Raw genomic sequence first — 72,089 nt, 5'->3', positions numbered from 1 at the left:
TTTAAATTGTTAAAAAAGTTTGGAAATTGGTTAGTTGAATTTGGGAAGAAAGAACTCCTGAAATTGTAAAGTCATTCCAGGAGCTCACTCTTGCTGAAACACCTCCTCCCAATGAATGCCTTTTGGCTAAAACCTCCATTAAAGTCTTCAGTGGGACTCTCGCATTTGTCTTAGTCCTGGATTCCCTTAGATTCAAGTACAAAAGAGATTTTTGGGAGTGAGCAAGGGGGTGAAGTTTACTTGAATTACAATCATTGAGATCTTTTCAGTAGGGCTGCAGTAAAGGTTAGAGCAGTCAAATCAAACTTCTCTCCTCCCAGATTGGATTAGAAGAGAATGCAGGAGAGCTGTAGGGAAAAACTTAAATCGCCCTCCCCACCGGGCAAAAGGAGGAGAGGGACAGAAATTCACAGACTGACAGTCAGTCCTGTGCCCCTGAGTACCTTTGTAGCCCGTCCTTGTGGTAAAGTTTAAAGGTAAAATTTGTGAAAGAGAGAGATAGAAAACCTGTATAAGGAATTTAGGGGGGTTGTAGAATAGCAGCTTGAGACTACCTGTTTAGTCAGGAGTCCATGTGCTCCTCTTGGCTGCCATGTGCTCCTGGCCACACCCTTCCCCCACCCTCCACATTGAAAGGTTATCAGAGCTGAAGCTAAAAGGAAACTTGTAAAGAAATAGGGCTGGTTAGTTAGTTCTTGGAAGGGTAGGCTCCTTGCCCTCAAGGGGTTGCCAGGCCCCACCTAGGGAGGAGCCCTTAGAAAACTAAAAGGGATTTTTTTCCTGCTCTTAAGGACCTTATCTTCCTTGGGAGTCTGAAAAATCCTTTTAGGCATTTTTGTATATGATGAAGCTTGGAAAAAGTGGGTGCAAAATTAAGTTTCTCTCATGGCCAGGCAAAAGTTCCTATACCTGGTCCAGAGGTAGTGGTGCTGAAGAATATACAGCTAAATAAAGTGTATTTGGGATGTTAATGTATTAATATATGTGATACATGTATTTATATATTAATGCATTAATATATAACATCAGAAGTAATAAGACCAACAATTCCTATATTGTATCTGGAAATGCAATTAATGTCATCTGGAATTTATTGTTTCTGTATTTCTAAAATTATACTGTGTTGCGAGTCCCCGGCCTGGCAACCAACTCGGGGTTCCCCCCAAGCCCCAAGCGTTTGCCTAGCAAAGGGCCTGATCTTGCGGACAATGTATGGGGCGGGAGCTGAAAGGTGGTGAATGACTCTGAATTTTATTTCAGCAAGCATCATTTTTATATCTTTAGTGACATACGTACATTCTTTGGTTACGTGGGTGAAGGACAGGTAAAAATCAAGGCACCTGGATACTAGAACCGCCCCGACTCAGCCTACTCTCCTCTCCTTCTCTTCCCGAGCTAACCCGAAGCTCCCTGTGGGCAGGCAGCCCAGGCAAAGAACCGGAAGTTCCATGTGCTCAAGCAGATCCGGGCAAAGACCTGGAATTGCTAGGGAGGCAACAAAGGCGAGACCCCTCCTCCTGGCTCCACCCATATCTCAGAGGCCTGAGTTTATCTCAGCAGGCCCCTGGGCGTGGAGGTCCGAGGAGGGCAGGGCTTGGCTCTAACTGGCCCCGTAACAATACTGTATTTTAATTTGAGTTTGATATATGTGAATTGGATGCTTTTAAAGGATGTGATGAAAAGTTGGTAATTTTAAACTGTTGTATTTGGTTTAGAAATGTATCTACCTAGCCTGAAATGAGTGGTTCAAATTTTACATACATAATAATGTTTAGGGCATCATTACATTTGTATAATATAAAATTATTTTGTTAGAGTTGCATTAGGCTAAGAAGTTGGACAATTGCTGTAACCTAAGAATTTATTACCTCCAAGTTTTGTCTGGAAGTTCAGTTGAAATTGTTCTTGTTATAAATCAACTATTTTGTTAAAATGTGGTTTTATAAACAGTAACCTTTTCTTTTTCAATGCAGAGAGTATTGGGCCTTAGAAATTAAAATGTTACCACTAGTGGTTATGAATCAGATTTGATTTGCTTATCCAACTCAGTTATGATCACTAGATTGGTAATTAATTGGAATCTGTTTCAAGTTTTAAATACATGATAATTGTTTGTGGTGTACTTATTTCTAAGTTTGTTATTATATACAAATTGGTTAACATCGCATTACCTGTGCTGTTAGAGAATAATTTCTCTTATAATCTGGATGTTGTTAGATTAAGAATTGTACTTAATTAAGAAATTGAGGTTGTTAACTGAACCAAGGACGTTTAGATATTCAATCTTGTGAAAGTTTTCAGGGTAGAGGGATTCCTATAGACAAAGCTTTTAAAAGTCCTGGTAAACTTTGTTATTGTAATAAGAGCTAATTTAATTGGGTCCATTACAACATCTTTTTGACTAAAGGATTTTGTGATATCTAGAAATTCTGTAATAACAAAGAATTGAGTTGTTATAATACCTTGAAAAATATAGGGGTATGATTTTCAAGCCTGTATCATCTAAAGATGTATTTGTGTATGTTAATCTGGAGGTTTATGGACTAATTTGTGAATGAATCCCAATGTTTAAAGGTTATTTTGCTTTAAGAAGGGAAAATACTTTTGAAAAATGTTCTGTAAAATCTTTTTGTATAATTTTAGAAGGCTTGTAAGCCGATTGGTTGCAGTTCAAACCTATTGTGAGTTCTCAGAGTTTCTGGGTGAGAACCTTATTAGAATTATTAGAATTAATGCTTATCTGTACAAGCCTTGGGAGGGAGGTTGAAGGCCCATTCAATGTCTTATTCAAGTTTTTTTTGAGTAAGGAGGTTCAAAACGACAGTCTGAATTCCTTACTCCTCCCTGCCCTTAGTTTAGATAAGAAGAAAAGAATTTCACCTTAGCCCACCTGTCAGAAGGGAAGGAAAGGGGAGGGGCAGCAATAAGAGGACAGTAGGGGTCAAGAAGCCTCCAACCTGGTTTCTTAAAAAAACTGATAAGATTAGACTAAGACTTGAGATGGGTTTGGCCTGGTAGTTTAATTAGTGAAGTCTGGCATCTGATGGAGAAGAATCCACCCTCAGGGGGAGATGAGATGGCAGATCTTTTTAATAAGTGTTCCCTTTTTTTTAGAATGAGCTATCATTAAAAACAAATCCCCTTTTTTGTGTCTTTGTGTGTTTAAGAAGCTGGAATGGGATTCCAGTATACACAGTTATGACAATGAAAGTACTAACTTATGAGTTGTTTTGTCTTATGGTTGAAATGTAAAGAAGACTGAGTAATGGGTTTGAAAGATTTGGAAAGGTAAATTAAGGTTGAGGGAAAATAGGAAAGGCAGATAAGAAAGTTTGGGGACAAATGGGAGTTAGCTAAGCCTCTCCTGTCCCGAGAATGATAGTTTCAGATGGTCAAAGTAAGTTGGAGATGAGTGTGAGGAAGTATTTAGAAGATGGAAAAGTTATGTAGCTTGGTTTGATAATTATTAGCTCAATAAAATTTGGGCAGTCTTATCTGAAGGATATTTATTTGCTATTTAAGATTTTATGGGACTACAATTTAATATTGTCTTAAGCTCTGATTGCAGGACTAGGTCACATGAAGCCAGTAATGGCACGGCAGGCATTGCAAGCTGAGAACTTGAAAGGTCTGTGCCTGGGAAAAGTCTTGAAGACGACCTTGGACACAGCCTAGGTAGGATCTTCCTGACTTTATTTGCCAATTCTGCTATCTCCTTTCTGAAAAGGAAAGTCCCCACCTGGTTACACCTAAGCCCTGCTTTCAGCACCTGGTGACTATAAGATTGGCTATCAGATATGACTCATGCCTGGAATCAAACAGAGCTAAGGAAGTTCTTTCCTTCTGTTAAGATATATGACATAGTCCCCTGTTTCTTTCATAGCAAATTTATATTAACAAGAAGTTTTGTAAGCACTATGCTAAATCTGTTAGGTAGTAGATGAGTATTGAAATATCTCTGAGTTATTATAATAGGATACAGGTATGAATAGCTTACAATTTTAACCTATGTTCATGACCAAATAAAACATTGAAATAATATAGGGATAACATCCTCCAAAAAGGGAAAATGATTAGGCAAAGCAAATAAGGCAAAGATGTAATGTGATCAATGTCTAATAAAAGGAAGGGATAGCGAATTTTGAGAAAGGCAATAGGATCAGATTGATTTCCCTAAGAATTATGTACAGATGTGTATGATTGGCTCTAAAATTTATCAATTCTGGAAATTCGAGCTGATAAATGTGTTTTGGTAATAAGATCTTAAATTTGGAGGCTAACACAAGAAAATTGTATAAGATAATGGTACAAGTGAAAATATATCCCCTTTGTAAAGTATCTGTAAGTTATAGTAAGTTAAAATTGTCTGAGAATTTCTAGATCTGAACCAGAGAAGCAGAACTCTCTTTTACTATCAAGGGACCAGATAACTACAATCAGGCATCTGGGATTTTAAAATACTGCTTTAAATGAACATTGTGACTATAACTTAAAGTTACTCTGTATACAAAATGTGCAATTAATTGCTGGAATTGAATCAGAAACAATTTTGGCTTTGTTGAGGATGGTTTGTGGACTATTTGTAAATGCCATCAAACAGACATGGCATGGCTAAAAGTTTATGATGTTATATATGATTGTTAATAATGATTGCATTACTTTGTATGGTTCAGGTTTGAGTTTTCTTGTTATCCAATTTATGAATGTAAAACATGTGACATGCAAATCTCCCCCTCTATTGTGAGTCATCTAAGTAATTGGTCTGTACCTGACCCAATGTAATTGTGCAGTTTGTGAATTATGGAAAAAACTTTATTGTAATTGTTTGGACTCAGCCCTGTGTGGCTGGGACCTATGTTGAGTTTCTTTTCTTAATCATCAAATTACATGTGTTCTGGGAACCCCGTGTGAGGAGTGGACATCTGGGCCTATAGGAGACCTTGCCCTGCGGTTCCAAGAGCCTGAGAGGAACAGCACCGGATGCAGATGGCTTTCTCATGGGATCCGGAACCAGAACCTGAGCAAAGACCTGCTTTTTTCCCTTCTGAGTCCTTGTGTTCTCAAGACTGTTTTCCTGAACTTTTATTATGTTCCCTCTGCTTACTTACAATTAGTTTACAATTTCTGCCCATCCCTGGGGATGTCCAAATACAGAAAAAGGGAAAACCTGACTCCACCTAGATAGGGATTTTAGAACTTCACCCCTGTGGAAGATAGAGTTTTTTTCCATGCCTTTAATTGGTCTTTAGGCAAAACTTTCAGTTTGCCTTTGACCAAAAAGGGGGAAATGTGGAATGTTTTATACCATTTTTTAAATTTCTGGAGTGCAGTACCCAGGGAGGCTCCTTGGACTCTCCTTGAGTCTTCCAACTAGGTCTGGCCTTCCCCTGGGGCCAACAACCTAGCATTCTTTTTATTGTCACCCCTGCTTAGCGTTTTGGTTGGCCTCCTAATTTTTATTGCTATGCCCCATCAGGTCGTTCCTTTTTCAAGGTTTTGAAACCCCCCATGAGAAAAAAAAGTGGGGAATGTAATACAGGGAAAATTAGGAACCCCTGAGAAACCCCTAGCTACTGACAAGCACCCCAAGAAACAATGGACTCAGATATCTTTGGCATTTAGCAAACCCCCTGGGACTCCATGACCCCACCAAGGAATGTCAATAGATAGGACCATCCCACTGAAGGATAACCTGGCAGACCCTTTCTAGCAGATATCCCTGGGGCTCCGTGACTCCACCAAGGAATGTAAATGAGATTATCCCACTAGTATGATAACCTGACTGAATCTTTTGATCAGCCAGGACCTTTGTTCCTGTTTCTGTGCCCTGTACCCCCACATATCCTATGTAAGCCAAGCCATCACCCCAACACATGACCATTGATTTGTGGTGCTGATGAGGGTTTGGGGTGAGAGGTGCTCGACACCCCAAAGCACCGAAACACCGGGTCCTGCCGAAAGAATTCGACTCAAGCTTTCTCAGCCAAGGGAAAAGATAAAGTTTATTAAGAGTTAGCCACATAGGCCTGCCCCCAAGACATCCCACCCCTTGCGATGCCTGTAAGGAAAGCAGGCCAGACCAATCTGAGCTAGATTGGATCTGACCCACCTCATGGAGGCAAGATGGAGATTATATACACAAAGGTTGTGGGAGGGATTGAGGGGTGGTCTGGGGTGGCCAGAGGAGGGGTCTAGGGAGGGACTTAAGGAGGAGTCTAAGGAGGAGCCTGAAAGGACTGGGATCAGGTCAGACTCCTGGGTGGGGGAAATAGCTGAAGGCTATATGGAAATGACAACCCATAAAGGGCTAGGGTAACAGAGCTAGGGTATAGATATTTTGATCAGGTTTAAGGATGGGAAACAGGATTAAGGGCGGGAGGTCGTTGGGAAGACAAGATTAAGGGTAGGAAACAGCCGGACAATAGAGGACTGGGCAAGGTAGGCATTTGGGCTTAATGGTTATAGCCTCAGGCCAAGGCCAGGTAGAGTGGGAAGATTCAAGGAGAGTTCAAGGGTTCAAGGGTTCAAGGGTTCCCAGAGACTGTGCCCTCATCAGTGCAGTACCCCAATGGCCTCCAGCTAATAAATTCTCCACTTAAACCTTATACTCTGTGGTGTGTCTCGCTCGCTTCTGGTACAACAAATTATCCTGGAGTGAGGAGGACTTGAGTTCAAATCTGGCCTTAGACACTTGACACATGTACTAGCTGTGTGACCTTGGGCAAGTCACTTAACCTCAATTGCTTTGCCTTCGCCCCTCCAAAAAAAACCCAAAACAAAAACAAACAAAAGAAATTAGCTCAATTATCAAGTGATAAGGGCCAAAGCCTGAACTAATCAACCTGACATGTTTTGCTTTGCTCTGAAAATGCCCTTTCCTGAGTCAACAACTTTAAGACCAGATAAAGTTGACAAGGAGCATTCTTTCTGCTTGTTCAGAATAGTGGGACTTCTCTTCTCTTGGTATCCTAGGGGCCATACAGGGGAAACACAGCTATCCTGGAATTGTAATTGACACCACTTTGTCAATTACCTTCTCAATTTGTAGCACATATGGAGACCATAAATCTGAGGGACACAGACATCCTGGGATTGTCCTTAAACATATAAAAGATTGTCATTCTTCAATAAGACAGTCAGAATTTGTGTTCTGGCTCCTTGTACACACGTTAGCTAGCTTTAAGAGAATAAGCAATATGAGTTTATCTATCACCTAGCCTGTTTGCCTTTTTAACCAAACTTTCAGGTTAACAGTTATGGTGCCATGACTCGGGTGGAACTCATGGCATTGCAGAATAGCCCACCTCACCAACTCTAATGACTCAGACACCTCAGGGTTTATTTTTCCTGGAGTCTTGACCTTGATGGGGTTGGGCGAATTCCCCTATTTCTAGCTTTCACTGGACTTCCAGTAGTTTGGTTGAAGTCCACAATTCATTTTAAGCTAACTTTGGGGAGAGGATCAAGTCACATTAAATTGATTTGGATTAATTAGATCCCCTTTGTGGATTGATCTAGGAAAAGTAACACAAGTATTGCCAGTGCCAGTGTCAGTCAACTAAAGATAATCCCAAATTATATTGGCCTTGATAGGGCTCCTTTGTTGCTAGCATTTGGGCAAGCTGGGAGGCAAGCTCAGCTAGAAACTGCAGGAAGTCCTTAAGGGAAAGGAGAGAGGAAGGAAACAAGGAATAGGGTAGAGGAGGAGAGGAGGTTGTAGGAGGAAGACTGTCTGGGGTTGTTGGCAAATAGGGAGAGTGGGGTGGAGGAAATTAGCCAGTAGTGAGGGTGATGCTGAAGTAGCTTTGCCTTCCCTTAAGGGAAGAGGCTTTTGCCTTTTGTTCTTGCTCTGCCATCAATGCCGAAAACGTTCTGACTTCTGGCTAGACCTTTTGTTGGCCTTTAAACTTAATTTGGTGTTAAGATAAAGTAACTTTGACCAGTTAAAGGAGCCCTATTGTGGCCAATATAATTTGTCATTCAGTATAGAAGTCTCTCTGCATGATCACTTTATTCCAAAATTTGATGGTCATTTCTCAATTCTTAGTCTCCTTTGACATTTCTGTAGCATTTGATACTGCTGACCAACCTTTCCTCTTAGGTACTTTCTCTCCTCTGCAGTTTTATGACACTGATCTTTCTTGGTTCCACACCTAATTTCTTGACTGCTCCTATATTTCACTGGCCCTAGCTGTGGGTGCCTCCAAATACCCTGTCCTTCACCCTCCTCCTCCTCCTCTTCTTCTTCCTCCTTCTTTTTAAACAAATTAATTTATTGATTTTTAGGTTGCAAAATTCTCTTCCAGAAGTTTTAAATTTTCTCTCCCTCTCTCCCCTCCTCCTCCCCAAGACAGCATGCAATTTGTTATAAGCTCTACACATACATTCTTATCAAACATATTTTTTCAGTAGTCATGTTTTATAGAAGAATTCGAATGTATAGGAGGAACCATGAGAAAGAAAAAATAAAACAAAACAAAAGAAAAAATAGAGCAAATTGTATGCTTCAATCTGCATTCAGACTCCATATTTCTTTGTCTGGATATGAATGTCATTTTCCATCATGAGTCTTTTGGAGTTGTTTTAGGTCCTTGCATGGCTGAGAAGAACTAAGACTATCAAAATCACTCATTGCACAATATGGCTGTTATTGTGTACAATGTTCTCCTGGTTCTGCTCACTTCACTTGGCATCAGTTCATATAAGTCTTTCCAGGTTTTTCTGAGGTCTACCTATTCATCATTTCTTGTAGCACAATAGTATTCCATTACATTCATATACCACAAGTTGTTCAGCCATTCCACAGTTGATGGACATCCCCTCAATATCCAGTTCTTGGCCACCACAAAGAGAGCTGCTATAAGTATTTTTATACATGTGCATCCTTTCTCCATGTTTATTATCTCTTTGGGATATAGCCCTTAGAAGTGGTATTGCTGGATCAAAGTGTGGCTCTTCTTTTTACTCTCTATATTTTCTTACTTGGAGATCTCACAGTTCCCCATGAATTTAATTATTCTTTGCATGTTGATGACTCTCAGCTTGTATATACAAGCATCCTTAGGTTCTTTCCTTAGTTCTATCAACAGCCTATTGGTCATTTTGTTTTGGATGTTCCATAGACATCTCAAACTTAGCATTCTAGAAACAGAACTCATTGCTGTCCTCTTCCCTCCTCCCAAACTTCCCTATTTCTGTTGAGGACACCAAGTCAAATAAGCAAACATTATTAAACAGTTCCTATGTACTAGGCACTGTGCTAAGCAATGGGAATACACATACAAGCAAAAATAAAGGCAATCCCTCTCAGCTTACATTGTAAAGGAAGCTGAAAAGCAGGGAAGCCATGGTAGGAAAAGTCTGGAGAGTGAGCAGAAGGGCCTGGGGAAGAATGAAGACATGACTGCATGAGTTTTTTCCTTAAAATAGATGAACTGGCAGGATTGGGAACCAGAGGAATAGATGCAGGTGTTAAAGTCCAGAGGTAGAGGAGGAATCCATGGCATGACAGAGAAAATTCAGAGAGCCATAATCTTCATGTTATCCTGGCCTCCTCAATCTGTTTTTCACCTTGCTTATACAATCTGTTGCCAAGTGTTGTTGATTCAATAATCTAAGAAATATAATGCCTTAAATTGTGTTTAGAAAGCTGCATTTCCTTCCCCGAAACACTAGGGGGACAATCTTTCAGAGCCAACATCTCATCTTTGTTTTATCTCATCCTCATAACTGAATTCACTTTCACTTTTGAATTCCCTTGCATCAGCAGTTGCTTTTTCTGTTAATTCTGTCTTGATATTACATCATGGGGATGCTTGTGGAGGGGAAAAAACACCCAGAGCAGATTTAATTGTAAAAAGGCAACATCGTTGCATATTTAGTTTGCTGTCTGATTTCTGAAGGCAATAAATTAAAGAAGATTTTGCACAAATAACACATGTAGCCAATATCAGAAGGAAAGCAGAAAATTGGGACAAAATTTTGTAGACCGTTTCTCAGATAAAGGTCTCATATATTAGACATATAAAGCATTTTGTAAAATCTGTAAGAATATGAGTCATCCCCCCATTGAGAAACAGTCAAAGGATATGAGCAGGCAGTTTTCCAATGAAGAAATTAAAACAATTTGTAGTCATATGAAAAAACACTGTCAGTCATTATTGATTAGAGAAATGCAAATGAGAACAACCTCAAGAGATAATTTTTTACCTATCAGATTGGCTAAAATGATTGAATGGGTAAGCAACAAATATTGGATGAGATGTGAAAAAATGGGACACTACTTCATTGTTGGTGGAATTGTGAATGGATCCAGTCATTCTGGAGAACAATCTGGAATTATGCCCAAAGACTTATTGATGTGCCTATACCCTTTTTCTCAGCAATACCACTACTAGGTCTGTTTCCTAAGATGATTAGGGAAAAGGAAAAGAACCTCTATGTTCTAAAATATTGATGGCAGCTCTCTGTGGTGGCAAAAACCTGTAGATTGTGGGGATGCCTGTCAATTGGGGAGAAGCTAAATACATTGTACTATATGATTATGATGGAAAACCACTATGCTATAAGAAATGATGATATTGATAATCTTACAAAAACATGGATAGACTTGCACAAAATAATGAAGAGCAAAGTGAACAGAACCAAGAGAACATTGTATATAGTAGCAGCAATATTGTTTTAAAAACAACTTTGAGTGATTAAGTCATTTTGACTATTATAAATATGCAAATTAACCACAAAGGACATATGAAGGAAGATGCAATCTGCATCCAGAGAAAGAACTAAAAAATAGAAGTATATCTAGCATGATTTTACATATTATATATTTATACACACATATTTGTGTCTACTGGTAGCCATCTCTGGGGTGCAGGGTATGTTCAGGGAAGACTAGCACCTCTGGTGTGATGGCTGCCAGGGCCTTTTCAGGAATGCTTTCCACCTTTGGTGTCCAAGTGTTCTACCTAACTCTTACCTGTGGCTCCAAGAAGCTGTAGCATGGGCAGAGGCACACTCTGATAAACTCTTTTGGCAGATGGGCTAAACCAGGTTGAGGGTAACCAAGGGGTCTCAAACCCGTTGATGAATTAGGGGTGTATCTACCCCAAGTATGTGAAGACTTGCACTAGTGGAATGGGCAGATGAGAATAGGCATGGTGGAGTGCTTAGAGCTTGGTTAGACACCAAAGACAACAAGGTAATCCACTGCATCTTGAGCCATCAGCAGTCATCTTGATTCTGCTGCCACTTGACTGTGATGACACCAGAGGAGACAGTGAGGCCAATGACTTTGTGCAACTCTGCCTCACTTAAATCCAATTTATACTTGAATCAAAAGACATCACCCATACTATTTTACCTATCTCACAGTTCGGTGGTGACAGGCAAGCAACAAAGCAGCAGGTGCAGATACACTAGGAGCTGTAGTCACAATCGTGTACACAGGCAGCCCAGGCCAGAGGATCATATTCTCACTGGAAGCAGCAGCAGGATTCAGCAGCCCCCTGAGTGTCTGATGAGCCTTTTAAGGATTGCACTGCTAATCTCCTGGTGTGAGGAAGGGGCTAGAAAATGTACCCTAAAATTGTTTACTTACCCAACCCTGGCATGATTACCACGGCAGGCAGGGATTCCAACTCTGTAGTCAAAACACAAAAAAATGCTCAAAACACATCTAAAAGACGATTCCACTCACCATCAACACATAAAATGTGCACACACTTATTTACAACACTTATAGACAACAACAAAATCCAATAGACTTGGAAGATGAACACTTCTTGTTGCAAAGAACTCAGCAGGTATCACATCCAAAAAGCAGCTCTGAATGAAACAAGGCTGGCAAATGAAGGCCAGCTTAGTGAAATTGGAGCTGGATACACGTTTTTCTGAAGTGACTGCAGTTAAGGGGTTCACCGTGAAGCTGACACAGGTTTTGCAATCAAAACTTATCTAGTCAACAAGTTTGTATGGCTACCAAAAAGAGTGAATAAGAGGCTCATGATAACCCAATTACCACCTGCAGGAAAACATCATGCTACCATCAAGTGCCTATGCTGCAACCACGACAAACCTGGATGAGGTCAAAGAAATATTTTATGAAGACCTGGAGACCCTTATTATCAATGTGCCAAAACAGGACAAGCTCATAATTCTGGGTGACTTTAATGGTAGAGTAGGCTCAGGCTACCAGACTTGGCAGGGAGTCCTAGGAAGCAATGTAGTTGGAAATAGGAAGAGCAATGGTTACTTTGTGCTGAAGACTTGTGGATCTTATGACCTTCTCATCAAGAACACTGTCTTCCACAGCTAGGGGCCTCTCAACGAGGGTGTGGGCCATGTCATTGGCACTCTGCTGGGCACAATTGACAAACACTCAGTAGAAGTCACCAACTGATTTTCAGTGCCACGTAATGAGTCTGAGGGTGAGGTTGCTGTGGACATGGAATTTGCTAAGCATATATATGAATTACACAAGAAAGTCTCTCCAAGTGAGCTTATTCTGGGCTGGTATGCCACAGGCCATGACATCACAGAACACTCAGTGCTGACTCATGAGTACTGCAGCCGGGAGGCCCACAGCCCCATTCACCTCACTGTGGACACCAGCCTCCACAATGGACGAATGAGCATCAAAGCCTACGTCAGTGCTTACATGGGTGTTCCTGGAAAAACGATGGGAGTGATGTTCACTCCGATGACAGTGAAATATGTCTACTACGATACTGAGCGAATTGGAATTGACCTGACCATGAAGACATGTTTCAGCCCCAACCGTGTGATTGGCCTTTCAAACAATCTACAGCAAGTTGGTGGGGCATCAGCCCAGATACAGGATGCTCTCAGCACGGTGTTGCAGTATGCTGTCTGGAAAGGTGTTGGCTGATGACACCGTGGGCCGCTTCCTGATGGGCCTGGTTAGCCAAGTTCCCAAGATTGCCCCTTAGGACTTTGAGACCATGCTGAACAGTAGCATTAATGACCTGTTGATGGTGACTTACCTTGCCAACCTAACCCAGTCCCAAATTGCTCTCAACGAGAAACTTGTCAGCCTGTGAGGAAACCCAGTAAGCAGCAGCTATAGCCAGGAACTCCACCTGATGTGGGTCCTCCCTTGGCCCGACCCACAGGAAAGAGAAGAAGAAAAGTGGATTCTTCTTTAACCATCATCTTTAAGTTGTCTATTTTCTGTAGATGAGCTGTTTATAACTCCAAACGACAGACATCCCTTTAAAAAAAAGAACACTGTCTTCCACTTACCTAAACACAATAAAACTTCCTAGATGTACCTCGTAGCAAACATTGGCATTTAATAGACTATGTGATTGTAAGGAGAAGATACAGACAGGATGTGAGAGTGATGAAGGTAATGTGTTGTTCAGAGTGCTGGACTGGTCACAGGCTTATCCTCTCCAAGCTCAATATTCACATTCAACAAAAGCAGTTTTCCCAAGGCAAAATGACTACTAGAAAAATTAACGTCAACAGATCAGAGCTCTTCTCTGAGTGGGAATAGTTTGTTGCTAACTTGGAGGGAAGGTTGAGCCAACACAGAGTTGCCAACAGTAGAGCAGAAAAAGGAGTGGGCAGCTTTCAGAGATCTGGTGTATAGCTCTGCCTGGGCTCATCTGCATCAGAACACTCGCTAACACTAAGATTGGTTTGATGAAAAAGATGGGGAAAATCAGAAGCTACTAAATGAAAAATGAGTACTCCACAGGGTTTACTAGCAGGATATTCATCCATCTCTAAGAAGGCAGCATTTAATTCCATCAAAAGCAAAGTACAAAGAAAGCTTAGAGAGATGCAGGATTCTTGGCTCAGTAAGAAGGGAGATGAAATTCACTTTTATGCTGATAGTAACAATCCAAAGTACTTTTATGATGCCCCGAAGGCTCTTTATGGGCCAAAGACTTATAGTGCATCTCAACTACTCAGTGCTGATGGATGTGCTCTTAGAGAGGTGAGCTAAACACTTCCATAGTGTTCTCAACAGACCATTGGCTGTTTACCTCAGTATGAAGTGAATCCCTCCCTAGCTGAAGTTCCAAGTGAAGAAGAGGTTTTGAATGCCATTAGGCTCCTTTGGTGTGACAAAGCACCAGGTGCTGATTCTCTTCCAGCTGAGATTTACAACGTTGGGGATCCATTGCTCTTAAGAAAGCTCACTGAAATTTTCAAGATTATATGGCAAGAGGAGGTTATCTCCCAGGAATTCCATTGTCCATCTGTGTAAAGGTAAAGGAAATAGATTGTCCTGTGACAATCACTGAGGATCTCTCTTTTATTCATTGGTGGCAAAATTCTTGCCAGAGTCCTCCTTAATAGACTGATCTTTCACGTGGAAGAGGTCATCTACCTGAGAGCCAGTGTGGCTTCAGAAAGGTTTGAGGATTTGTCAATATGATGTTTGCTGACTGACAACTCCAAGAGAAATGCTAGGAGCAGAATAGAGGTCTGTGCATGTCTGTAGATCTGACCAAGGCCTTTGATACTGTCAGTCAGAAGGCCTTATGGAAAATTATGTCAAAATTTGATGCCTGGAGAAGTTCATCAGCATTGTATGTCAGTTTTGTGACGGCATGCTTGCCTGGGTTCTAGTTAATGGCAATGTTCTCATGCTTTCCCAGTCACCAGTGGAGTGAAACAGGGCTGTGTGCTTGTTTCCGTGCTTTTTACTGTGAAGTTTTCAATCATGTTGTCAAATGCTTTCAGTGAGGATGAACAATACATCAAGGTCAGCTACGACACTGATGGTAAATTCTTCAACTTGAAAAGGTTACAAGGCAAGACAAAAATGGAAGGAGTATTGGTGCATGATTTTCTGTTTCCAGATGATTGTGGACTCAATAGTATGGATCAATTCTCTGTTGCTTCTGTTAATTTTGCCTTAACAATTAACATCAAGAAAACATAGGTGCTCCATCAGCTACCACCACCCCATCCATACATGGAACCATCGGTTACAGCAAATGGAGAAGTTTTGAATGCTGTGTATAAATTCACTGATGTTGGTAGTATACTTTCTAGGGAGGTACACATTGATAATGAGGTTGACACATGCATTGCCAGAGCTAGGTCAGTGTTTGGAAGGCTCTGAAGGAAAGTATGGGAGAGAAGAGGTATTATTAAACTATCTACTAAACTGAAGGTCTATGGAGCCATTGGGCTGAACTCATTGTTGTATGCCTGTGAAATCTGGACAGTATGCCAGCACCATGCCAGGACACTGAATTGCTTCCATTTCAAATGTCTTAGGAAGATTCTGAAGATCACCTGGCAGCATAAGGTACCAGACACTGAGGTCCTTTCTCAAATCCAACTTCCAAACATTCAAACTCTGCTTCAGAGAGTGCAACTTGGATGGGCTGGCCATGTTGTTCAAATGCAAAATGTACACTTGCCCAAAATACTATTTTATGAAGAATTCACACAGGGCAAGCATTCATATGGTGATCAGAAGAAGCAATACAAGGACATTCTCAAGGTCTCTCTTAAGAACTTTGGAATTGATTGTGTGACATGGGAGACACTGGCACAGGATAATTCAGCATGGCATGCCCACACCAGAGAAGATGCTGTGTTCTATAAGCAAAGCAGACTTGAAACAGCCCGAAGTAAACACGATATGTGCAAATTTGAAGAATCCACCCCAAATGTTCACAAGGACTATTTGTGCCTGACCTGTGGTAGAGCATTCAGAGCTCATATTGGTCTAATCATTCACAGTTGGACAAACTGAAACTTGACTGTACCATAGTGATATCATTTTTGTCCTCTTGAGTATGAAGGACAACAACCAACCAGGAATCTCCAGGGTGGGGCTGGGGGCTGGTGGAAGTTCCATGATAACTTTTGTATATATTTAAAAAGAATAGCAAGTTGTACATAATGGATTTTCAATTTTATGTTCAAACATCTTTTTAAAAAAATTCTACTGTGTTATGGAATGCTTATTTTATTACATGAATCAAAAAGAAAATGAATAAAAAATTTAATACAGAATTTAATTCAGAATCTTCTAGAGAAGGGGTCCTCAAACTTTGTTCTTGGCAACTTCATCAGTGACCTTCTGCTTGCTCAATGAGCATGTTTGGGGGCAATAAGATAGAGTACTGGCCCAATACAATTCTCAGGGAGTTCTCAGAATCCGAACTTAATATACTGTCTGGAAGCATAGAGAACATGGACCCTCAGTCTCCTTAGTGACAGGGTAATTTTTATTGTTGTTTTTATTTAATTGTCATCAGGTCCTATAGTTTCATTGCTGGCATAGAAATTCTCTTGATTGAATATAACCAAATTATTTTTTTAATATTTGTTTTTAAAATTTTGAGTTCCAAATTTTCTGCTTTTCTCTAGCCCCCCCCCCCCACACATCGAGAAGGCGAGTAATATGATGTCTATTATAATTTTGAAGACTTGCCAAACATTTCTATATTTGCTGTGTTCCAAAAGAAGAAAAATAGAGAAAGTGAAAAACAATATGCTTCAATCTGCACACAGAGTTGATCCTCTCTGTGAGGATGGATAACAATTTTCATCTTGAGTCTTTTGGGATTATCTTAGATGATAGTATTGAACAGAGTAGCTAAGTTTTTCACAGTTGATCATCATTACAAAATTGCTGTTACTCTGTACAATGTTCTGGTTCTGCTTGTAACAACAATGTTACTAGCAGGTGCTGTGGAGGAGTAAGACGAACAACACGAGTACATAGGAGGGCTGCAAGCACAAGTTCTTTGATCTGCTTTTTTAAGGAAACCAACTTTCACTTTAATTAAACATACATGTATCATTCACTTAGTTCTGGGGTGAAATTGAGCACCCTGAACTTCAGGGCAAATACAAACAGATTACAAACATCAATAGACCAAATACAATTCATAGTTACCAAGAAAACCATCAACATCTGAGTTCAGCCAGAAGGCCCTTACAGTGGCTGCCCAGAGACCCGCTCCTCCAGGAGTGAGAGCCTTAAGAAAATAACTGTTCTCTATTTTTATACAGTTTCAGACGTCATCAAATGTCATCTGAGAGACCAGAATTTAGGCTCTTACTATTGGGAGTTAGCACCTCCCTTCACTGGACCCACTTGGTGCCCCACCTTAGTTACCAATTCACACCCACATAAACTTAGCACCTAATAGATAGGGGTTTGGGGCCTAGGATTTAGCATGTAGTAAGGCTCAATCAAAGACCCCCAACTTAATTGATATTAATTAATTGATTTCCAACTAATTTTTAGACTATCTTTCCATGGCCCTTTATTACATGTAATTTTTATTGCATGATGATCTGAAAAGGATGCATTTAATATTTCTGCCTTTCTGCATTGGATTGTGAGGTTTTTATGACCTAATATGTGGCCAATTATTGTGCAGGTGCCATGTACTGCCAAGAAAAAGGTATATTTCTTTCTGTCCCTATTTAATTTTCTTCAGAGGTCAACCATACCTAACATTTCTAAAATTCTATTCATTTCCCTAGGTTTTTCTTGTTTATTTTGTGGTTAGATTTGCCTAGTTCAGAGAGGGGGTGGTTGAGGTCCCTGACTAGTATAGGTTTATTCTATTTCTTCCTGTAACTTCCTTAACTTCTCCTCTAAGAATTTGGATGCTATACCACTTGGTTCATATATGTTTAGTGATGATATTACTTCATTGTCTGTGGTAAACTTTTAGTAGGATCTGGTTTCCTTCCTTATCTCTTTTAATTAGATCTATTTTTGCTTTTGTTTTGTCTGAGATCAGAATTGCTACCCATGCTTTTTTTTTTTACTTCAGCTGAAGCATAATATATTCTCCTCCAGCCTTTTAACTTTACTATGTGTGTATCCCTCTGCTTCAAAAGTGTTCCTTATAAACAACATATTGTAGGATTATGGTTCTTAATCTACTCTGCTATCTGCTTCTATTTTTTGGGAGAGTTCATCCCATTCACATTCACAGTTAGGATTACTATCTGTGTCTTTCTCCCCATTCTATTTCACCCCATTTATGCTTTTTTCTCTGTTTTCTCCCTTTCCCTCCTCACTAGAATTTTGCTTTTGACCACTGCTTTCCTCGGTTTGCCTTCCCTTCTATCAGACCCCTCCCTTTTCTAACTCTTCACCCTTACTACTTCTTCCTTACTTGCTATTCACTCCCTCCCTTTTCTTTCCCCCTTCCCCTCCTACTTCCTATAGTCTAAGTTAGATTTTACACCTAACTCATTAAGTTATTCTCTCTTTGAGCCAAATCTGATGAGAGTGAGGTACAAAGAATGCTCATCTCCCTCCCTTCTTTCTCTCTACTCTAATAGGTTTTTGTGCCTTTTCATGTGGTGTAATTTACCCTTGTCTGCCTCCTCCTTTCTTCTCCCAGTACAATCCCTATTCAATACTTAATTAGATTTTTTATCATCACATCAAAATCAACTTGTACCCATTCCCTCTGACTATGTATACCCCTTTTGAATGGTGTAATAGCAATACAGATCTCAAGAACTACAAGTTTCATCTTCCTTTGTGAGAATGTAAACAGTTTGCCCTTATGAATAACATGGATTTTTTTTTCCTCTCCTGTTTACCATTTTGTACCTCTCTTAAGTCTTACATTTGAAGAACAAATTTTCTGGTCATCTTTGGTCTTTGCATCAAAAAGGTTTGGAAGTCCCCTATTTTGTTGAATGTCCAACTCCTCCCCTGAGACATTAAGCTCATTTTCACTGGGTAGTTGATGCTTGATTGTAATCCAAACTCCTTTGCCTTATGGAATATCATATTCTACTGATCTTCGAGTATAGAAGCTTCCAGGTCCTGACTGTGTTTCCATGATATTTAAGTTTTTTCACTCTGGCTGCTTGCAGTATTTTCTCTTTGACCTGGTAATTTTGGAATTTGGCTACAATATTCCTTGGCATTTTCAATTTGGGATCTCTTTCTGGATGTGATCCATGGACTCTTTCAGTGACTCTTTTACCTTCTTGTTCTAGGACCTCGGGGCAATTTTCCTTGAAAATTTCCTGAAAGATGCTGTCCAGGCTCTTTTTTTCATCATGGTTTTCTGGTAGATCAATAATTTCTAAGTTGTCTCCCCTGGATCTGTTTACAGGTAAGTTGTTTTTACCAATGAGGTATTTTACATTTTCTTCTCTTTTTTCATTCTTTTTTTTTTTGTTTGACTGATTCTTGATGTCTCAGAGAGTCATTAGCTTGCACTTGCCCAATTCTGATTTTTGACAAATTGTTTTCTTCTATTGGATTCTGTGTGTCCCTTTCCATTTGGCCCATTTTATATTTTATTTAGTTCTTCTCTTCAGTAAGTTTTTTTGCCTCCTTTTCCATTTGGCCAATTCTACTTTTTTTTTTAAAATTTAAATTTATTTATTCATTTTTAGTTTACAACATTCAGTTCTAGAAGCTTTAGAGCTCCAAATTTTCTCCCCTTTCTTCCCATTCCCCCTCCCCAAGATGGCATGCATAGGTGATATAGGTTTTACATATAGATTCACAGTAAACTATTATGAATGGAATGAACCACGAGAAAGAAGAAACAACAAAAAAAGAAAACAAAAAAGAGAGAGAGCAAATAGTATGTTTCAATCTGCATAGAGACTCCATAATTCTTTCTCTGGATTTGGGGCATCAGGTGCTGGCTGCTAGAGGCTGGAGGAGTTTGGCAGCTTACCTGGTGTTAAGCTGGGGTTAGCAACACTGGGGAGGCTGGCTCCTGGTTATGCCTGTTCACCTGGGCCTTGCACTCCTATGTTTGACTCCTGCTTACCTGGGCCTTGCATTCAAAAGTTTGACTCTCTCTCTCTCTCTCTCTCTCTCTCTCTCTCTCTCTCTCCCTCTCTCTCTCTCTCTGTCTTTCTCTTATTGCTATGGTAGTCACATTTCCTAGATTCTTTATCAATTTCTGTTCTGCATATGAATTGGCTGAAATTGAACTTTCATATTCATAAAGGTCAGTAACCTTTCATTAGGAAATGTCTATCCACTATGCCAGGGCTTCACGTTGCAAGTGCCCATTAATATTTAGTTATCATCAAATATGGCTGCTATGAAGAAACTTCAATTAGATCTCTTTAAAAATGTACATTATTTGTAAAAATCTAACTTAAGAATTTCAAAAATGGCAACCATTCCTTAATTTTAAAGTTAACTAACCTTTTAATATCTTTGTTGTGTCTGTTTTTTGTTAGAAAGCATTTGAATATTTGTTTGCAGCATGGAGTTCCACAGTTTCAATTGGTCCTCTAGCTGAGTATCACTCAGTTGTGACCTAAAGGGTGTCTTGATTTAGGTTAGGTAGGAGGATGATTTAGGTTAGGTTAGGAGGATGAAGATTCAGACAAATAAGTGGTTGAAAAACATGAAAGCATTTTTCAGGCATGTAGCCAAATACATGGGTATTCTATTGCCTTTTCCCATACTTCAATTGGATCTTTCTTCGCTTCAAACAATGACTTTAAAATGTCATCTACTGAGAGCTCAATTAATTCCATCTCTAGCTCTTTAGGTGCCTTGGTGATATCAACTATGCAAGGCTGAAATGCTTATGTGAGTATGATGTCATGATTCTCAAAGTCAGTGAGCCTTTCATTGTATTCTCCAATTAATAGGTCTATAACAGCTGCAAGTTCTTCAAATGGTTTTTGTATATCATCATGCTCATCAATGATCTTTGCTAAGTGGGGAAAATATTCATTTGAAATTTCCTTTGATGGATCATTTTTGAAAAAAGGTAGCTTTTTTTGAAATGCTTGGATTTTTTTTGCTGGATATCATATATAGACTTAGTTTTACCTTGCAAAGAAATATTCAAGTCATTTTGATTTGATATGATATCACCCAGCATTCCTATAGAAATATTCTTTTGATAATTCACATTGCTGATTCTGTTCTTTAGAAAATTTAAGTATCTGTTCTCCCAGAGATAAAATTTTGGCTAATGCCTGTCCCTGCCGTATCCAAAGTACTTTAGAATGATATGGCAAATCCACACTGAATATTTCATGATTCAACTTTAGCATGTTACAAAACTGATGATACTGTGTTGCATTTGCATGAATATAGTTAATAATACTTATAACTTGTGGCAAAGTGTCACTTAAAATAGTAGCTTTAGCACAGAGATTTTGCTGATACAAGATGAAATGAAAAGAAATGACAGCTTCTGGATCTCTTAACCTTTCTTTTATCTGTGCAATAAACCCCTTGTGTTTTCCTGTCATGGAAGGTGCACTGTCTGTACATACACTCACTAAATTTACCAAATTCGTTCCAACTTTGTGATATTTATATTGAAAGTTCCTGAAGATATCGATTCCCTATGTTCTGGTTGCAAGAGAGCCCAAAGCAAGTAACTCTTAATAGCAAAGAAATCTTATGTTATGACCCATTTGAAGTATGAAACCTGTATCATACCACATCAGTTGATTTGTTCAGAGTAATTCAATAACATATTTTCATTTTGAAGTATTGCATGAATCTTTTAATAAGTTGAAGGCTAAATCATCCTGCCATTCAAGTACGGTTCTCCTTAAGTGGCAATTGTTTGTGCTTTGAAACATCCTACAACCTCAATAATGCATTCTTTCACAATTTCTATATCATTGAATGTCTTCCATTTTTTTTCTGAGTATATAAGCTACTTTATAAGTTGCTTCAGTGGCATTATTTCCAGGTTTTATTGCTACTTGAAAGAATTGTCTTTGCTTTTGCTTTTCATCTTTTAATTTCTGCAGTACAACTTTTCAGACCTTTCCCTCTGATTTAAAATATTTGTGGTCCTTGTGAGTGTTATAATGCTGATGAGCCTTGAACTTCTTTAATGCTGATATTGCAATATCTCAAAGCAAGCAAATCATCTTATCTTTAGTAGAAACAAGATAATGTTGCAATTCCCAATCATTATTAAAAAAATCTGTCTTCTCCCTTCAGCATTCTCTTGGTATTCTTGGAATGCTGGTCTGTTAAGCAGACAGAATTTAAAAATACTGTCAAGGTGTGCAGTTATTCAGAAATTCCACTTCAAACAGAAGCACAGAACACCACTGTCAAAAGCTGATAAAAGGCTGATGCACTTGATGCCCGTACAATCTCACCAACCAGCCTCATGTGGTAGTGGTATCAGTCAGGCAGGAGAAGTTAGAACTAAATAATGAGCATAACAGCTATCAATTTAGCCCTGATGGCTTACTAATGTTCGAATTGTGCATGTCAGTCTGGAAGGATACCTTGTGGAAATTTATTTTATTCTTTGGTATTTTAAATTTGTTCATCTTAAAGATAAAATATAAATATAAAAGACAAATGTATATAATTAAAAATAAAAGGATATGTTCTGTAAAATGTGGATTCAGTCAAAAGGCCACACTTAAGGACTTAGAAGGCCCCATGTGGCCTTAAGGCAACAGGTTCTCCATCATTGCACTATGTCATTCTTTCTCTTGGAAAATACTCAAACAGGGGGGCGGAGCCAAGATGGCAGCTGGAAAGCAGGGACTTGCCTAAAGCTCTCCCCCAAGACCCTCCAAGCACCTATAAAAATGGCTCAGAACAAATTCTAGAACTACAGAACCAATGAAATAGCAGAGGGAAGCAGGGCTCCAGCCCAGGACAGCCTGGATAGTCGCTGGGTAAGATCTATCACACCTTACTGGGAGCAGAGTGGAGCAGAACCCAGAGTGGGCCGCGCCTGGACCAACCAGACCTGGATTTGGGTGGAACAAGCCTTAGCGTCCTGAATCAGTGAGCTGTGGCAGTTACCAGACTTCTCAACCCACAAACACCAAAGACAACAGAGAATGTTAGTGGCAAAAAACTGTAGGGACAGAGTGAAAGAAGTTCGAAGTCAGCCACCACCTGTCTAAAATGTTTAGAAAGCTAATTTCTTCTTCCTTAGTTTACTCATAACAGAAAGTGCCTCCTGACTTGATTTTAACTCAGATCAATTCCCTGGTGGAATAACAATACTTTTTAATCTTAAAATACTGAGTCAATCCTTGAAAGTATCTCTTCAGGGCAAAGCTGGGATTCTAACTTTGCAAGGAAGGCTCTGCCCACGTCATCTCCTACTCAAAACTCCTCTGTGGCTATTCCAGTTGCTGACCCAATATGCTGAGGTATCCCAAACAGCAGAAGAGTTATTCTGATTGAGGTGCTATAGGAGTAAGACAAAATTCATGTCCTCAGAGAGGACCATGAGCATGCCTGAATGGTTTGGAATCATGAAGTATGAGGAAATCTCTAGGTAGAAGGCAGAGGAAGTATAACATTTATTTAGACTCCAGAGGATCAGATTCAAGGACCAATGCCCCAATTTGATATTGTGGCAATAGTGTTCCAAAACCAATAAGTCCACCTCACTGTAGTAACAAGGAAATTATAACAACATATTATAACAAGGAACCAAGACATACTTCGCCTGCTAAGACTTCCTATAAAAGACCATTCATAAATCCTAAGTCTCTGCCACGCTCGGCACTCTCTCCTACAGCTCTGCTGATTCCTACTTCCTTCATATCTGCAACTCTCTCTTGTTCACTACTCTCACCTCTGTACTCTCTCGATGCTGGCTCTCTGCTTCTGAATCCTGCCGCTCTCCACTCCACTGCTCCCAGTTCTGTTCTGCTGCTCCCAATTCTGGGTTCTCTTTTTATACAGTCCCAGCCATCACCTGACTGACTAGAACTCAGAGCACATACCATTGGCTCTGGCCTTAGCCACCCCGCTTAGGGCCCTGAGGGCTTCATGCCCACATTGGCTTAGCACCTCTTAAGTAGGGGTTTGGGCCTACTTACAAACAAAGATATAATCAGGCCTTCCCACCTAAACTCACCTGACCAGATTTATACAACAGGTGCTTAAAGAGTATTGGGAAAATATTACTTATTAATATTGTTTGAACATAACTTTATGTGACTAGAAATTTTCTAACCCAAAACCATAGGTCATACTGACCTCAGAGACTGTCCAGGGAAGCCAGCATGCTTGTTTTGGGTCTGCCCACCCAGGTCTTTTGGTCCACCCAAAACCTTTGTGTTTTGGCTTCATCCAAATTTTATTGAATGTTTACACTTAGGTGCTGATATACATCTCAAGCAACCTACACATATGTAGGCCTCTGAGCTTCAGGGCAGGGAGTCACACCTTTTCTGCCTCCCTCCTTTGCTGAAATACTTAATAAAATTCCTTCTGAAAAACTTTGTTTAGGTTTTGGTGTTTGTTTTTGACCAACAAATCTGCTCAAGCATCTCACAAATACTTCTGGAATACTTTTTTCCTTCAAGGTTCAATCTCAGTGCCTCCTCTTCTACACTCCCTCTCAGCTAAAGGTGATCTTTGCCTCAAAAATTTTATTGGACCACTTGTTTTTGATCCTCTATCTTTTTGCCTTGACTTCATCACCTCTTGGATCACCTGTATTTGGGTCTGTGTTGCGCACTCCATTAGAATGGGGATTCTTTATTTTTTGTTTGTTTGTTTATTTTGGGCGCCTTAGAAAGGACAGTGAAGCCTCAGAAGAAATTTTTTACAGTAAAGGAGAATGCCAAATTATAATTAGAGGTTAGAGAAAATAAAGATGTAATCTTTTTCCTATCCAATTCAAGAACTTCCTGAAATTTATCCATACTAGATTAGGAAATGTTACATCAGACTATTAGCTTTCTGAGGGAAGTGACTGGCTAATTTTGTCATTTCTGTGCTGCCTGCATCTCCTTCTGTGACTCATCTATAGTAAGTGCTTAATAAATGTTGCTTGAAGTGAATTGTTTCACTGAAATTGTTATCCATTTCCTTGGGAATATCTAGTTAGGTTATTGATGAGAGTTTACTTAGTAAAAGTAATGGGGCAAGAGGTTTTTAAAAAATTACATTTAATATAAAAATATGACATTATTAATACCATACAAATATATACTTTCTTCAATGAATAATAATGACCAGCATAAATAAATATCAATTATAAATATTATATAAATATAATACAATAAATATCAATGTCAATTATAAAACATTACAATTGTTCAGCAACTGAGCACAGATGAACCTTCTGTGTATTCTTAGGCCTTAGATTTTTACAAATGACAGCTAAAGTTATTTTGGAAAACAATCCAATGAGTGGTGCAATGGATAGAACACCAGCCCTGGAGTCAGGAGGACCTAAGTTCAAATCCATCCTCAAACACTTGACACTTATTAGCTGCATTACGCTGGGCAAACCACTTAAGGCCTATTGCCTCAACAAAAAAAGATAAAACAACCAGTGAATTCAGATGGCTTCCATTTGTTGCAGAAATGACAGTCCTTTTTAACTATCGAGTGCTGGGTTTCAACAAAGAGGAAATTGGTCAAGGAGCTCAATTCTACTGAGAGTCCATTTCTTCATCCTCAGTCCCTGAGTTTTCTTGTGAGCTTGCTCATGAAAAGAAAGACCCTCCTGATCTCCACTCTCATGATTTCCCAGGCACAGTGACTATATTCTTTATATTGTAGGTACTGGCTTATCCCTTGGAAGTAGCTCTTCAGGGCCAGCCTGGGGTTCTCACTTCCCAAGGAAGGTTCTTCCCACTCCACATCCTGCCCAAGACACCTCTCCAGCTGTTCCAGCTGCTGATCCAGTGCACTGAGCAGTTGCATGAGCTGGGTCTGATTCCAGGTAGCAGGAGGGGCATTCTGGCTGAAGATGGGGAAGATCTGCTGGAGCATCTCATAAACAATGACTGTGCCATTTTCCCTCTGGAGTGGCCTACCTTCCATAACTTCCTTTGGGAAGTTGAAGTTGGTCCTGTCCTTCCAACATGGCCCCAGGGAAAATGCGCTCATTTGGTGCAGAAGTGAGAAGTCTTCCAGGAGGCCCTGAGTCAGGTCACAGCCCAGGGAGCAGAGGGTGCTGGAGCAGAGCAGCATCAAGGTGACTGGCAACAAGGTCCAGGAGGTCATGGTGATGCTGAAGATACTTTGGTTTTGGCTGAGCTGGGAGACCAGTTTGCCTTTCTCTCAGTTTCTTGGCTTCTCTGGCCTCTAAGTCCCTCTCTCTTAAATAGTGCTGAGATTCATTTTCTTTTCTTACCATGGAATTTCCCTTTACTTTCTGCTTTCTTTTACCTAATTTCTACATGTTTTAGAAGATGCCACAAAAAATCATCATTTGCTTTATTTGTAAGAATGAAACCAAAGTCACCATTAGATATTTGCTGGATTAAGTTTTCTGTGTAAAGGGATTCCTCCTGGCAGTGTTGTATCTCCCCAGCTCCTAGCACACTGTAGTGCAAAGGTAGTAGTTACAGAGTCTCATCAGCATTAACTATGAAATAGCTTTTTCCACCTGCCCATTCTTTTCATCCCCATTGTACCCACAAAAATTCAGGTTCTCATCTACTTTTGCCTATGGAGTTGTAATAGTTGCATTCATATTAAGAAGTTATATTTATGCAGAAATTTAAGACTTTCAAAATGCTTCCTGCAAACTCTTGTGAATACACAATCAATTCATATTATTTTGATTTTATTGATGAAAACCTAAGGTTCTCAGAGATATAAGCGACTTTCCTAAAAATACTCAGGTGATGAGCATTCTAGTTTACTTTTGGTCCAAATCTGACTCCTTTAGTCCCATCCTGCCATTTCCTACTTCATTTTAGTTGAGTGTCTCTGCAATGCTTTCCTCTACATTTCCACCTCCTGGGATCTTACTTGTTTAGTGCCCAACTTACGTGTGACCTCCTCTATGACATTTTCTCTGTCTCCTTTCTTCCATTGTACCTGGCCTATAATAGGCAGCTCTATGTGTGCGAATGTGTGTGAGTGTGTGTGTATGTATGTATCAAAACCTAAGAGCAAGCTATGATTGAATATTAAGCTTTTGAATTGAATTTTGAACTGAAATGATTCTAAGGTACTTTCCCCTTCCAACCTTCTAGTATTCTGTGATTCATGCCTGTCATATAAGACAGAACCAAACTGGATCAAAAATAAGATAGGTATGACTATATCTTCAATGAATCAAGGATGACTTTTAACAATAGTTGGGCTCAATTTTTATTTTCTTTATATGTCAGAGCAAAAGTGCACAATGTGAACTCCATAGATTTTGCTTTGACAATTGCTAACATGGAAAACAGGGTGTTATTGTTGTTGTGAGGTACCTGCTAAAGGCCTATCTTGAGGTGGCTTAGAATGTAGTAGAGGACAGACTTGACAATTTTTGTTTTCATTTAGAATCCACTGAATCTCCCTTGGTTTTACTTTCCAGTCCTTGGGAAAACTTGGCTTGTGGCTTGTCTTGGCTTCAGTCTGCATTCTGAGTTGCTGATGTCATTGCATTCTATTCTGCCAAGCTGAATTTCCACTTATTCAGTGGGGGGGGACCAGTTCTTCTACTTCCATTTTCACCACATTTAATGCGTTTTCAGTTTCCTTTTGATATGTTTCATCACTTGAGCTTTTGAGGATTTTCTTTCCGGACGGGGAACAGTTGGTTAGAGACAAAATCACTTTTTCTACTTCCATTTTATTGTGTTTAATGTGCTTGCCATAGTCTCACTGTGTTTCAGTGGAAAGAAGACTGGCTTTGGAGTTGGAGGACCTGTGTTAAACCTGCCTCTATCACTTTCTTCCTAGATGACCATGTAAAAGGCAGGTGTTGGACTAGATGTCCCCAAAGGTACTTTTATAGCAATGTCTCCGTAGCAGTGATGATCTTTTGATGTTATGCAAACCTGGGGGTAGTATGTAGGAACAGTAAAAGAGGTTCTAGATAATGGGGATGCAGTGAGCTGGCCCAGACCCAGAACCTTTAAAGTTTCATTATGTTGCCTTACAAAATGGAAACCATTTTTACAACTAAGTAACTCTTTAAAGAAACAATTATTGATATGTTTTAGTCCTCTTTATTTCTGAATACGTCTGAGTGTGTATCTCTCTATCTGTCTATGTATCTATCTATTTCTGAAGTAAAAAAGAAGTATTTCCTTCCCTTACCTTTGTTCGCTGTCCTTTGTAAGAAAGGCATGTAGGTGGCACAATTGACAGAATGCTGGGCCTGGAGTCAGAAGACCTGAGATCAGACTCTTGAAAGCTACGTGACCTTGAGCAAGTCACTTAAACTCTGTCTACCTCAGTTTCTTCATTTGTAAATTGAGTATCATAATAGCATCTTCCTGCCAGGCTTGTTATGAGGACAAAAATGAAATTATATGTCCAAAATGCTTAGCACAGGACCTGGTACACAGTAGGTGCCATGTAAATGCTACCTATTATTAGCATTTTATTATAAATAAGAAATAGAAAAAAAGTTTACCAAGGTCAATCAATGCTTTTACTGAGTCTGATTGTGTATGTGATATTCCATACTCATATTCCTTCTTTCTCCAAAGAAGGAGGAGAATTTTATATCTATATATCTTTCTATCCCGATACACACATATATACATGCATATATGTTATAGAGTGCTAGGACAGACAAAAATACAGAAAAAATAATAAAGTAAGGATGAAATAATATTTTATCCTGGCAACATTATGGAGTCCCTGGCATTTATCGATCAGTATAGTGACAAGTTCAGAGCTGTGCTTGAGGAAAATGGATGGATTAGATTGCGGCAAGACTGGAGGCAGACAAATGAATTAAGAGTTTATTACAGTTTGGGCTAGAAGTAGTTGGATAAGTATGGTGTGAGAGATATTGTGATGTTAGAGATTATTTGGTTTGGCAATTGGTGGGAAATGTGCCATGGGGGAAAGCTACACATTGGAGACATGGATTAAAATAAAAATTTTGAGCCTGGTGCGGAAGTTTAGAAAAGGGATGTGTTTGTAGGATTTTAGGGAGGAGGAGATAATATAATCACAATCCATCCATACCTGTCCACTCTTTCTCACCTCCCCAAAAAAGAAAGAGAAATAAAGAAAATTGCATGTGTGGTGTTGCAACAATTCGGCTAGCAGCTGCTATGGGGTGAAAAACCAACAGAAGCCCAGCAACAAGAACACTGCAAGCCCAGGTTCTTTTCATTTGCTTTACTAACTCAAGCAACTTTAAGAGGTGAACAATCTCACTTTAATCCAACATAAAAATATCATTCACTTAGCTCAGGGAAAATGTCAGCACCCTGAAATTCAGAGCAAATACAAACAGAGCAAATAAACACGAATCAACAGATGGATTTCTGTCTGACAAAATCACAATATACAGTTACCAGAGAAGCATCAACATCAAAGCCGGGAGCTCATAACAACGGTTGGCCTAGAGTCAACCACCACTGCTGCTGCAGCTCAGAGCTCCAAAAGAGAAAGCCAACCTCTGTGTCTATATATCTTGTACAGGGTCAAAGGTGAGTCACACATGCAACTCAACTACGTGACCTAAAATCATCATAAAAACACGACTTAAACCTACATGGTCTAAAAGCCTCTGATGTCACAAACATGTCACTCAAACCCATGTAAACTAGGCTTTCCCTTGAGACAAGGAGGTCATCAAGGACTCCTTATTTAACCAAGGAAACAAAGGTGAAACTCTTCAAGGGCACTTATTTGAATAAGTGCTAAGAGCCCATCTTGATTCCCAATACAGTGGGCTTCTTCATTGATCATTGCTTTAGACACTGAGGAGTGTCTTCTGTAGCCAAGTAGCGATGGAAGTGAGGTTAGAAAGCAGGTGAGGCTGCTTTCGTTGCTGCAGTGGGTGTCTTGATCATATCAGTAAGCCCTGAGAAGCCAATGCCCTCTGCAAGGAGGGCAGAGGTGGGAAGGGAGAATGAGCATGGGGGAATATTCACGGGTATGGTATCCTTTTGTTGGAAACAGGACCACCAGGAGAATAGGGTGAAATTCAAACAATCTTTCGACCCTCCAAATGATTACATGTTCCTAGCTGGAAAAGTCAAGTTCCACCTGAGGTTACTTCTTCAATGTGAGGCTGTTCTACAAAAATCAGTCCTTAGTTGATTGAAATGTTGCTGCCACTTACTGGTTGAAGTTGTCATGTGTTGCTGAGAGAGTAGACAAATGTACTTGAGCTTTCAGCAAAGATCTGAGGACTCTAAGTCAACTTCAGTGAGAAAATTTCCTGAATAAACAATGTTCATCTTTTAATGCTAAAGATCTCATTGGGGGAAATCACTTAAGATTGGCTCACCTCAGTGGATTTTATAGGTTGTTTGTTTGTTTGTAACGCCCAAAGGTAAGACACTACTTAAATTCAAGCTTTTAAGGATAATTCTAAGTTATTATCTCTCATTCCTTCTTAAATTCTCAGGACGCAGTTCCCTCACTTTGAACTTCCATTAACACTGTGACTGGCTGAAACTTTTAGCAAGACATTCTAAACTAGGGACTTTCCTACAAGGATTCAATTCTTTTAAAAATTAAAGCAACATTTTTCATCTTTCAGGAGGGCTAGATAACTATCCCTAGAATGCTACAAATAGAATTAGATGCATTATTTTGTTTTGTTTTGTTTTCCTCATGAAATTAATTTCTCTTCTTTTTTATAAAGAAAAATTAATCAGCTGCTTTGGGAAGTAACCTTAACTCACAGATTCAGAGCAGAGTTGGCTAAATTGAGTTGAATTAAAGTAGAAAGAGGATGATATCTATAATCTTCAACTCATAATTCTTGTGGCATTGCCTTGGAAATACATGCTTCTGAAAGTAAGTGAATGTCGCTGAGTAGGCATTTTAACCCAGAGTTCCCAAATGCCCATGAGGGTAACAGGACAGCAGGACAGGGCACAGTTAATGTGTGGGCATTCCAAGTCTCTTTGCTGATGATTCATTGTGAAGATGGAAGAGCTTCCTGATGCAGATCAGGCATAAGCGGGACAGCAAGCCAGAACAAGGAGTCCAAAGTGACAGTGGGTGACCTTGGTGAGACACAAACCCCAGGCCACAACATCTTCTCTCCTGTGGATGTGTAAAGAGCTGAGGGAAGCCAATCACTACTAACTATCCAAACTCTACCCTTCTTTTTTACATTTCTCAGAGAGGGAAGGTGTAGAGGGGGTGGAGGAACCTATTCTTTGAACTGAAATTTGTTGAGGAAAGAGAAAAATACATAAAATCTAAAACTAGGAGATTTTAAACTGAAAATCTATGAGAGAGGAAAAAATGTCTCCACAAAATCTAAAACTGGATGCTATGGAAGGTAATCAGCATGACACAGAGGGAAGAATGACAGTGAAGGAGCTAGTTACCTAAAGCATCCCCTTTACTATAATAACCCTGTCTTTTCATGACATCTTGCAAACACTAGAGATCCTTAAGGGCTGGACTCTATTTTCACCTAGTAAAAACCAGGTGGGGGAAGAAGGAGGAGTGGTTGGCGAGGGAAGAGGGTTTCTGCCAACTGTAGGCTCCATGAGGGCAAGGACCATGCCTAATCTTTTTAAATAGAGATATGGATTTTAGAGCTCTCTGAGCCTAAATATGGCGGGGAGAATCCAGAAAGAACTTCCTTTGACTTTGCTTTCTAAATTATTAGCTCCTCTTCCTTTTTCTGAAAACTCAAAGATAAAATGAAGATCACCAGGAAAAGAGAAACTTAATGGCTAAGAAAGTTCTGAAGTTGAGAAAAGATATAGAGGCATTATGTTTACTGCACAATACTTGGTAAACTAAGATTTTTTTCATTTATTAAACATTTATTAAGCACTTACTACATATAGGATATTGTGTTAGACTCGCTGTGAAGAGATTTCAATACCAAACAAAGGAATTTATATATCACCCTGGGGGTAATTAGAAGTCGTTATAGTTTCTTTAGTAGGGGGATAGGAGTAACATGGTCAGATTTGAGCTTTAAGAAAATGATTTTGGCAGCTGTGTGGAGTGAAGATTGGAGTGGGGATAAGATGTTTGAGGAAATACTACAATAGTTTCCATGAAAAAATGATGAGGTCTTGAATTAGAATGATGATTTTGTGAGTTTAGAGGAAGGAACATACGTAAGAGATATTATGGAAGTAGAAATGACAAGATTATCCCCCTACTGGATTGTATTCTCTTTGAGAGCAGACACTGTTAGTTTTCTTTCTTTCTTTTTCAATCCCCATTTCACCTAACACCTTACACTCAATTCAATTCCATTTAACAGACATTTATAAAGGGACCACTATATTTAAAGACGGGATAAATGAAATAGTTCCTATCTTCAAGGAACTTAAACTATATTCTTTATAATAGGAATTAAATATTTATTGAATTGAATTAAGTAAAACTCATTGCTATATTAATTAATTAAGTAAAACTTGCTATAAAATATTAGGCCAATCACACAACCTCTATGATTCTCAGTTTCCTCCTCTGTAAAATAGGGATAATAATACTTTCGCTCTTAAAGAGATGTTGCAAGGAAAATACTTTGTAAAGCTTAAAGTGCTATACATATACATACATATATATATATATATATATATATATATCAGTTGTTATTATTGGTGATAAAAACCTTCCAAGTGAAATTTTTTTATTTTTATTTTTTATTTAATTTTCAGCATTGATTTTCACAAGAGTTTGAATTACAAATTTTCTCCCCATTTCTACCCTCCCCCCCACTCCAAGATGGCGTATATTCTGGTTGCCCTGATCCCCAGTCAGCCCTCCCTTGTGTCACCCCACTCCCCTCCCATCCCCTTTTCCCTTCCTTGCTTGTAGGGTAAGATAAATTTCTATGTCCCATTGCCTGTGTATCTTATTTTCTAGTTGCATGCTAAAACTTTTTTTTTTGTTATTGAACATCTGTTTTTAAAACTTTGAGTTCCAAATCCTCTCTCTTCTTCCCTTCCCACCCACCCTCCCTAAGAAGTCGAGCAATTCAACATAGGCCACATGCGTATCATTATGTATAACCCTTCCAGAATACTCATGTTGTGAAAGTAAACTTATATTTTTTAACTTAAAGAAGAAATGAATTAAGTTGAAAAAGCAAGCTAACACAAAAGTTCCAAAATTATTTATTGTCCAAATGTAAAAAAGAATGCATTAAATAGATCTCTTGAATAAATAAATAAATATTTGAAAATAAAACTACAAAATTGTCCAGTTTTCATTTCAAATCAAATATGTTGGATGCCAACTATTCCAAACCACAACAGTTGGTGTAAGAAACACCTGTAATATTTCTATGTGCCGTCAAGTTTCTGAAATGCACTCTCCAGGTCCTTCAGTTTTTGAGACATGCTGTCCATTTGAAAAGGAAGATAAAATTCTTTCGAATTTCTTCCTGCACCCTGTTCCAGGCACAGCGGCTGTACTCTTTGTTTTTTAGATAGTTCATTATTCCTTGATAATAACTATTGAGATGCAAGATGCTCTCTTCGCTCTCCCAGGTACTATTGGCCTGGTCCATCTCTTCTTCCAAAGCCATTTCCAGATGTACCATTTGCTGATAGATTCCACTGAGGAATGTCTCAATGATGGTCTTATCCACACCAGGGCTGGCATTTTTGCTGCTGAATAGCAAGAAGATATGCTGGAGCATCTCATGGATGACCATGGTTGCATTCTCCTTTTGGCATTGCTTAGGCTGTACAATCTCCTGGGGGATCTTGAAGTCCATTCTCTCCCGTAGACATGCTGGAGGAATTTTTCCAATCATTTCATTCAGGAGACTCACACTCCTGTGATTGGTTCTTCTTTGGTGGAAGCGAAGTGAGTCATAGCCTTTAGAAGAGATAGCAGCAGAGAGGAGCAGGAGAAGGGCTAGCTGTAAGATGCTGCTGGTGGCCATAGTGAACTTGTGAGGAGCTGGCTGTGTAGATACTTCCAAGGTCTGTGGTGTGAATGGCTTTCCTCCATGGGTGTCAGCTATTTATTGAGAGATGCCATCCACACTTTTCTTGATCACAGGAATTTCCCACTTTCCAGTTCTCATTTTCATTTTTGTTATGTCATCTACAATTTTTCTACCATTTTGCTCTTTTCTCTTAGGTGCTTAGAAATTTATGTGGTTGTGGTGCTTTATACACAAGGAGACCACAAAACCACCAGAGGTTTGTAGGTTTTCAGTGAGCATTTCATAACAGAGAAGGAACTAATTATCAGAATCAACTGTCTCTCCTCAATGAAAGCATCTATGACAAGGAGATCATCTATAATGTAGAGTATTTCTGTTAGTATAGTAAGGCTTACTTTTTTGTTTGTCTTATTCCATACAGCTATTGGTTTATAGCAATCTTCTTTTTTATTCCTAGTTAATATCCAATTGACACTGTTATCTCAAAACAATTTGATTAAAGAGCAGCTGGAGGATTGAGCACCAGACCTGGGATCAGGTAGACCTGACTTCAAATTTGGCCTCAGATACTTTCTATTGAGGTGATCCTTGGCAAGTCACTAAGCCCCTATCTGCCTCAGCTTCCTCATCTGTAAAATGGGGATGATAGTAATACCTGCATGCTGGGATTGTTGTGAGGATAAATTAAGATGATATTTGTAAAACTCTTTGCAGACACGAAAGGGCTAGATGACTGCTAGCTATTTTACTACTAATAATAGATATTGTTGCTATTAAGAAAATTATGAAAAGGAACAGGGTCAAGGGAGAAAATTGAATAAAGGGGGATAGGATAGGAAGGAGGGAAATATAGTTAGTCTTTCACAACATGAGTATTGTGGAAGGGCTTTACATAATGATACACATGTGGCCTATGTTGAATTGCTTGCCTTCTTAGGGAGGTTGTGTGGGGAGGGAAGAAGGGATAGAATTTGGAAATCAAAGTTTTAAAAGGAGATGTTAAAAAAATTTTTTTGCATACAACTAGGAAATAAGATATACAGATATGGGGCATAGAATTTGATCTTGCCCTACAAGAAAGTAAGGGAAAAGGGGATGGGGGGGTGTGAGATGGCAGAAGGGAGGGATGACTGAGGAATGGGGCAATCTGAATATACGCCATCTTGGAGTGTGGGGGAGGGTAGAAATGGGGAGAAAATTTGTAATTCAAACTCTTGTGGAAATCAATGCTGAAAACTAACAATATTAAAGAAATAAACAATGATTTTAAAATAAACAAAAAAAAAAGAAAACTGTGGATCTTGACATGTGACTATTCCTTGTAATTGTTTTACGTATAACCATATACCATCAATGATTCTCCTTACTTGGCTATGAAATTCATTAAAGTTCTATTTTAATACCTCATCATTGTTAGATGGGGTGTGGAGCAGACCTTGGGTTCCTGAAGATTATGTTAAGTAGGTCTCAACCTCTATTCAGCCATTCTGAAGGGTATGAATAAGTCCCAGTGATTTTATGTCTGGTCTATTCTTCAATGACTGAGGTCAAGGGAGCTGTTCACTAGGATGGCATATGTCACTTTTTTTTTTTTTACCTACAACTAGCCTCACCTGTAGAGAGGCTGGTCAATTCATTAGGACTATTAGCTGCCATCTCCATCTTGAATTATAGATGAACTGCCCAGCCCTCCTGATTATAGTCATGTCATGTCTCCATAGTGTTGACAAGACTATCCTATTGGGGAGGGTGGGGAATCATGAAATACCTTTTGGAAATAGCGCTCCTCTTTCCTTCCAATGCAGTAACTGGAGAAAAAGGAAATGAGAGTCAACTACTACTGACTTTCCATTAAAGAACATATACTGCCTCACTGCAATTCCCAATCCTCTCTCTAAGTCAGCACTTCATGTCTATTTGTTGAATTAATTTACAAAGTGAATTTTGTGGATGTAATAGACGCACAAAAACAAGTACTGGTTGATTGAAACCACTAAATTAACACTCTTTCTATTGTATTCATTAGTGTAATATATAGCGACACAACCCAAATTGTAGGATAGTGTGGAGAATATTTCCTCAAAAGCATTTTGGAAAGCTGAAGAAATGTGGAAACAGATTTTGGGGATGGCACAGCAGTACTTGGATACAATGAAACATACATTTATTAAGCATCTATCATGTGGAAGACACTGTTGGAGATACAAAGACAAAAATAAAACAAGAAAAAAATTCTAATTTGTGTACGTGTGTTTGAATGACACAACATGTTCACAGATTTAAGAAATACAAAATATACGCAAAATAAAGCAAAAATAAGTTTTTCTTTTTACTGTTTGGAGAGGGGGAAGTTGATGATTCACTTCCAGCTGGAGGAATTGGGAAAGGCATTTTATGGAAGGCAGCACCTGAGCTGAGCCTTGAAGGGAAGTAGGCATTTAAATTCACCCAGAACTCAAGTCTAAAGGCAGGGTAGCCCTTCTTCTGGGTTTTTCTCCTGCCTTTTGTCTTGCCAGTTAGCCTTTAGTAGTTTTTTTTTTTCCTCCTTGTCTGGTACAAATTGCAACTAGGTCCCGTGTTGGTCTTTTCTTACTTATTAAACTATTTCCTTACACAGGGAGGTAGTGCCACCAAATTCTACTTCAGATTGTAATCAAGTAGAGTTGTTGTTTGCTTGTTTTGGGGAGAGTAGTCTCAAAGTGGGCTGGAGAAATTTTGTGTACCTGTGAAGTCTCTGAGGTGACCCTTCTCTTTTGCAAGGCCAAGCCTTCTACATGGACCACTGATTCTATCTTCTCCACATTGCGCCAGCAGATTGCCTCCACAAATATCCTCCTCTCTAATCTTCAATCTCATCCCATCTATTGGCTCCTTCCCTGCTCTATACAAACACTCCCAAGTTTCTGGCAACCTAACCCCTCATCCAGGGAAAAAAACACTTTTGCTAGACCTTACCCTCACTTTAGTCTCACATCTGATATTTCTCCTCCCTTTCATACTTAAACTCCTAGATATACCTGTCTTCAGCTCTTGCTTCCTTTAAAATTTTCCATCCCAAATTCTCTACCCTCCCCTCAGCCCTTCTCTCACTCACTGAGAAGGCAAGGAATACATTACATACAAGGTCTCACTAATTTGCAACTCTTTGAAAAAGGACTTTTGACCTCCACTCAACTGAAAGTGTGCTCTCCAAAGTTTCTAGTGATCTATTTTTAAAAACTGGTTTTTTAAAAAATAACAAAAATTTATTTTCTTTCTCTCTTATATCTCCCTAACCTGGGGAACAAAAAGAAAAACAAAACCCTTGCATAAAATATACATAGTTAAAGAAAACAAATTACCACATAGCCCACAAGAGGTCTCCCCAAGTTTAATGCTTACAAGTCCACTAAGCCTTTTTTGCCTTAGTGCTCTGTATCTGTCTCAATCTGTACTCTTAGTCCCTCACTTCTTTGTCAGGAGGTAGGTAGCATATTTGATCATGGGTCCTCTGGAACCGTGATTACATTGATCAGAGTTCTTAAGTCTTTCAAAGTTATTGATCTTCATAATTTGTTATTGTATAAATTGTCTTCCTATCTCGGCTCACTTCACTCTATATCAGTTTATACTAGTGTTCTCAGGTTTCTCTGAAATCATCCCCTTCTTCATCATCACTCAATAATATTCTATTATATTCATATACCATAATTTGTTCAGCAATTCCTCAATTGATGGTCAACTCTTTAACTCTGAGTTCTTTTCCAACACAGAAAAGTTGCTTAAAGATTAATGTACATTTGGGTTCTGGTGATCTCTTAATTGCCCAATAGAATGGGATTTTTTTCTCAGTTTTCCTTCTCTCTGCAACATTTTATGTTGTTGACACCTTCTCCTCTTGGACATTCTCTCTTCTCTGTTTTTGATCTCTCTTGATGTTTCTCCCTCTTGTCTGACTTCTCCTTCTCAATCTTCTTTCCAGGCTCATCATGCACATTATCTGTCCTAAGATGGATGTTACCTCAGATTTTGTCCTGGGACCTCTTTTATCCTTTGCACATTCTCTTACTCTTAGTGACTTCATCAGCTTCCATGGGTTAAATTGTCATCTCTATGCAAATAACTCCTAAATCCATCAATTTTGGCTTTCTGAGCTCCAGGTGTTTATCTCCAACTGCCTATTGGATATTTCAGACTGGCTGTCCTGCATCTGATTGTCTCTTAGGTATTTAGTTTTTTATTACAATGACTAAGGTAAATAATTTATTTCTCCCTGATAGCAACTTAACATATTTTTCTTTTTACTTATGCCTTTCCATTTCAAAACTTTTTCGTGGGTGGTATGGTTTTTTGTGGAGAATATTTTTAATTCTTCTGTGTCTCATTGTTGTGGATTTGCTTTCTGTCCCTGAATTGGTTTCTGCTGGTTTTTGAGGTTTTCAGAGAAGAGAAGCCACATTTTGAAAGCAAAAGGTTTAAGGAGTTTCTTTCTAGACATTCAGAAAACCTCATCAAAATTTACTACCTTTGCCAAAAGTATCTAGAAAATAGCTGGATTCCAGAATACTGGAGGCCAGGGAAAACAACCTGTTGATAAATTTGTATAGAAACATTTTTATGATTGCTTTTCTATTTTAAAATTTAGCAGCATTCATTTTAGTTAGAAAAAAATCCCTAAATATCTAATAATCAGGAACTAGTGGTTATAGAGGTTTGTGACTCTTTGCTGAAAGGTCAGTGACTCTTTGCTGAAATGCGTGGAGGCAGCAAGGTACCCATCATAAATCCATGAAGAGGTCTGCTCTATTTGTGTCTGTGGTGTCTTGTTGAGCCTCCCAAGACTTGTCAAACCTTGTTTCCCACTTCTGCCACTTATTTGTCTTTTTTCCAACTTGCATTGGCTCTGGCAAATTGGATCTGTTTTGAATATACCATTTCCATTAAATTATGCTAGCCTCTTGCACATGTCCAATTCTGTGAGATGCTGGGGTACTCATTACCCAAGTCATGATCATGATTCCAGGCCTCAATACCACTTCATGGCCCAGAGTCAGTTGTTCAGTCTCCACCAAAGCCCAATATGCAGCTAACAAGTGCTTTTCAAAAGGTGTATATTATAATCCATATGAAGGTAGTTTCTTTGACCAAAATCCTAAGGGTATGTTTTGGCTTTGTTTTTTCTGCCATAAACTCCAATTCATATAGTCATCTTGTACCAGCGCTTGCAATTCCATTGGTCCATTTTGCATAGGCCATAAATCCAGAGCCAATTGTATAGCAACTTTAGATTCTTCAAAAGCTTTACTCTGTTCAGGTCCCCAGTCAAATTCATATTTTTTCCTGGTAACTTTATATCAGGGTTTCCAAATTTGTCCAAGATGTGGAATGTGATGCCTCCAATATCCAAATAGTCCTATGAACTTATGGGCCTCTTTCTTATTGGTGGGGATAGCAAAATCTTGAATCTTTTGTCGATCTTGTGGGAAAATTTCTTGCAGTTCTTTATTCCATTGTATACCCCAACATTTTACAGTTTGAGCTGGTCCTTGAATCTCTGCTGGGCTAATTTCCCATCCTTTGCTTTTCATATGCTCAATTAAAAGTATCAACCTCTTCTCCACTTCTTTTATAGTTTCTCTCTGTATCAAAATATCATCTATGTAGTGGGTAAGCTGTACACCAGGTCACTTCAATTTATCCAAATGTTCAGCCACAATCCTATGACAGATAGTTGGGCTATGCAGATGTCCCTGTGGCAATTGGGTAAAAGTATACTGGTCCCATTGTTTGGGATCATAAAGAAAGCATTGGCCAAATCAATAACTGCGTACCAAATCCCATCCTATTTCTGGATCCTTTCCATTAAGGTAACAGTATCTGGAACAGCAGCATACAAGGGTGGAGTCACTTTATTCAATTGTCTATAATCCACTGTCCTTCTCCATGTTCGATCTGACTTTCATACTGGCCATACAGGATTATTCCATCGAGTGGTTGTAGAGACTAACACTCCTGCTTCAACATATTCCTTTATAGTATTGGCAATTTCATCCTGCCCACCTGGCACATGATATTGCTTCAAAGTAATTACTTTAGAAGGTAAAGGGATTGGGTCCATCTTTACCTTTTCCACAAAATGGCATTAATTCTTATCTTTCTTACTGCAAATTAATATCTCCTCTCGGGCAAATTCAGTCATGGCTTTCAATATATCTATTCCAATGACGTATTCAGGAATGAGTACAATGGCCATGGAGTATTCTTTCTTAGGCAATCATCCAATTTTCATAATCAGTTTCATTTATTTGGCTGATATTTCAGCCCCTCCTAGTCCTGTGATGGTAATAGGAGTTCCATACTTAAATTTGTCAGGGTTTCCATAAATCAAGCTGGCCTCTGCCCCAGTGTCTATCAATGCCCTAGTTATGGTATTTGATCCATTCTTCCAATATATAGTCAGATTAATATGGGGTCTATAGTACCACCTGTGTGTTTCCTTAATCTGAGCTGGGGCTCAGCCTATTCCCTAGTCTCCTTGAGGGTATGACTCACTTGGATACAAGGGTTCCAGATCTATAAGATTTGTTCGCTATTAAGTCCCTTATCTTGGTACATTTTGTACAGCTCATTAGTTGCAATACTTTCTATTCTTCTAAAATCTACCCCTGCTTTTAACAGATCAGTAAACATCTGTTTTCTTGTCATTCTATTCTGACATTGAATCTCTTGGCTACATACCCTTCTTTCCTGACGAAATTTGTTAATTCCCCGGTCTCCCAAGTCACTTAACTGTGAAATTTTATCCAGCACCTCTGAAAGAGGGTTCCCTACTTCTGCAATCAGCAGAGTCAGAATCACATGTTTATAAGTGATTGGGTGCCCTCTTAACTATCAAATTCCTATGTGAGACTCCCAGGGGAGTTTCATAATAAACTTTGGCATTCCTCAACATAATAGCAACCTTCATCACCTCCTCCTTCAACTTTCTCATACAGTCCCTAATTGAATACCTAGGTCTATTTGCAGTAGTCCTCATAGTATCAGGAGATTCCTCTTTGCAGCCCATTGCAACGAAAGCCAACTAACTGGTTGTTTGGTTAGTTCTTTGCAAATGATAATCCCTACAAGCTTGCTGTACAAAAGAATTCTGACTAATACTTATGAATTTTATACAATCCATAGAACCTACAGATACTCCTGCTGCCCCTTCATCACTGATTCTCATCATCTAAGATATTAACGATTCTCCCATTCTCTTGGTGAACCTACTCAAGATATCTGTGATTTCCTGTTGTGTAAAATCTTCCAAAATGTCCCTAAACTGAGTATGATGATCTTGTGTTTCCTGCCTACTTCACTGTATAGGGTGCATTTCTGTTTGAGAGTGTAACAATATCTCACCGTCTCTGAGAAGTATCATGTAACAAAATATCACGTAGTGCCTGAGGTTCTGGCATTGTATCCTCCTGTCTAGATTCTCTGCCCCTGTTACCATGATAACCAGACTGACTGCTAGGCTCGACCTCAGTTGAACTGCGGTGCACTCTTGACCTCCTTGGCTCCCTCTGCCTTCTAGCTGAATTTACAACAAGACTGTTAGCTTCCTGCTGTTCTCCCACCTGAGGTTCTCCATCTTGCTGTGGTATAGAAGTATTCTCAGACTTTTCAGTAACTGTCAGGGCCTGAGCTCTCTCTCTTAATAGTCTGTCCCTGCTTTCACATAAAATACAATAGGCTGTAGGTGAAATTCAGCCTCGTATAGAGATCGCTCTTGGGAACCCCATTCCTGGCTCAACAGTAACCTCTCTGAGACATTGCTCCAAATCTCTAGGTCCTCCGCTCTGTAGCTTCTGCTTCCAGTCCTCACAGAGACCAGTGCCTTGAGGCCATTCCTTTGCTAGGGAGCAATAAGTTACATCCTCCCATCCTGGGGCAACCATTTCTTCTTCTAAAGCCCTTCTACCTCTAAATAGAGATCTTATACCTTACAGTCCTATCCTCCTAGTTACTAAATGTAGCACTGCGGCAGTAATAACAATGTAGATGATAATTATCAACATGCCTACATAGTTCTGTATTGCAACATATATGAGACTCTCCACATAGAATGTAGAAGAAGTAAACCATTTATTCAGACACCAGAGAAAACACAAGCCATTTATTCAGTCTCTCACAGCAGTAAAACATTCCACACACAATATAACAACCTGGCCATCCCAAAACCTCTCTGACCTCCTGCTGGGGTCTTCCCAAAGACAAACTCACAGTACAGCTAAGTCAGCCTGTTCAGTTCTAACAAACACGAGGGCAGTCATTAGCAGCCATTAGTAGCCATAACTGTCCTCTCTCTCTCTCTCTCTCTCTCTCTCTCTCTCTCTCTCTCTCTCTCTCCCCCCTCCCCCTCTCTCTCCATTTCCTGTGACATAACTTCCTTTTTCTGTCAGGAAGCTCCTCTTCCTGCCACATGTAACTTAGGCTACTTGGGATATAAGCAGGTCACATAGCCTATTAATGGTTGGGAAAGATCCTCAAATCTAAATTGCTACTACAGGGCAGTGACTATATCATTTTCATTTTTTTATTCTGAGCATCTGACACCATTCCCTATGTATGGGGATAGGGACTGAATCTCTGTTGTTATAGGGAACGCTAACAAGTGATGAGACTCTCTCTGCAAATGCAGACTGGCACCTTCTATGCAATTGGTAGTCTTAGAAAGTTGCCTGGAGAACTGAGGAGTGAAGCTACTTGCCTAGGATCATGCAGTCAGTATGTGTCACAGGGTGATTTAAACCCTGACTTTGAGTTGAGCTCTCTACCCACTACTCCAAGCTACCTCCTTTAGCAAATGATGAGACTTTTATAAACATTTGAATTGCATTGTTTCATTAAATCAATTCTTTATCCCTCCGGGATGTGAGTCATGAGTAAAGCCACTTGTAAGTAAGGGCACATAAAGCATCTTTTTAAAAATTCACTTTACGTGGGAAAAGATATAAATGGACTCACTGTAGGCTCATTGCGAATAAGATTTCAGACACTGTACAAATTTGTTCCTCGATGAACAATGAGTATTAGACAGGCATAAATAGTAGAAATGCAGGAATAGAAATTGCAAAAATTAAAGTTGTTTAGCTCCTGAGATATCTATGCATTCTAACCCCTTTTCAGTATTCAAATGACAGCTTATGTAGTGTTAAATACTTCAGCTGATGAAGATACACTTAATTTGTTGAAGAAATCAAACCCTATCCCAATGTTTGGCTGCTTGGTCTTAGTAAACTTAACCAATGAATGGGATGGATAATTGTCAAGACTTCAAGAGGTGAAATGCAGGGATTGCACTCTTCTTGTATTTCTGAAATAGTGAATGTCTAAGGGAGTAGGAGAGGTTTGGGATTTGGCCTTGTGGTGATTCTAGAAGTCCAGGGCCTGGAGCTGCGGGCATGCCCTTCCCCCTCTCTCAGATGTTAGCATGAAATAGGAAGATAATGCACTTCCTGTGAGCTATTTGTTCTCTGCTCCAGGAAGGTCTCTCCCCCTCCTCCCCCTACCCCCCATTTCTTCTCCTAGACTTTCAGATGCCACCCTGGCAGTTGAGTATTGATAGGGAAAACATGAATGGACCAGAACAACCTTGGTCCTCTGTCCAGTATTTGCACCTAGACTGTAAGCCTGCCTCCCAGCCCATGGTGAGAAGGGAAAGAGGTGAGTGGGAATCTTTTCATTAAGAGTATAAATTAAGGCAGGTTCCCTTCTACCTTGCCTCCTCCATCATGGAGGTGTGCCCAAATCTTGCAAGGTTTGTAAAATAAATTTACTTTGGTTCTCCTAAAGATGTCTGTCCTATTATTTGAAAATTATGTCCTATACATCAAGGAGTTGAAATGTTTAGAAAGCTAATTTCTTCTTTCTTAGTTTCCTCCTAACAGAAAATGCCTCCCTTGATTTTAACTCAGATAAATTCCCTGGTGGAGTAACTATACTTTTTAATCTTAAAATACTGACTCAATCCTTGAACATAGCTCTTCAGGGCCAAGCTGGGGTTCTAACTTTGCAAGAAAGGCTCTGGCCCACTCATCTCCTACTCAAAACTCCTCTGTGGCTATTCCGGTTGCTGACCCAATATGCTGAGGTATTCCAAACAGCAGAAGAGATACTCTGATTGAGGAGTAAGGCAAAATTCATGTCCTCAGAGAGGACCATGAGCATGCCTGAATGGTTCAGAATCACGAAGTATAAGGAAATCTCTAGGTAGAAGACAGAGGAAGTATAACATTTATTTAGACTCCAGAGGATCAGATTCAAGGACCAATGCCCCCAGTTGGATATTGTGGCAATAATACTCACAAACCCATAAGCCTACCTCACTGTAGTAACAAGGAAATTATAACAAAATATTATAGCAAGGAACCAAGCCATACTTCCCTTGCTGGGGCCTTCCTATAAAAGGTCACTCACAAATCCTAACTCACTGCCATGCTTGGCACTCTCTCCTGCAGCTCTGCTGATTCCTAGTTCCTTGATCTCTGCAACTCTCTCTTGTTCTGCACTCTCCCCTCTGTACTCTTTCAATGCTGACTCTCTGCTTCTGAATCCTGCTGCTCTCTGCTCTGTTGCTCTCAGTTCTGGGTTCTCTTTATATACAGTCCTAGTCCTCATCTGATTGACTAGAACCGAGCTCATATACCATTGGACCTGGTATTAGCAACTCCCCTTAGGGTACCGAGGGCTTCATGCCCACATTGGCTTAGCTCCTAGTAAGTAGGGTTTTGGGGCCTACTTATAAAGATATAATCGGACCTTCCCACCCACGCCCACTTGAGCCCGATTGAATGGGTGGGGAAGATCTTTGATCAGATTAATACTACAGGTACTTAAAGATTGTTGGGAAAATATTACTTATTAATATGGTTTGAACATAACTTTATCGGACTAGAAATTTTCTAACCCAAAACCGTAAGTCATGCTGACTGTCTGCCCATCCAGGTCTTTTGTTCCACCCAAAAAGCTTGTGTTTTGGTTTCATCCAAATTTTACTGAATATTTATACTTAGGTGCTGATATACATCTCAAGCAACCTACATATGTGTAGGCCTCTCAGCTTTAGGACAGGAGTCTCAGCTGTTCTGGCTTCCTCCTTTGCTGAACTAGCTTAATAGAATTCCTTCTAAAAACTTTTGTTTAGGTTTTGGGGTTTGTTTTTGACCAACAAATCTGCTGGGGCATCTCACAAATAGTTCAGGAATATTTTTTTCCTTCAAGATTCAATCTCAATGCCTCCTTTTCCAGGAAGCTTCCTTTAACCCTCTCAGCTAAAGGTGATCTTTCCCTCAAAACATTTTATTGGCCCACTTGTTTTTGACCCTCTATCTTTTTGCCTTGATTACACCTCCTCTTGGATCACCTCTTTTTGGGTCTGTGTTGCATAATCCCATTAGAATAGGGGTTCTTTATTATTTGTTTGTTTGTTTGTTTGTTTTGGGCCCCTTGGAAAGGATAGTGAAGCCTCAGAATAAATTTTTTGACAGTTAAGGAGAATGCCAAATTATAATTAGAGGTTAGAGAAAATAAAGATGTAATCTTTTTCTTATCCAAATTCAAGAACCCCTGGAAATTTGTCCATACTATATTAAGAAAGCTTATATTAGACTATTAGCTTTCTGAAGGAAGTAACGCGATAATTTTTCATTTCTGTGATACCAGCATATCCTTCTCTGCCTTGTCTATAGTAAGAACTTAATAAATGTTGCTTGGAAGGAATTGTTCCACTGAATCTGTTATCCATTCCCTTGGGAATATCTAGTTAGCTTTTCAATGAGATTTTATTTAGTAAAATAATGGGGCAAGAGGTTTTTAAAAAATTACATTTAATCTAAAATATAACATTATTAATACAGTACAAATATATACTTTTATCAATGAATAATAATGACCAGCATAAATAAATATCGATTATAAATATAATACAATAAATATCAATGTCAATTATAAAACATTACAACTGTTCAGCTACTGAGCACAGATGAAGCTTCTCTGTATTCTTAGGCCTTAGATTTTCACAAATGACAGCTTAAGTTATTTTAAAAACAATCCAGTGAGTGGTGCAATGGATAGAACACCAGCCCTGGAGTCAGGAGGAGCTGAGTTCAAATCGAGCCTCAAACACTTGACACTTATTAGCTGCATGACACTGGGCAAATCACTTAAGGCCTATTGTCTCACCAAGAAAAAAGATAAAAACAACCAGTGAATTCAGATGGCTTCCATTTGTTGCAGAAATGACAGTCCGTTTTAACTGTTAAATGCTGGGTTTCTGGAAAGAGGAAATTGGTCAAGGAGCTCAAGTCTACTGAGAGTCCATTTCTTCATCCTCAGTCTCTGAGTTTTCTTGTGAGCTTGCTCATGAACAGAAAGACCTTCCTGATCTCCACTCTCATGATTTCCCAGGCACAGTGGCTGTATTCTTTACCTTGTAGGTACTGGCTTATCCCTTGGAAGTAGCTCTTCAGGGCCAGCCTGGGGTTCTCACTTCCCAAGGAAGGCTCTTCCCCCTCCACATCCTGCCCAAGACACCTCTCCAGCTGTTCCAGCTGCTGATCCAGTCCACTGAGCAGTTGCATGAGCTGGGTCTGATTCCAGGCAGCAGGAGGGGCATTCTGGCTGAAGATGGTGAAGATCTGCTGGAGCATCTCATAAACAATGACTGCACCATTTTCCCCCTGGAGTGGGCTTCCTTCCATGACTTTCTTTGGGAAGTTGAAGTTGGTCCTGTCCTTCCAACATGGCCCCAGGGAAAATGTGCTCATTTGGTGCAGAAGTGAGAAGTCTTCCAGGAGGCCCTGAGTCAGGTCACAGCCCAGGGAGCAGAGGGTGCTGGAGCAGAGCAGCATCAGGGCAACTGGCAACAAGGTCCAGGAGGTCATGGTGATGCTGAAGATACTTTAGGTTTGGCTGAACTGGGAGACCAGTGAGCCTTTCTCTCAGTTTCTTGGATTCTCTGGCCTCTAAGGCCCTGTCTCTTAAATAGTGCTGAGATTCATTTTCTTTTCTTAGCATGGAGTTTCCCTTTACTTTCTGCTTTCTTTTACCTAATTTCTACATGTTTTAGAAGATACTACACAAAATCATCATTTGCTTTATTTGTAAAAACCCAACCAAAATCACCGTTAGAAATTTGCTGAATTAAGTATTGTGTGTTGTATCTCCCCAGCACCTAGCACACTGTAGTGCAAAGGTAGTAGTTACAGAGTCTCATCAGCATTAACTATGAAATAGCTCTTTCCACCTGCCCATTCTTTTCATCCCCATTGAACCCACCAAAATTCAGGTCCTCATCTACTTTTGCCTATGGAGTTGTAATAATTGCATTCATATTAATAAGTTACATTTATGCAGAAATTTAAGGCTTTCAAAATGCTTCCTGCAAACTCTTGTGAACACACAATCAACTCATATTATTTTGATTTTATTGATGAAAACCTGAGGTTCTTAGAGATTTAAGTGACTTTCCTAAAAATATTCAGGTAATGAGCATTCTAGTTTACTTTTGGTCCAAATCTGACTCCTTTAGTCCCATCCTGCCATCTCGTACTTCATTTTAGTTGAGTGTCTCTGCAATGCTTTCCTCTACATTTCCATCTCCTGGGATCTTACTTGTTCAGTGCCCAACTTAGGTGTGACCTCCTCTATGACATTTTCTCTGTCTCCTTTCTTCCATTGTACCTGGCCTATAATAGGCAGCTCTGTGTGTGTGTGTGAGTGTGTGTGTGTGTGTGTGTGTGTGTGTGTGTGTGTATCAAAACCTAAGAGCATGCTGTGATTGAATATTAGGTTTTTGAACTGAAATATTGAACTGAAATGATTTCTAAGGTACTTTCCCCTTCCAATCTTCTAGTATTTTATGATTCGTGACCTTTTTATAAGACAGAACCAAACTGGATCAAAAATAAGATAGGTATGACTATGTCTTCAATGAATAAAGGATGACTTTTAACAGTAGTTGGGCTCAATTTTTATTTTCTTTATATGGCAGAGTAAAAGTGGGCTATTTCAACTCCATAGATTTCCATTTGAAACTTGCTAACATGGAAAACATGGTTTTTTGAGGTAAATGCTACAGCCCTGTCATGTGATAGCTTAGATTGTAGTGGAGGACAGACTTGCCAATTTTTGTTTTCATTTAGAATCCACTGAATCTCCCTTGTTTGTTCTTTCTAGTCCTTGGGAAAACTTGGCTTGTGGCTTGTCTTGGCTTCAGTCTGCTTTCTGAGTTGCTGATGTTATTGCATTTCATTCTGCCAAGCTGAATTTCCACTTGTTCAGTGGGGAGACCAGTTCTTCTACTTCCATTTTCACCACATTTAATGCGTTTTCATTTTCCTTTTGATCCGTTTCATCACTTGCGCTTTTGAGGATTTTCTTTCTTGAGGGGGAACACTTGGTCAGAGAGGAAATCACTTTTTCTACTTCTGTTTTATCATGTTTCATGTGCTTCCAGTAGCCTCACTTTTTTTCAGGGGAAAGATTGGCTTTGGACTTGGAGGACCTGTGTTAAACCTGCCTCTATCACTTTCTTCCTAGGTGACCATGTGAAAGGCTGGCATTAGACTAGATGGCCTCAAAGGCACTTTTACAGCAATGTCCCCATAGCAGTTATTATATGATCTTTTGACATTATGCAAGCCTGGGGTAGCATGTAGGAACAGTAAAAGAGGTTCTAGATAATGGGAATGCAGTGAGGTGGCCCAGACCCAGAACCTTTACAGTTTTATTATGTTACCTTTCAAAATGGAACCCATTTTTACAACTAAGTAACTATTTAAAAACATTTATTGATATGCTTTACTCCTCTTTATTTCTGAATATGTGTGTATGTGTGTATCTATATATCTATCTGTTTCAGAAGGAAAAAAAAGTATTTCCTTCCCTTACCTTGGTGAGCTGTCTTTTGTAACATCTAGGTGGCACAATTGACAGAATGCTGGGCCTGGAGTCAGGAAGACCTGAGATCAGACTCTTGAAAGCTACGTGACCTTGAGCAAGTCACTTAACTTCTGTTTGCCTCAGTTTCTTCATTTGTAAAATGAGTATCATAATAGCATCTTCCTGTCAGGGTTGTTGTGAGGATGAAAATGAAATTATATGTCCCAAATGCTTAGCACAGTGCCTGGTATATAGTAGGTGCCATGTAAATGTGAGCTATTATCAGTATTTTATTATAAATAAGAAATAGAAAAAAGTGTACCAAGGTTAATCAATGCATTAACTGAGCCTGGTTCTATATGTAATATTCCGTACTCATATTCCTTGTTTCTCCAAAGGAGGAAGGAGAATTTTATATCTATCTATCTATCTATCTATCTGCCTGCACACACACAGATACATATGTACATATATGTTACAGAGTTTTAGGACAGACAAAAATACAAATTAAAAAAGGATAAAGTAAAGATGAAATAATATTTCATCCTAGAGATATTAGGGAGTCACTGGCATCTACTGATCAAGATAATGACATGGTCAGACTTGGGCTTGAGGAAAATGGATGTATTAGGTTGGGGCAAAACTGGAGGCAGAGAAACTAATTAGGAGTCTTTTACAGCAGTTTGAGCTAGAAGTAGCTGGATGAGTACAGTCAAGACATATATGTGAGATATTGGGATTCCTGAAATGATTTGATTTGGCAATTGGTTGGACATGAGGCATGGCAAAAAGTGAAGCATCAGAGTCAAGAATTAATATCAAAATTTGCAACATGGTGGGGAAGTTTAAAAGAGGCATGTATTTATAGTATTTGAAGGAGGAGGAGATAATGTAATCACAATCCATCCATTCCTGTTCACTCTTTCTTGGCCCACAAAAAGAAAACAAAGAAAAAGAAAATTGTGCATGTGGGCTTCCTCACTGATCATTGCTTTAGACACTGAGGAGGGTCTGCTGTAGTCAGGAAGTGATGGAAGTGAGGGGAGATAGAGGTTGAGGATGCTTTCATAGCTGCAGTGAGTGTCTTGGTCATGTCAGTAAGCCCTGAGAAGCCAATGCCCTCTGCATCCAAGGAAGGCAGAGGTGGGAAGGGAGAATGAGCATGGGAGAATGTTTAAGGATGTGGTGTCCTTTTGTTGGAAACAAGACCACCAGGAGACTAAGGTGAAATTCAAACAATCTTCCCACCCTACAAATGATCACATGTTCCTAGCTGGAAAAGTTAAGTCCCACCTAAGGTGACTTATTCTATGCGAGGCCAATGGTCTACAAAAATCAGTCCTTAGTTGATTGAAATGATGCTGCCATCTACTGGTTGAAGTTTTCATGTATTGCTGAGGGACTAGACAAATGTACTTGGGCCTTCAACTAAGATCTAAGGACCCTAAGCCAACTTCAGGGAGAAAACTTCCTGAATCAACAACATTCATCTTTTCATGTTAAAGATCTCATTGGTGGAATTCACTTAAGAATGGCTCATGTCAATGGATCTTATAGGTTTGTTTCTTTGTTTGTAACCCCCAAAGGTAAAACACTGTTAAAATTTAAATTTTTAAGGATAATTCTCAGTTATTATCTCTCATTCGTTCTTACATTCTCAGTTTCTAATTCCCTCATGTTGAACTTCCATTAACACAGTGTCTGGCTGAAACTTTTAGGAATACATTCTCAACTAGGCACTTTCTTACAAGAAGTCAATTCTGTTAAAAATTGAATTAATGTCTTTCATATTATATGAAGGCTAGATAAGTATCCCTGCAGGATTACAAATAGAATTAGATGCATTATTTTGTTTTGTTTTCCCCAGAAAATTAATATGTTTTCTTTTTTTAAGAAGAAAAAGAAATCAGCTGGCTTTGGGAAGTAAACTTAACTCACAGATTCAGGGCAGAGTTGGCTAAATTGAGTTGAATTTAAGTAGCAAGAGGATGATATCTACAATCCTCAACTCATAATTATTGTGGCATTGCCTTGGAAATACGTGGTTTTGAAAGTAACTGAATGGCACTGAATAGGTATTTTAACCCAGATTTCCCAAATGACCATGATGGTAACAGGACAGCAGGACAGGGCACATGTAGTGTGGTGAGCCCAAGTCTCTTTGCTGATGATTCATTGTGAAGATGGAATAGTTTCCTGATGCAGGTCAGGCATAAGTGGAATAGAGAGCCAGAACAGGAAGGCAGAAGTGACAGTGGGTGAGCTTGGTGAGACGATAACTCCAAGCCACCACATCTTCTCTCCCATGTGTGTCCAAGGAAGCCAATTGCTGTTAATGATCCAAGCTCTTCCCTTCTTGTTTCCCTGCCTCAGACACTGCAGGAGTAGAGGGGGTGGAGGAACATATTCTCTGAATTGAAATTTGATGAGGAAAGAGAAAAATACATAAAATCTGAAACTAGAAGGTTTTAAACTGAAAATTTATGAGAGGAAAAACGTCTCCACACAATCTAAAAGTGGATGTCATGGAATGTAATCAGCATGACACAGAGGGAAGAATGACAGTGAAGGAGCTACCTGCCTAAAGCCTCCCCTTTACTATAATAACCCTGTCTTTTCATGACATCTTGCACACATTAGAGATCCTTAAGGGTTGAACACTATTTTCACCTAGTAAAAACCAGGTGAGGGAAGGAGGAGGAGTGGTTGGGGAGGGGAGAGGGTTTCCCTCAAGTGTAAGCTCCTTGAGGGCAAGGACCATGGCTAATATTTTTAAATAAAGATATGCATTTTTAGACCTCTCTGAGCCTAAATATGGCAGGGAAAATCCAGAAAGAACTTCCTCTGACTTTGCTTTCTAAATTCTTGGCTCCTCTTTCTTTTTCTGAAAACCCAAAGCTAAAATGAAGAGCTCCAGGAAAAGGAGAAGGTTAACGGGTAACAAAGTTCTGAGGTAGAAAAAAAGATACAGAGGTATTATGCCTGCTGCACAATAGTTGGTAAACTAATATTTTTTAACTTAATGAAGAAATGAATTAAGTTGAAAAAGCAAGCAAACAGATAAAGTTCCAAAATAATTTATTGTCCAAATATAAAAAAATAAGTTAAATAGATCTCTTGAATAAATAAATAAATGTTTAAAAATAAAACTACAAAACTGTCCAATTTTCATTTCATATCAAATATGTTGGATGCCAACTGTTCCAAACAACAACAGTTGATGTCAGGAACACCTGTAACATTTGTACCTGTCGTCTAGTTTCTGAAGTGCACTCTTCAGGTCCTTCAATTTTTTAGACATTCTGTCCATTTGAAAAGGAAGATAAAATTCTTTCTGATTTCTTCCTGCACCCTCTTCCAGGCACAGCTGCAGTTCTCTTTGTTTTCCAGATAGTTCACTATGCCTTGATAATAATTGTTGAGATGGAAGATGCTCTCTTCACTCCCCCAGGTGCTATTGACCTGGTCCATCTCTTCCTCCAAAGCCATTTCCAGATGCACCATTTGCTGATAGATTCCACTGAGGAATGTCTCAGTGATGCTCTTATCCACAGCAGGGCTGGCATTTTTGCTGCTGAATAGTAGGAAGATATGCTGGAGCATCTCATGGATGACTATGGTCGCATTCTCCTTTTGGCATTGCTTAGGCTGTACAATCTCCCGAGGGATCTTGAAGTCCATTCTCTCCCATAGACATTCTGGAGGAATTTTTCCAATCATTTCATTCAGGAGACTCACACTCCTGTGATTGGTTCTTCTTTGGTGGAAGCGAAGTGAGTCATAGCCTTTAGAAGAGACAGCAGCAGAGAGGAGCAGAGAAGGGCCAGATGTAAGATGCTGCTGTTGGCCATAGTGAACTTGCGAAGAGCTGGCTGTGTAGATACTTCCAAGGTCTGTGATGTGAATGGCTTTCCTCCATGGGTATCAGCTATTTATTGAGATATGCCATCCATACTTTTCTTGATCATAGGAATTGCCCACTTTCCAGTTCTCATTTTCATTTTTGTTACGTCATCTATATTTTTTCTGCCATTGTGCTCTTTTCTCTTAGGGGCTTCGAAATTTATGTAGTTGTGCTGCTTTATACACAAGGAGCCCACAAAACCACAAGAGTTTTGTAGGTTTTCAGTGAGCATTTAATAACAGAGAAGGAACTAATTATCAGAATCAACTGTCTCTCCTCAATGAAAGCATCTATGACAAGGAGATCATCTATAATATAGAGTCTGTTAGTATAGTAAGGCTTACTTTTTTGTTTGGCTTCTTTCATAAAATAATTGGTTTGTAGCAATCTTCATTTTCATTCCTAGTTAATATCCAATTCACAGTGTTAGTTCAAAACAATTTGATTAAAGAGCAGCTGGAGGATAGAGCACCAGACCTGGGATCAGGTAGACCTGACTTCAAATTTGACCTCAGATAGTTTCTATTGAGGAGATCCTTGGCAAGTCACTAAGACTCTATCTGCCTCAGCTTCCTCATCTATAAAATAGTGATAATAGTAACACCTAAATGCCAGGATTGTTGTGAGTACAAACTAAGATAATATTTGTAAAACTCTTTGCAAACCTGAAAGGGCTAGATGAGTGCTAGCTATTTTAATAATAATAGATATTGTTTGTATTAAGAAAACTGTGGATCTTGACATGTGACCAGTCCATGCAATTTCTCTTACATATAACCATTTACCATCCAGGATTCTCCTTACTTGGCTATGAAATTCATTAAAGTTCTATTCCAATACCTCATCACTATGAGATGGGGTGTGGAGCAGATCTTGGGCTTCTGAAGATTACGTTAAGTAGGTCTCAAGCTCTATTCAGTCACACCAGGTTGCCAAGGGTTTGAATGAGTCCCAGAGACTTTATGTCTGGTCTATTCTTCAATAACCAATGTCAAGGAGGCACTTCACTAGGATGGCACCTGTCACCTTTTTACCTACAACTAGCCACACTTGTAGAGAGGCTGGTCAGTTCATTAGGGCTATCAGCTGCCATCTCCATCTTGAACTACAGATCAACTGCCCAGACTTCCTGATCATAGTAATGTCATGTCTCCATAGTGTTGCCAAGACTATCCTATGGGGGTTCGGGGAAATCATGAAATGCCTTTTGGAAATACCGCTCCTCTTTCCTTCCAAAACAGTAACTGGAGAAAAAGGAAATGAGGGTCAACAACTACTGACTTCCCATTAAGGAACATCCACTGCCTCACTGTGATTCCCAATCCCCTCTCTAAGTCAGCATTTCATGCTGATTTGTTGAATTAATTTACAGAGTGAATGTTGTGGATGTAATAGATGCAGAAAACCAAGTAGTGATTGTTTTAAAAATCACTAAAGTAACACTTCTTTCTACTGTATTTGTTAGTACAGCATATAGTGACAGAACCCAAATTATAGGATAGTGTGGTGAATATTTCCTCAAAAGCATTTTGGAGAGGAGAAGAAATGTGGAAAGAGATTTGCGGGATGGGACAAAGTAGTTTCTTCAATGCAACATACATTTATTAAACATCTATCAAATGCAAGACACTGTTGGAGATACGAAGACAAAAATAAAACAAGAAACAAATTCTATTGCGTATATGTATGTTTGAAAGATACAACGTATTCACAGATTTAAGAAATACAAAATATATGCAAAATAAAGCAAAAATAAGTTTTTCTTTTTACTTTTTGGAGAGGGGGAAGTTGATGATTTGCCCCCAGCTGGAGGAATTGGGAAAGGCATTTTATGGAAGGCAGCATCTGAGCTGAGCATTGAAGGGAAGTAAGCATTTAAATTCCCCCAGAACTCAAGTGTAAAGGCAGAGTAGCCCTTCTGCTCGTTTGATGAGATCCTATCTCCCTTCATATTCAATCTTCAATCACTTTCAAGGCAGCCTCAATTGTTGGGGACCAAACAGAATGTCCCAGTGTATTCAAGGCAAGGCACTAGGGCAACATCTAGCTCCATGCGAGTTGATCCCTGCTTCTGACAAAGTTCCATGTCCTATGATCACACCAGGTTGAAGTATGGGCCTCATTATATTGATCAGCAGTTCCCCTGGTTTTCCTTGCTCCCCTGGTCCTTCCTTTAAACTCATACTACCTCCTATTTCTTCCCTCTTAAGTTCTCCCCTATTGAAGTAGCATTCTGAGTCATCTCCTTGACAACAATTTACCACATACAGCCCATATGCCAAAATAATCTTCCTAGTACAATGCTCTAGTTTTGTCATTCTTCTCCTCCCAAACCTTTAATGGCTCCCTATTGCCATTAGGATAGAATATAAACTTATTATGCTTGCAATCACAGCCTTTAACAATCTGTCTCCAAACATCTGCCTTATTTGACATTGTTCCCATTCAAAGATTCTAGGCCAAACTATTCACCCATCCTCTCCTGTACTCTCTTACCTCTGTGCTGGCCTTGCTACCTGAATCTTTCCTTCACAGCTTTTCCTACTGAGTCCTTCTTTTGCTTCAAGGACCAGCTTAAGGGGTATCTCCTCTATGAAGCTTTCCTCAATCTCCTCTCTGCCATCATCTGGTGAAAAGGGATTTATTTTTCTTCAGATTTTTCTTGAATATTTTCTTTGCATCTCATCTTTCCCCCATAATATGACCCTTATCATAATTATTTGTGTAGATGTCCAATACTTCCTAATAAATGATATTGAAAAGAAAGCTTTGCACGGGCAGTGACTATATCACTTTTCACTTCTGTGTTCTGCGCATCTGACACCATTCTGTGCATTTAGGGATAGGGACTGGATCTCTGCTTTTGTTGTTATAGGGAACTCTAACAAGTGAGGAGGCTCTCTCTACCAGTGCAGACCAGCACTTTCTGTGTAACTGGTACTCTTAGAAAGTGCCTGGAGAACTGAGGAGTGAAGCTGCTTGCCCAGGATCATGCAGTCAGTATGTGTCACAGGGTGATTTAAACCCTGCCTTTGAGTTGAGCTCTCTACCCACCACTCCAAGCTGCCTGCTTTAGCAAATGATGAGACTTTAATAAACATTTGAATTGCATTGTTTCATTAAATCAATTCTTTATCCCTCTGGGATGTGAGTCATTAGTAAAACAGCCTGTAAGCAAGGGCACATAAAGATCTTTTCAAAAATTCACTTTAGGTGGGAAAAGATATCAACGGACTCACTGTGGGCTCATTGTGAATAAGATTTCAGATACTGTACGAACTTGATCCTCAATGAACAATAAGTATTAGAGAGGAATAAATAGAAATGGAGAAATATAAATTACAAAAATTAAAGCTGTTTGCTTACTGATGTATCTATGCGTTCTAACCCCTTTTCAGTATTCAAATGACAGCTTATATGGTGTTCCATAATTCAGCTAATGAACACACACTTAAATTGTTGAAGAAACCAAACTCTATCCCAATGTTTGGCTGCTTCGTTTTAGGAAACACTTAGCTAAGAAGCTGAAATGTTTAGGAAGCTAATTTCTTCTTTCTTAGTTTACTCATAACAGAAAGTGCCTCTTCCCTTGATTTTAACTCAGACAAATTCCTTGGTGGAATAACTATACTTTTTAATCTTAAAATTCTGACTCAATCCTTGAAAATAGCTCTTCAGGGCCAAGCTGGGGTTCTTACTTTGCAAGGAAGGCTCTGCCCACCTCATCTCCTACCCAAAACTCCTCTGTGGCTATTCCAGTTGCTGACCCAATAGGTTGAGGTATTCCAAACTGCAGAAGAGATATTCTTATTGAGGTACTATAGGAGTAAGGCAAAATTCATGTCCTCAGAGAGGACCATGAGTATGCCTGAATGGTTCAGAATCACGAAGTATAAGGAAATCTCTAGGTAGAAGGCAGAGGAAGTATAACATTTATTTAGACTCCAGAGGATCAGATTCAGGGACCAATGCCCCCAGTTTGAAATTGGGGCAATAGTGTTCTAAAACCATTAAGCCCACCTCACTGTAGTAACAAGGAAGTTATAACAACATATTATAACAAGGAACCAAGCCATACTTCCTCTGCTAAGGCTTTCCTATAAAAGGTCACTCAAAAATCCTAAGTCTCTGCCAAGCCTGGCACTCTCTGCTGCAGCTCTGCTGATTCCTACTTCCTTGATATCTGCAACTCTCTCTTGTTCAGCACTCTCCCGTCTGTACTCTCTCGATGCTGCCTCTCTGCTTCTGAATCCTGCTCCTCTCCACTCCACTGCTCCCAGTTCTGTTCTGTTGCTCCCAGTTCTGGCCTCTCTTTTTATACAGTCCTAGCCATCACCTGACTGACTGGAACTCAGAGCACCACTTAGTCACCCCCCTTAGGGCCCTGAGGGCATCATGCCCACATTGGCTTAGCACCTAGCAAGTAGTGGCTTGGGGCCTATTTACAAACAAAGATATAATCAGGTCTTCCCACCTAGGCTCACCTGAGCCCTCTTGAATGGGTGCAGAACATCTCTGATCATATTAATACTACAGGTGCTTAAAGATTGTTGGTAAAATATTAGTTATTAGTATTGTTTGAACATAACTTTATGTGACTAGAAATTTTCTAACCCAAAACTGACCTCAGAGACTGTCCAGGGAAGTCAGCATGCTTGTTTTGGGTCTGCCCACCCAGATCTTTTGGTCCACCCCAAATGCTTGTGTTTTGGCTTCATCCACATTTTATTGGATGTTTACACTTAGGTGCTGATATACAATAGGCCTCTGAGCTTCAGGGCAGGGAGTCATACCTTTTCTGGCTCCCTTCTTTGCTGAAATACTTAATAAAATTCTTTGTAAAAAACTTTGTTTAGATTTTGGTGTCTGATTTTGACCAACAAATCTGCTCAAGCATCTCACAAATACTTCTGGAATACTTTTTCCTTCAAAGTTCAATCTCAGTGCCTCCTCTTCTACACTCCCTCTCAGCTAAAGGTGATCTTTGCCTCAAAAATTTTATTGGACCACTTGTTTTTGATCCTCTATCTTTTTGCCTTGGTTTCATCACCTCTTGGATCACCTGTATTTGGGTCTATGTTGCGCACTCCCATTAGAATGAGGATTCTTTATTTTTTGTTTGTTTGTTTATTTTGGGCGCCTTAGAAAGGACAGTGAAGCCTCAGAATAAATTTTTTACAGTAAAGGAGAATGCCAAATTATAATTAGAGGTTAGAGAAAATAAAGATGTAATCTTTTTCCTATCCATGTCCAAGAACTTCCTGAAATTTATCCATACTAGATTAGGAAATGTTACATCAGACTATTAGCTTTCTGAGGGAAGTAACTGGCTAATTTTGTTGTTTCTGTGCTGCCTGCATCTCCTTCTGTGACTCATCTATAGTAAGTGCTTAATAAATGTTGCTTGAAGTGAATTCTTCACTAAAACTGTTATCTATTTCCTTGGGAATATCTAGTTAGGTTATTGATGAGAGTTTACTTAGTAAAAATAATGGGGCAAGAGGTTTTTAAAAAATTACATTTAATATAAAAATATGACATTATTAATACCATACAAATATATACTTTCCTCAATAAATAATAATGACCAGCATAAATAAATATCAATTATAAATATTATATAAATATAATACAATAAATATCAATGTCAATTATAAAACATTACAATTGTTCAGCAACTGAGCACAGATGAACCTTCTGTGTATTCTTAGGCCTTAGATTTTTACAAATGACAGCTAAAGTTATTTTAAAAACAATCCAATGAGTGGTGCAATGGATAGAACACCAGCCCTGGAGTCAGGAGGACCTAAGTTCAAATCCATCCTCAAACACTTGACACTTATTAGCTGCATTACGCTGGGCAAATCACTTAAGGCCTATTGCCTCAACAAAAAAAAGATAAAACAACCAGTGAATTCAGATGGCTTCCATTTGTTGCAGAAATGACAGTCCTTTTTAACTATCGAGTGCTGGGTTTCAGCAAAGAGGAAATTGGTCAAGGAGCTCAAGTCTACTGAGAGTTCATTTCTTTATTCTCACTCTGTGAGTTTTCTTGTGAGCTTGCTCATGAAGAGAAAGACCTTCCTGATCTCCACTCTCACGATTTCCCAGGCACAGTGACTGTATTCTTTATCTTGTAGGTATTGGCTTATCCCTTGGAAGTAGCTCTTCAGGGCCAGCCTGGGGTTCTCACTTCCCATGGAAGGTTCTTCCCACTCCACATCCTGCCCAACACACCTCTCTAGCTGTTCCAGCTGCTGATCCAGTGCACTGAGCAGTTGCATGAGCTGGGTCTGATTCCAGGCAGCAGGAGGGGCATTCTGGCTGAAGATGGTGAAGATCTGCTGGAGCATCTCATGAACAATGACTGTACCATTTTCCCTCTGGAGTTGGCTGCCTTCCATGACTTCCTTTGGGAAGTTGAAGCTGGTCCTGTCCTTCCAACATGGCCCCAGGGAAAATGTGCTCATTTGGTGCAGAAGTGAGAAGTCTTCCAGAAGCCCCTGAGTCAGGTCACAGCCCAGGGAGCAGAGGGTGCTGGAGCAGAGCAGCATCAGGGCAAGTGGAAACAAGGTCCAGGAGGTCATGGTGATACTGAAGATACTTTGGCTTTGGCTGAGCTGGGAGATCAGTGAGCCTTTGTCTCAGCTTCTTGGCTTCTCTGGCCTCTAAGGCCCTCTCTCTTAAATATTGCTGAGTGTAGTTTTCACTTCTTAGCATGGAATTTCCCTTTACTTTCTGCTTTCTTTTACCTAATTTCTACATGTTTTAGAAGATGCCACAAAAAATCATCATTTGCTTTATTTGTAAGAATGAAACCAAAGTCACCATTAGATATTTGCTGGATTAAGTTTTCTGTGTAAAGGGATTCCTCCTGGCAGTGTTGTATCGCCCCATCGCCTAGCACACTGTAGTGCAAAGGTAGTAGTTACAGAGTCTCATCAGCATTAACTATGAAATTGCTCTTTCCACCTGCCCATTCTTTTCATCCCCATTGTACCCACCAAAATTCAGGTTCTCATCTACTTTTGCCTATGGAGTTGTAATAGTTGCATTCATATTAAGAAGTTACATTTATGCAGAAATTTAAGACTTTCAAAATGCTTCCTGCAAACTCTTGTGAACACACAATCAATTCATATTATTTTGATTTTATTGATGAAAACCTAAGGTTCTCAGAGATATAAGCGACTTTCCTAAAAATACTCAGGTGATGAGCATTCTAGTTTACTTTTGGTCCAAATCTGACTCCTTTAGTCCCATCCTGCCATTTCCTACTTCATTTTAGTTGAGTGTCTCTGCAATGCTTTCCTCTACATTCCCATCTCCTGGCATCTTACTTGTTTAGTGCCCAACTTAGGTGTGACCTCCTCTATGACATTTTCTCTGTCTCCTTTCTTCCATTGTACCTGGCCTATAATAGGCAGCTCTGTGTGTGTGAGTGTGTATGAGTGTGTGTGTATGTATGTATCAAAACCTAAGAGCATGCTGTGATTGAATATTAAGCTTTTGAATTGAATTTTGAACTGAAATGATTCTAAGGTACTTTCCCCTTCCAACCTTCTAGTATTCTGTGATTCATGCCTGTCATATAAGACAGAACCAAACTGGATCAAAAATAAGATAGGTATGACTATATCTTCAATGAATCAAGGATGACTTTTAACCATAGTTGGGCTCAATTTTTATTTTCTTTATATGGCAGAGCAAAAGTGCACAATGTGAACTCCATAGATTTCGCTTTGACAATTGCTAACATGGAAAACAGGGTGTTATTGTTGTTGTGAGGTACCTGCTAAAGGCCTATCTTGAGGTGGCTTAGAATGTAGTAGAGGACAGACTTGACAATTTTTGTTTTCATTTAGAATCCACCGAATCTCCCTTGGTTTTACTTTCCAGTCCTTGGGAAAACTTGGCTTGTGGCTTGTCTTGGCTTCAGTCTGCATTCTGAGTTGCTGATGTCATTGCATTCTATTCTGCCAAGCTGAATTTCCACTTATTCAGTGGGGGGGACCAGTTCTTCTACTTCCATTTTCACCACATTTAATGCGTTTTCAGTTTCCTTTTGATCTGTTTCATCACTTGAGCTTTTGAGGATTTTCTTTCCGGACGGGGAACAGTTGGTTAGAGACAAAATCACTTTTTCTACCTCCATTTTATCGTGTTTAATGTGCTTGCCATAGTCTCACTGTGTTTCAGTGGAAAGAAGACTGGCTTTGGAGTTGGAGGACCTGTGTTAAACCTGCCTCTATCACTTTCTTCCTAGATGACCATGTAAAAGGCAGGTGTTGGACTAGATGTCCTCAAAGGTACTTTTATAGCAATGTCTCCGTAGCAGTGATGATCTTTTGATGTTATGCAAGCCTGGGGGTAGTATGTAGGAACAGTAAAAGAGGTTCTGGATAATGGGGATGCAGCGAGCTGACCCAGACCCAGAACCTTTAAAGTTTCATTATGTTGCCTTTCAAAATGGAAACCATTTTTACAACTAAGTAACTCTTTAAAGAAACAATTATTGATATGTTTTAATCCTCTTTATTTCTGAATACTCTGAGTGTGTATCTCTCTATCTATCTATGTATCTATCTATTTCTGAAGTAAAAAAGAAGTATTTCCTTCCCTTACCTTTGTTCGCTGTCCTTTGTAACAAAGGCATGTAGGTGGCACAATTGACAGAATGCTGGGCCTGGAGTCAGAAGACCTGAGATCAGACTCTTGAAAGCTACGTGACCTTGAGCAAGTCACTTAAACTCTGTCTACCTCAGTTTCTTCATTTGTAAATTGAGTATCATAATAGCATCTTCCTGCCAGGCTTGTTGTGAGGACAAAAATGAAATTATATGTCCAAAATGCTTAGCGCAGTGCCTAGTACACAGTAGGTGCCATGTAAATGCTACCTATTATCAGCATTTTATTATAAATAAGAAATAGAAAAAAAGTTTACCAAGGTCAATCAATGCTTTTACTGAGTCTGATTGTGTATGTGATATTCCATACTCATATTCCTTCTTTCTCCAAAGAAGGAGGAGAATTTTATATCTATCTATCTCTTTATCCCGATACACACATATATACATGCATATATGTTATAGAGTGCTAGGACAGACAAAAATACAGAAAAATAATAAAGTAAGGATGAAATAATATTTTATCCTGGCAACATTATGGAGTCCCTGGCATTTATCGATCAGTATAGTGACAAGGTCAGACATGGGCTTGAGGAAAAGGGATGGATTAGATTGGGGCAAGACTGGAGGCAGACAAATGAATTAAGAGTTTATTACAGTTTGGGCTAGAAGTAGTTGGATAAGTATGGTGTGAGAGATATTGTGATGCCATAAATTATTTGGTTTGGCAATTGGTGGGACATGTGCCATGGGGGAAAGCTACACGTTGGAGACATGGATTAAAACAAAAATTTTGAGCCTGGTGCGGAAGTTTAGAAAAGGGATGTGTTTGTAGGACTTTAGGGAGGAGGAGATAATATGATCACAATCCATCCATACCTGTCCACTCTTTCTCACCTCCCAAAAAAAGAAAGAGAAATAAAGAAAATTGCATGTGTGGTGTTGCAACAATTCGGCTAGCAGCTGCTATGGGGTGAAAAACCAACAGAAGCCCAGCAACAAGAAAACTGCAAGCCCAGGTTCTTTTCATCTGCTTTACTAAGTCAAGCAACTTTAAGGGGTGAACAATCTCACTTTAATCCAACATAAAAATATCATTCACTTAGCTCAGGGAAAATGTCAGCACCCTGAAATTCAGAGCAAATACAAACAGAGCAAATAAACACAAATCAACAGACAGATTTCTGTCTGACAAAATCACAATATACAGTTACCAGAGAAGCATCAACATCAAAGCCGGGAGCTCATAACAACGGTTGGCCTAGAGTCAACCACCACTGCTGCTGCAGCTCAGAGCTCCAAAAGAGAAAGCCAACCTCTGTGTCTATATATCTTGTACAGGGTCAAAGGTGAGTCACACATGCAACTCAACTACGTGACCTAAAATCATCACAAAAACACGACTTAAACCTACATGATCTAAAAGCCTCTGATGTCACAAACATGTCACTCAAACCCATGTAAACTAGGCTTTCCCTTGAGGCAAGGAGGTCATCAAGGACTCCTTATTTAACCAAGGAAACAAAGGTGAAACTCTTCAAGGGCACTTATTTGAATAAGTGCTAAGAGCCCATCTTGATTTCCAATACAGTGGGCTTCTTCATTGATCATTGCTTTAGACACTGAGGAGTGTCTTCTGTAGCCAAGTAGCGATGGAAGTGAGGTTAGAAAGCAGGTGAGGTTGCTTTCGTTGCTGCAGTGGGTGTCTTGATCATATCAATAAGCCCTGAGAAGCCAATGCCCTCTGCAAGGAGGGCAGAGGTGGGAAGGGAGAATGAGCATGGGGGAATATTCACGGGTATGGTATCCTTTTGTTGGAAACAAGACCACCAGGAGAATAGGGTGAAATTCAAACAATCTTTCCACCCTCCAAATGATCACATGTTCCTAGCTGGAAAAGTCAAGTCCCACCTGAGGTTACTTCTTCAATGTGAGGCCAATGTTCTACAAAAATCAGTCCTTAGTTGATTGAAATGTTGCTGCCACTTACTGGTTGAAGTTGTCATGTGTTGCTGAGAGAGTAGACAAATGTACTTGAGCTTTCAGCAAAGATCTGAGGACTCTAAGTCAACTTCAGTGAGAAAATTTCCTGAATAAACAATGTTCATCTAAAGATCTCATTGGGGGAAATCACTTAAGATTGGCTCACCTCAGTGGATTTTATAGGTTGTTTGTTTGTTTGTAACGCCCAAAGGTAAGACACTATTTAAATTCAAGCTTTTAAGGATAATTCTAAGTTATTATCTCTCATTCCTTCTTAAATTCTCAGGATGCAGTTCCCTCACTTTGAACTTCCATTAACACTGTGACTGGCTGAAACTTTTAGCAAGACATTCTAAACTAGGGACTTTCCTACAAGGATTCAATTCTTTTAAAAATTAAAGTAACGCTTTTCATCTTTCAGGAGGGCTAGATAACTATCCCTAGAATGCTACAAATAGAATTAGATGCATTATTTTGTTTTGTTTTGTTTTCCTCATGAAATTAATTTCTCTTCTTTTTTTATAAAGAAAAATTAATCAGCTGCTTTGGGAAGTAACCTTAACTCACAGATTCAGAGCAGAGTTGGCTAAATTGAGTTGAATTAAAGTAGAAAGAGGATGATATCTATAATCTTCAACTCATAATTCCTGTGGCATTGCCTTGGAAATACATGCTTCTGAAAGTAATTGAATGTCGCTGAGTAGGCATTTTAACCCAGAGTTCCCAAATGCCCATGAGGGTAACAGGACAGCAGGACAGGGCACAGTTAATGTGTGGGCATTCCAAGTCTCTTTGCTGATGATTCATTGTGAAGATGGAAGAGCTTCCTGATGCAGATCAGGCATAAGCGGGACAGCAAGCCAGAACAGACAGGCCGAAGTGACAGTGGGTGACCTTGGTGAGACACAAACCCCAGGCCACAACATCTTCTCTCCTGTGGATGTTTAAAGAGCTGAGGGAAGCCAATCACTACTAACTATCCAAACTCTACCCTTCTTTTTTTACATTTCTCAGAGAGGGAAGGTGTAGAGGGGGTGGATTAACCTATTCTTTGAACTGAAATTTGTTGAGGAAAGAGAAAAATACATAAAATCTAAAACTAGGAGATTTTAAACTGAAAATCTATGAGAGAGGAAAAAATGTCTCCACAAAATCTAAAACTGGATGCTATGGAAGGTAATCAGCATGACACAGAGGGAAGAATGACAGTGAAGGAGCTAGTTACCTAAAGCATCCCCTTTACTATAATAACCCTGTCTTTTCATGACATCTTGCAAACACTAGAGATCCTTAAGGGTTGGACTCTATTTTCACCTAGTAAAAACCAGGTGGGGGAAGAAGGAGGAGTGGTTGGCGAGGGAAGAGGGTTTCTGCCAACTGTAGGCTCCATGAGGGCAAGGACCATGCCTAATCTTTTTAAATAGAGATATGGATTTTAGAGCTCTCTGAGCCTAAATATGGCGGGGAGAATCCAGAAAGAACTTCCTTTGACTTTGCTTTCTAAATTATTAGCTCCTCTTCCTTTTTCTGAAAACTCAAAGATAAAATGAAGATCACCAGGAAAAGAGAAACTTAATGGCTAAGAAAGTTCTGAAGTTGAGAAAAGATATAGAGGCATTATGTTTACTGCACAATACTTGGTAAACTAAGATTTTTTTCATTTATTAAACATTTATTAAGCACTTACTACATATAGGATATTGTGTTCAGACTCGCTGTGAAGAGATTTCAATACCAAACAAAGGAATTTATATATCACCCTGGGGGTAATTAGAAGTCGTTATAGTTTCTTTGGTAGGGGGATAGGAGTAACATGGTCAGATTTGAGCTTTAAGAAAATGATTTTGGCAGCTGTGTGGAGTGAAGATTGGAGTGGGGATAAGATGTTTGAGGAAATACTACAATAGTTTCCATGAAAAAATGATGAGGTCTTGAATTAGAATGATGATTTTGTGAGTTTAGAGGAAGGAACATACGTAAGAGATATTATGGAAGTAGAAATGACAAGATTATCCCCCTACTAGGATTGTATTCTCTTTGAGAGCAGACACTGTTAGTTTTCTTTCTTTCTTTTTCAATCCCCATTTCACCTAACACCTTACACTCAATTCAATTCCATTTAACAGACATTTATAAAGGGACCACTATATTTAAAGACGGGATAAATGAAATAGTTCCTATCTTCAAGGAACTTAAATTATATTCTTTATAATAGGAATTAAATATTTATTGAATTGAATTAAGTAAAACTCATTGCTATATTAATTAATTAAGTAAAACTTGCTATAAAATATTAGGCCAATCACACAACCTCTATGATTCTCAGTTTCCTCCTCTGTAAAATAGGGATAATAATACTTTCGCTCTTAAAGAGATGTTGCAAGGAAAATACTTTGTAAAGCTTAAAGTGCTATACATATACATACATATATATATATATATATATATATATATATCAGTTGTTATTATTGGTGATAAAAACCTTCCAAGTGAAATTTTTTTTATTTTTATTTAGTTTTCAGCATTGATTTTCACAAGAGTTTGAATTACAAATTTTCTCCCCATTTCTACCCTCCCCCCCACTCCAAGATGGCGTATATTCTGGTTGCCCTGTTCCCCAGTCAGCCCTCCCTTGTGTCACCCCACTCCCCTCCCATCCCCTTTTCCCTTCCTTGCTTGTAGGGTAAGATAAATTTCTATGCCTCATTGCCTGTGTATCTTATTTTCTAGTTGCATGCTAAAACTTTTTTTTTGTTTTTGAACATCTGTTTTTAAAACTTTGAGTTCCAAATCCTCTCTCTTCTTCCCTTCCCACGCACCCTCCCTAAGAAGTCGAGCAATTCAACATAGGCCACATGCGTATCATTATGTATAACCCTTCCAGAATACTCATGTTGTGAAAGTAAACTTATATATTTTAACTTAATGAAGAAATGAATTAAGTTGAAAAAGCAAGCTAACACAAAAAGTTCCAAAATTATTTATTGTCCAAATGTAAAAAAAATGCATTAAATAGATCTCTTGAATAAATAAATATTTGAAAATAAAACTATAAAATTGTCCAGTTTTCATTTCAAGTCAAATATGTTGGATGCCAACTATTCCAAACCACAACAGTTGGTGTAAGAAACACCTGTAACATTTCTATGTGCTGTCAAGTTTCTGAAATGCATTCTCCAGGTCCTTCAGTTTTTGAGACATGCTGTCCATTTGAAAAGGAAGATAAAATTCTTTCGGATTTCTTCCTGCACCCTCTTCCAGGCACAGCGGCTGTACTCTTTGTTTTTTAGATAGTTCATTATTCCTTGATAATAACTATTGAGATGCAAGATGCTCTCTTCACTCTCCCAGGTACTATTGGCCTGGTCCATCTCTTCTTCCAAAGCCATTTCCAGATGCACCATTTGCTGATAGATTCCACTGAGGAATGTCTCAATGATGGTCTTATCCACACCAGGGCTGGCATTTTTGCTGCTGAATAGCAAGAATATATGCTGGAGCATCTCATGGATGACCATGGTCGCATTCTCCTTTTGGCATTGCTTAGGCTGTACAATCTCCTGGGGGATCTTGAAGTCCATTCTCTCCCGTAGACATGCTGGAATAATTTTTCCAATCATTTCATTCAGGAGACTCACACTCCTGTGATTGGTTCTTCTTTGGTGGAAGCGAAGGGAGTCATAGCCTTTAGAAGAGATAGCAGCAGAGAGGAGCAGGAGAAGGGCCAGCTGTAAGATGCTGCTGTTGGCCATAGTGAACTTGTGAGGAGCTGGCTGTGTAGATACTTCCAAGGTCTACGATGTGAATGGCTTTCCTCCATGGGTGTCAGCTATTTATTGAGATATGCCATCCATACTTTTCTTGATCACAGGAATTTCCCACTTTCCAGTTCTCATTTTCATTTTTGTTATGTCATCTACAATTTTTCTACCATTTTGCTCTTTTCTCTTAGGTACTTAGAAATTTATGTGGTTGTGGTGCTTTATACACAAGGAGACCACAAAACCACAAGAGTTTTGTAGGTTTTCAGTGAGCATTTAATAACAGAGAAGGAACTAATTATCAGAATCAACTGTCTCTCCTCAATGAAAGCATCTATGACAAGGAGATCATCTATAATATAGAGTATTTCTGTTAGTATAGTAAGGCTTACTTTTTTGTTTGTCTTATTCCATACAGCTATTGGTTTATAGCAATCTTCTTTTTTATTCCTAGTTAATATCCAATTGACACTGTTATCTCAAAACAATTTGATTAAAGAGCAGCTGGAGGATTGAGCACCAGACCTGGGATCAGGTAGACCTGACTTCAAATTTGGCCTCAGATACTTTCTATTGAGGTGATCCTTGGCAAGTCACTAAGCCCCTATCTGCCTCAGCTTCCTCATCTGTAAAATGGGGATGATAGTAACACCTACATGCCGGGATTGTTGTGAGGATAAACTAAGATGATATTTGCAAAACTCTTTGCAGACACGAAAGGGCTAGATGACTGCTAGCTATTTTACTAGTAATAATAGATATTGTTTGTATTAAGAAAGCTGTGAAAAGGGACAGGGTCAAGGGAGAAATTTGAATAAAGGGGGATAGGATAGGAAGGAGGGAAATATAGTTAGTCTTTCACAACAGGAGTATTGTGGAAGGGTTTTGCATAATGATATGCACGTGGCCTATGTTGGATTGCTTGCCTTCTTAGGGAGGCTGTGTGGGGAGGGGAGAGGGGAGAGAATTTGGAACTCAAAGTTTTAAAAAGAGATGTTAAAAAAATTTTTTTTGCATACAACTAGGAAATAAGATATCCAGATATGGGGCATAGAATTCTATCTTGCCATACAAGAAAGTAAGGGAAAAGGGGATGGGGGGGGAAGTGAGATGGCAGAAGGGAGGGCTGACTGGGGAACAGGGCAACCAGAATACATGCCATCTTGGAGTGTAGGGGAGGGTAGAAATGGGGAGAAAATTTGTAATTCAAACTCTTGTAGAAATCAATGCTGAAAACTAAAGATATTTAATAAATAAACAATGATTTTAAAATAAAGAAAAAAAAAAGAAAACTGTGGATCTTGACATGTGACTACTCCATGTAATTGTTTTACATATAACCATATACCATCAATGATTCTCCTTATTTGGCTATGAAATTCATTAAAGTTCTATTCTAATACCTCATCATTGTGAGATGGGGTGTGGAGCAGACCTTGGGTTCCTGAAGATTATGTTAAGTAGGTCTCAACCTCTATTCAGCCATTCTGAAGGGTATGAATAAGTCCCAGTGATTTTATGTCTGGTCTATTCTTCAATGACTGAGGTCAAGGGAGCTGTTCACTAGGATGGCATATATCACTTTTTTTACCTACAACTAGCCTCATCTGTAGAGAGGCTGGTCAATTCATTAGGACCATCAGCTGCCATCTCCATCTTGAACTATAGATGAACTGCCCAGTCTTCCTGATTATAGTCATGTCATGTCTCCATAGTGTTGACAAGACTATCCTATTTGGGGGGGGGGGTGGGAAATCATGAAATACCTTTTGGAAATAGCACTCCTCTTTCCTTCCAATCCAGTAACTGGAGAAAAAGGAAATGAGGGTCAACTACTACTGACTTTCCATTAAAGAACATATACTGCCTCACTGCAATTCCCAATCACCTCTCTAAGTCAGCACTTCATGTTTATTTGTTGAATTAATTTACAAAGTGAATTTTGTGAATGTAATAGACGCACAAAAAACAAGTACTGATTGATTGAAACCACTAAATTAACACTCTTTCTATAGTATTCATTAGTATAATATATAGCGACACAACCCAAACTGTAGGATAGTGTGGAGAATATTTCCTCAAAAGCATTTTGGAAAGGAGAAGAAATGTGGAAAGAGATTTTGGGGATGGCACAGCAGTACTTGGATACAATGAAACATACATTTATTAAGCATCTATCACGTGCAAGACATTGTTGGAGATACAAAGACAAAAATGAAATAAGAAAAAAATTCTATTGGGTGTACGTGTGTTTGAATGATACAACATATTCACAGATTTAAGAAATACAAAATATATGCAAAATAAAGCAAAAACAATTTTTTTTTTTACTTTTTGGAGAGCGGGAAGTTGATGATTCACTCCCAGCTGGAGGAATTGGGAAAGGCATTTTATGGAAGGCAGCACCTGAGCTGAGCCTTGAAGGGAAGTAGGCATTTACATTCCCCCAGAACTCAAGTCTAAAGGCAGAGTAGCCCTTCTTCTGAGTTTTTCTCCTGCCATTTGTCTTTCCAGTTAGCCTTTGATAGCCTTTTTTTCCTCCTTGTCTGGTACAAATTGCAACTAGGTCCCAGATGTTGGTCTTTTCTTACTTATTAAACTATTTCCTTACACAGGGAGGTAGTGCCACCAAATTCTACTTCAGATTGTAATCAAGTAGAGTTTTTGTTTGCTTGTTTTGGGGAGAGTAGTCTCAAAGTGGGCTGGAGAAATTTTGTGTACCTGTGAAGTCTGTGAGGTGACCCTTCTCTTTTGCAAGGCCAAGCCTTCTACATGAACTGCTGATTCTATCTCCTCCACATTGGGCCAGCAGATTGCCTCCACAAATATCCTCCTCTCTAATCTTCAATCTCATCCCATCTATTGGCTCCTTCCCTGCTCTATACAAACACTCCCAAGTTTCTGGCAACCTAACCCCTCATCCAGGGAAAAAAACACCTTTGCTAGACCTTACCCTCACTTCAGTCTCACATCTGATATTTCTCCTCCCTTTCACACTTAAACTCCTAGATATACCTGTCTTCAGCTCTTGCCTCCTTTAAAATTTTCCATCCCAAATTCTCTACCCTCCCCTCAGCCTTTCTCTCACTCACTGAGAAGGCAAGGAATACATTACCTACAAGGTCTCACTAATTTTTGACTCTTTGAAATATGACTTTTGACCTCCACTCAACTGAAAGTGTGCTCTCCAAAGTTTCTAGTGATCTTTTTTTAAAAAAATGGTTTTTAAAAAAATAACAAAAAAGTATTTTCTTTCTCTCTTATATCTCCCTAACCTGGGTAACAAAAAGAAAAGAAAAACAAAACCCTTGCATAAAATATACATAGTTAAAGGAAACAAATTACCACATAGCCCACAAGAGGTCTCCCCAAGTTTAATGCTTACAACTCCACCAAGCCTTTTTTGCCTTAGTGCTCTGTATCTGTCTCAATCTGTACTCTTAGTCCCTCACTTCTTTGTCAGGAGGTAGGTAGCATATTTGATCATGGGTCCTCTGGAACCATGATTGGTTGTTACATTGATCAGAGTTCTTAAGTCTTTCAAAGTTATTGATCTTCATAATTTGTTATTGTATAAATCGTCTTCCTATCTCGGCTCACTTCACTCTATATCAGTTATACTAGTGTTGTCAGGTTTCTCTGAAATCATCCCCTTCTTCATCATCACCCAATAATATTCTATTATATTCATATACCATAATTTGTTCAGCAATTCCTCAATTGACAGTCAACTCTTTAACTTTGAGTTCTTTTCCAACATAGAAAAGTTGCTTAAAGATTAATGTACATTTGGGTTCTGGTGATCTCTTAATTGCCCAATAGAATGGGATTTTTTTTTCAGTTTTCCTTCTCTCTGCAACATTTTATGTTGTTGACACCTTCTCCTCTTGGACATTCTCTCTTCCCTGTTTTTGTGACAATGATCTCTCTTGATGTTTCTCCCTCTTGTCTGACTTCTCCTTCTCAATCTTCTTTCCAGTCTCATCATGCACATTTTCTGTCCTAAGATGGGTGTTACCTCAGATTTTGTCCTGGGACCTCTTTTATCCTTTGCACATTCTCTTACTCTTAGTGACTTCATCAGCTTCCATGGGTTAAATTGTCATCTCTATGCAGATGACTCCTAAATCCATCAAGTTTGGCTTTCTGAGCTCCAGTTGTTTATCTCCAACTGCCTATTGGATATTTCAGACTGGCTGTCCTGCATCTGATTGTCTCTTAGGTATTTAGTTTTTTATTACAATGACTAAGGTAAATAATTTATTTCTCCCTGATAGCAACTTAAGATATTTTTCTTTTTACTTATGCCTTTCCATTTCAAAACTTTTTTGTGGGTGCTGTGGTTTTTTGTGGAGAATATTTTTAATTCTTCTGTGTCTCATTGTTGTAGATTTGCTTTCTGTCCCTGAATTGGTTTCTGCTGGGTTTGAGGTTTCCAGAGAAGAGAAGCCACATTTTGAAAGCAAAAGGTTTAAGGAGTTTCTTTGTAGACACTCAGAAAACCTCAGCAAAATTTTCTACCTTTGCCAAAAGTATCTAGAAAATAGCTGGATTCCAGAATACTGGAGGCCAGGGAAAATAACCTGTTCATAAATTTGTATTGAAAAAGAAAAGAAAAACAAAACCCTTGCATAAAATATACATAGTTAAAGAAAACAAATTACCACGTAGCCCACAAGATGTCCCCCGAAGTTTAATGCTTACAACTCCACTAAGCCTTTTGTGCCTTAGTGCTCTGTATCTGTCTCAATCTCGACCCTTAGTCCCTCACCTCTTTGTCAGGAGGTGGGTAGCCTGTTTGATCACAGGTCCTCTGGAACCATGATTGGTCATTACATTGATCAGAGTTCTTAAGTCTTTCTAAGTTATTGATCTTCATAATCTGTTATTGTATAAGTTGTCTTTCTATCACTGTTCACTTCACTCTATATCACTGTATACAAGTTTTCTCAGGTTCCTCTGAAATCATCCCCTTCTTCATCATCACACAACAGGATTGTATTATATTCATATACCATAATTTGGTCAGCAATTCCTCAATTGTCAGGCAACTTTTTAGCTTTGAGTTCTTTTCCATCACAGAAAAGCTGCTAAAAGATTTATGTACATGTGGGTTCTGGTGATCTCTTAATTGCCAAATTGAATGGACTTTTTTCTCTGTTTTCCTTCTCTCTGCAGC

At 39.2% G+C, this 72,089-nt stretch overlaps 5 protein-coding genes and 2 pseudogenes across 5 annotated transcripts; 1 reads left to right on the top strand and 6 right to left on the bottom strand.

The window, feature by feature from the left end:
- Window positions 1-11,848: 11,848 nt before the first annotated feature.
- On the top strand, window positions 11,849-13,075 carry LOC118840448 (annotated as a pseudogene).
- A 12,309-nt stretch (window positions 13,076-25,384) lies between these two features.
- LOC118833552 (interferon tau-2-like) lies at window positions 25,385-25,936 on the bottom strand. The gene has a single exon (XM_036740916.1). It carries the CDS (start codon window positions 25,934-25,936, stop codon window positions 25,385-25,387), a length of 552 nt encoding a protein of 183 aa, XP_036596811.1.
- A 7,222-nt stretch (window positions 25,937-33,158) lies between these two features.
- LOC118836026 (interferon beta-like) lies at window positions 33,159-33,749 on the bottom strand. The gene has a single exon (XM_036743367.1). The coding sequence runs from the start codon at window positions 33,723-33,725 to the stop codon at window positions 33,159-33,161; it is 567 nt and encodes a 188-aa protein (XP_036599262.1). The 5' UTR covers window positions 33,726-33,749.
- Window positions 33,750-46,084: 12,335 nt separating this feature from the next.
- Window positions 46,085-46,636, bottom strand: LOC118833537 (interferon tau-2-like). The gene has a single exon (XM_036740898.1). The coding sequence runs from the start codon at window positions 46,634-46,636 to the stop codon at window positions 46,085-46,087; it is 552 nt and encodes a 183-aa protein (XP_036596793.1).
- Window positions 46,637-51,920: 5,284 nt separating this feature from the next.
- Window positions 51,921-52,486, bottom strand: LOC118835278 (annotated as a pseudogene).
- Window positions 52,487-58,574: 6,088 nt separating this feature from the next.
- On the bottom strand, window positions 58,575-59,126 carry LOC118833559 (interferon tau-2-like). The gene has a single exon (XM_036740923.1). The coding sequence runs from the start codon at window positions 59,124-59,126 to the stop codon at window positions 58,575-58,577; it is 552 nt and encodes a 183-aa protein (XP_036596818.1).
- Window positions 59,127-66,334: 7,208 nt separating this feature from the next.
- LOC118836153 (interferon beta-like) lies at window positions 66,335-66,925 on the bottom strand. Its single transcript, XM_036743517.1, has one exon. The coding sequence runs from the start codon at window positions 66,899-66,901 to the stop codon at window positions 66,335-66,337; it is 567 nt and encodes a 188-aa protein (XP_036599412.1). The 5' UTR covers window positions 66,902-66,925.
- Window positions 66,926-72,089: the final 5,164 nt, after the last annotated feature.

This window comes from Trichosurus vulpecula, chromosome 1 (assembly GCF_011100635.1).
Source record: "Trichosurus vulpecula isolate mTriVul1 chromosome 1, mTriVul1.pri, whole genome shotgun sequence".
Classification (NCBI taxonomy): Eukaryota; Metazoa; Chordata; class Mammalia; order Diprotodontia; family Phalangeridae; genus Trichosurus; species Trichosurus vulpecula.
This window is presented reverse-complemented; position numbering and strand designations above follow the sequence as displayed.

Excerpts from the sequence above, each read along its gene's own strand:
- LOC118833552 (XM_036740916.1), bottom strand. The coding sequence starts at position 25,936 with ATGACCTCCTGGACCTTGTTGCCAGTCACCTTGATGCTGCTCTGCTCC.
- LOC118836026 (XM_036743367.1), bottom strand. The coding sequence starts at position 33,725 with ATGGCCACCAGCAGCATCTTACAGCTAGCCCTTCTCCTGCTCCTCTCT.
- LOC118833537 (XM_036740898.1), bottom strand. The coding sequence starts at position 46,636 with ATGACCTCCTGGACCTTGTTGCCAGTTGCCCTGATGCTGCTCTGCTCC.
- LOC118833559 (XM_036740923.1), bottom strand. The coding sequence starts at position 59,126 with ATGACCTCCTGGACCTTGTTTCCACTTGCCCTGATGCTGCTCTGCTCC.
- LOC118836153 (XM_036743517.1), bottom strand. The coding sequence starts at position 66,901 with ATGGCCAACAGCAGCATCTTACAGCTGGCCCTTCTCCTGCTCCTCTCT.